We start from the raw sequence: 72089 nt of genomic DNA, 5'->3' as shown, positions 1-72089 counted from the left end.
CTTCATTCAGACGTCCGGATGCGTTTTGCGGATCCGATCCATCTATCAGTGGATCCGTAAAAATCATGCGGACGTCTGAATGGAGCTTTACAGGGGGGTAATCAATGACAGGGGGGTAATCAATGACAGGGGGGTGATCAGGGAGTCTATATGGGGTGATCACCACAGTCATTGATCACGCCCCTGTAAGGCTTCATTCAGACGTCCGGATGCGTTTTGCGGATCCGATCCATCTATCAGTGGATCCGTAAAAATCATGCGGACGTCTGAATGGAGCTTTACAGGGGGTTGATCAATGACAGGGGGGTAATCAATGACAGGGGGGTGATCAGGGAGTCTATATGGGGTGATCAGGGGTGATTAGGGGTGATCAGGGGCTAATAAGGGGTTAATAAGTGACGGGGGGGGGGTGTAGTGTAGTGTAGTGGTGCTTGGTGCTACTTTACTGAGCTACCTGTGTCCTCTGGTGGTCGATCCAAACAAAGGGGACCACCAGAGGACCAGGTAGCAGGTATATTAGACGCTGTTATCAAAACAGCGTCTAATATACCTGTTAGGGGTTAAAAAAAACACATCTCCAGCCTGCCAGCGAACGATCGCCGCTGGCAGGCTGGAGATCAACTCTCTTACCTTCCGTTCCTGTGAGCGCGCGCGCCTGTGTGCGCGCGTTCACAGGAAGTCTCGCGTCTCGCGAGATGACGCGTATATGCGTGACTGTGCGCAGCGCTGCCACCTCCGGAACGCGATCCTGCGTTAGGCGGTCCGGAGGTGGTTAAAACTATCCGTCTCCACCAGACGGAATGACAGCATTTCAAAGGCAAGTAATTTAGAAATTCTGACATTCAGGGTTAGGGATCGCGGGTGGGTAGGGGGATACTTCCTCTTCCTCTCCAGCGTTTGGGATATGGAGAGCTGATCGCTTCCGTGTGACATTGTGGAGATGCTTGGTGACCCAGGTGTTGGTGTTGCTGGCAGATCCTCTGTTTGTGGGGTGCCAGGTGGCACTGTCAATCCAGAGGTGGATGAAGAGGCCACGACTGCAGCAGAAGAGGAAGCAGGAGGAGCCAGAGACCCTTCTTGGTTTTTGAGGTGTCTACTCCACTGCAGCTCGTGCTTTGCACTTAAATGCCTGGTCATGCAGGTTGTGCTCAGGTTGAGAACGTTTATGCCTCACTTCAGGCTCTGATTACACAGCGTGCAAACCACTCGAGTCTTGTAGTCAGTGCATTGTCTGAAGAACTGCCACGCCAGGGAACTCCTTGGAGCTGGCTTTGGTGTGCTCAGTCCCTTGCTGCGGTGGGCAGTAGAAGGCGTACTGTCTAGAGGACGGCCGCTCCGCTTTTGCACCCTGCTCCCTCTTCTGCTGTGCTGGTGGCTCTGTGCGACCACCGCCTCTTCCTCCGAACTACATCGGTCACTCGCATGACCTTGATTCCATGTGGGGTCGAGGACCTCATCGTCCTCCACATCATCTTCCACCCAGTCTTCACCCCTGACTTCCTTGTCGGTCTGCACACTTTTGAAAGCCCCAGCAGTTGGCACCTATGTTCAGGGGCGGACTGACCGGTCGGGCACTTCGGACATGGTCCGAGGGCCCGGCCGGGATGGGGGCCCGCCGCAGAATAACATTATGTGTTAATGTTATGCCCAGCACCCCGATTCCGAATGTTATGCTGGCCTGGTAATGGCAGCGGGGCCCGGTGCAGTCACTGTATTCTATTACACCGGGCCCCGCTCACTGTAATACTAATATTCATATGTGAACAACTTGAAATCCTCTGCGATCCTCTCCCTCTGAGCTCTCTGTACTCACAAGCTCAGTAGCAGGCCGGGCGGCAGCGCAACTCACTGACGTCACGCCCCTGCTCCTCCCACTTTATGAATGAAGTAGGAGGAGCAGGCGCGTGACGTCAGTGAGTTGCGCTGCCGCCCGGCCTGCTACTGAGTTTGTGAGTACAGAGAGCTCAGAGGGAGAGGATCGCAGAGGATTTCAAGTTGTTCACATATGAATATTAGTATTACAGTGAGCGGGGCCCGGTGTAATAGAATACAGTGACTGCACCGGGCCCCGCTGCCATTACAACACCAGATGCCGGCCCCCAGACCCTGTATTGGGGATCATTCACTCACAGGGACACTGTTATGGGGGGATCTGTGGATGACACATATATAGCATAAGGTGCTATATATGTGTCACCCACAGATCCCCCCCACAACCGTGTCATCCACAGAGCCCCCACAACAGTGCTATCCACAGAGCCCCCATAACAGTGCCATCCACAGAGCCCCCATAACAGTGCCATCCACAGAGCCCCCATAACACCTTTTGGTTCAAAATATTTTTTAATTTGGCTATTCCCCACCCCTCTTGTAATTGTTCCGCTACTTGTGGGCTGCGCGGGAATGAGTTCAGTCACTTCTGTGGGCAATCCCGTCCTGCAGCGCGTGATCCCGCAAGACCCGCCGCTGTAGGTCACGGGTCTCGCGGGATCACGCGCCGCAGGATGGGATTGCGTACCGAAGTGACTGAACTCATGCCCATGTAGCCCGCAAGTAGCGGATCAGTGGAACAAGTACAAGGTGGGTTGGGGGGTTGATCTGTGGGGTTGCCCAGACGGCTAGGCCCTTCACAGTAGTTATTAACCCCTTTCAGCAGTCCCCCATTCACGGAAGGGGGGACTGCTGAAAGGGATTAATAACTACTGTGAAGGGCCTCCCCCCCTTTCACAGTAGTTATGCCCAGATATGTGCCCCCTTCACAGTAGTTATTCCCACACTGCTTCTAACAGAGGCTCACTAATGGACGCTGAGATTAGATCACCCCATACGAAAGCATTGAATCAATGCTTTCCTATGAAAAAAAATTTGACCCTGGAGGTCATCATGCAGGGCAGAGGCGTAGCTAGAAATGCATGGGCCCCATAGCAAAAAAAAAATATGGGCCCCCCCCCCCGTGCCATCCACAGATCCCCCTCCCCTAAATAGTGCCATCCACAGATCCCCCTCCCCTAAATAGTGCATCCACAGATCCCCCTCCCCTAAATAGTGCCATCCACAGATCCCTCTCCCCTAAATAGTGCCATCCACAGATCCCCCTCCCCTAAATAGTGCCATCCACAGATCCCTCTCCCCTAAATAGTGCCATCCACAGATCCCCCTCCCCTAAATAGTGCCATCCACAGATCCTCCTCCCCTAAACAGTGCCATCAACAGATCCCCCCCTCCCCTAAACAGTGCCATCCACAGATCCCCCTCCCCTAAACAGTGCCATCCACAGATCCCTCTCCCCTAAACAGTGCCATCCACAGATCCCTCTCCCCTAAACAGTGCCATCCACAGATCCCCCTCCCCTAAATAGTGCCATCCACAGATCCCCCTCCCCTAAATAGTGCCACCCACAGATCCCCCTCCCCTAAACAGTGCCATCCACAGTATCAGGTGCCTTCCCCCCCATGTGCCAGTCAGTATCAGGTAACAAACCCCCCCCCCCAGATGCCAGTATCAGGTCAGGTACCAACCCCCCTCCCCCCATGTGCCAGTATCAAGTGCCCCCTGCTCCCCCCATGGCAGTAACAGTCGGGTATTAAAAAATAAATAAAAAAAATAAACACTTCTACTTACCTCCATGTCAGCGATGCGATGCAGCCTCTTCCTGTATGTCCATATATGGAGTCAGTGCTTGTATTTCAGAAAAGGTTTCTGCTGGGATTCGAACCCACGACCTTCTGTATCAGAGGCAAAGCATCTAACCACAAGACCAAAAGAGAAGCCTTGCTGCTGACTGAAAAATTATGAGACTTCTACTGTTATAGCTGGCTAAGTGTACATCTTTACACATGACAGCTGCTCATATATAGAGATATAGCAGAGCTGAGTATGCTGGGATAGCTGTCATATAGAGATATAGCAGTGCTGGGTGTGTTGGGGCAGCTGTCATATGTATAGATGTACACTTAGCCAGCTATAACAGTAGAAGTGTCAAATTTTTTCAATCAGTTGCAATGCCTCCTTTATGGTTGTGAGGGTAAATGCTTTGCCTCTGATACACTCATACATTGGCACTATTTAGGGGAGAGGGATCTGTGGATGGCACTATTTAGGGGAGGGGGATCTGTGGATGGCACTATTTAGGGGAGAGGGATCTGTGGATGGCACTATTTAGGGGATGGGGATCTGTGGATGGCACTATTTAGGGGAGGGGGATCTGTGGATGGCACTATTTAGGGGAGGGGGATCTGTGGATGGCACGGGGGGGGGGGACGGGGCCCATAATTTTTTTTTGCTATGGGGAGACTTTAATATACAGTAAGATTAGATCACATTAGCGAGGGGGCCTGAACATTAAGATTGCTGCTGTGAAGGGGGCCCTGAACATTAAGACATCGATATTTAACTAACTTGAAAATAAACTGTCGGGCCCCGAAGCAGCTGCTTCCCCGGTAGTTACGCCACCTCCTGGCTGCCTGTGTGTAGTGTCTGTGTGTGTTAATAAAAAAAAATAAAAAAAAGAAAGAAAAAAATAATGCGGTCGGACGGGCCCCCAGTGGCGTAGGGCCCCATAGCCACTGCTATGGTTGCTATGGCGATCCCTACGCCACTGATGCAGGGTGTGAGGACATCCAGCGTCAGATACCAGACCAAAGGTCTGTTTTAATCCAGGAAGCCCTCAGGTGGCTGCCAGCCACTAGAGGCTGACTTATTGCTGGAACGTAAACAATGCAGTTTCTCTATAACATTGCAGCTCGATTTGCAAAAGGGACACTGTACCCAGACCACTTCAATGAGCTGAAGTGGTCTGGGTGCCTTTTGTGTCACTTTAACTTTGAAATCTTATTAAAGATTGTGTAGGGTGTGGCTGGAGGCGGGGCATGGAGGCGGGGCAAGGGTGGGGCTTGCAGCAGAACATGGGTGGGGCTTGTAAGGGGGCCCTTGATTTATTTTGCCCAGGGGCCCTGAGGGTTCTCAGTCCGCCCCTGCCTATGTTTCATCATCATCGGAGACGTGCTGCAATGGTCCTCCCATGTACTCATCTTGAAAAATAAGTGGTTGGGCATCGGTGCACTCAATCTCTTCCACTTCTGGGGCAGGGCTATGTGGATTGCCCTGGGAAACCCTGCTAACAGAGTCATCAAAAAGCAGAAGAGACTGCTGCATGACTTGGGGCTCAGACTGCTTGGCTGATTTGCAAGGGGGTGAGGTGAAAGACTGATGGACATCGGCTGCAGGTGCCAACTGTGGTCTTTCAGCAGGAGACTGGGTGGGAGACAATGTGAAGGAACTGGATCCACTATCAGCAACCCAATCTACTATCGCCTGTATTTATTCATGCCTCACCATTCGTAGAGCAGCATTAGGCCCGACCAAATACTGCTGCAGGTTTTGTCGCCTACTCGCACCTGAGGAAGGGGTTTCACTTGTGCTTGTAGCTGGCACAGATCGACCACGTCCTCCCCCTGCAACAGGAGCTCCACCAGCAGCACCACGACCTGGGCCACGTCCCTTATTTGATGTTCTCCTCATATTTTTTAAATTTAGGATTAGGATCTTGCCCTAAATGGGTGTTTAATTAATAGTAGAATAAAACGACAGTATGTATCTCGCACGGCCTGAACCAGACTAGGCCTCAAAAAAAGATTTATTTGCCCAAAATGGCTGTATTTCAAATGCCAAATTCAAAGCCCTGTATGTAGAGGTAGTATCTCACAGGGCCTGAACCTCTGTAGGCCTGCAGTAAATATATCTTTGCACAAAATGGCTGTATTTTAAATGGTTGTATTTGAAAATGGATGAATCAAACCCCTGTATGTATAGGGGGGATCACACACGCCCTGAATCAGTGTAGGCCTGAAGTAAAGATTTCTTTGCACAAAATGGCTGTATTTCAAATGCCTAATTCAAACCCCTGTATGTAGAGGTGGTATCTCACAGGGCCTGAACCTCTGTAGGCCTGAATTCAATATTGGTGGACCAAATGGCGGTATTTAAAATCTCTGAATGTAACCCAAATGTATTAAGGGTGTATCTCACAATGACATCAGCATCAAAAGCTGCCAACTAAATTTTTTGTGCCCATACGACTGTTTGTTTAACAACTGAATTTGAAAGCAGTATATAAGCCTGTAATTCCCCACGTGCTGATGCTGCAAGGCCTGAAAATAGTGTTTTTTGTCAAAGTGTGTTTTTCAAACCCCAGAAAATGATGGGTGTATTTGTAGCTTAAATTGGGCACTGACTAATACAGATGTTGTAGATTGCCCAAAAAGTCTTTTTTTGCTAACAGAATATGAATGCTGTATATATTAAACTTTAATTTAACACTTGCAGATCTGGAAAATACAGTTTTTTGTCAAAAAAGTGTGTTTTTCAAACCCCAGAAAATGATGGGCGTGTTTCTAGCTTAAATTGCACACTGACTAATCCAGATGTTGTAGTTTGCCCCCAAAAAATGGTGATTTGCAATGTCCCAAAAGCTCAGATGCAGTGCTGGTGCACTGAGCATGCATAAAATGGCCGCCGCCACCCACCTAACTAACAAAATTATAAAAGTTTTTTTTTTTTTTGGTCAATGGCCTCAGGGCAGGGTAAAACGATTGTGTCCTGCACCCACACAACTATTTCTCTGTAGATCGCTGAGTTAGATTCTCTCCTATTCTCTCCCTGAAATCACAAGTCCAGCAGCATCCTCTCCCTACACTTGTAACAGCAAAGTGATGTACAGCGCTACGTGACTCAAGCTTATATAGAGGCTGGGTCACATGCTGCTCTGGCCAATTACAGCCATGCCATTAGTAGGCATGGCTGTGATGGCCTCTTGGGGCAAGTAGTATGACGCTTGTTGATTGGCTGCTGTGCAGCCTTTCAAAAAGCGCCAAGAAAGCGCTGAACACCGAACCCGAACTTTTACGGAAATGTTCGGGTCCGGGGTCCAAAAATCCTAAAGTTCGGTACAAGACCGAACTTTACAGTTTGGGTTCGCTCAACCCTAGTCATCATCACTGCTGCAACCATTCGCTGGCCTTAACTTATATGTTGCAAATGTTTCCATCCGGATTGGATGCAGTTTTCATGTGCATGAAATGTAACTGAAAGATAACAATCTACATCTCCCAGCAACCATCAGTGAAAAACGCATTGCATTCGGATGCCTACCGTTTTTCACGCAAGCTCCATTCACTTCTATGGAGCCAGGGCTGAATGAAAAATGCATAATATAGAACAGGGATCAGCAACCTTCGGCACTCCAGCTGTTGTGAAACTACAATTCCCAGCATGCTCCATTCATTTCTATGTAGGTTCTTAGAAGAGCAGAGCAAGTATGCATGCTGGGAGTTGTAGTTTCACAACAGCTGGAGTGCCGGAGGTTGCCTACCCCTGATATAGAACATGCTGTGATTTTTCCTCAATGCAAAGATGATGTGTGAAAAATGAAGCTCACACTTAACAATTGAGGACAGAAAACTTGCTGGTGTGAAAGAGCCCTAATATTTTATGTCAGAGTTACTTGAGCCTTTGAGTCCGAAAAGTTGCTGCATAGCAAAAATTGAGATGGCTGGACTCCAAAAACCTTCAATTCCATGTATCCAAATAAGGAAGCAGCACTCAAAGAATCTTCTCAAAAAAGTGTTCAGTCCCTCTAATGAACCATTCTCATGCTTGAGAATAGTTCCATAAAGGGACTGAAACATAGCTGATCATTGGGTGAATAGATACCTTTTTTAGAAGATTTTTGGATGCTGCTTCCTTATTTGGGTAAATATATTTGTTTATTGCTTATTGGACACATATATTTGGTGCAAATTTAGTGTATCTTTAAACCTACTGTAACAATTTTGTCTAGAAATAAAACTCCAATGTTTTATGCCACCTCCCTATTGGAGTCAGTTTGTAGCTGTTTTGAGATTTATTTTTTAAGTAACAGTGAAAGATAGAAAGTCATTAACATAACTAACCACTAACCACTATTCAAAACTGCAGTGAGCGGTGTAAAAAAGGTCAAAAAATTTTAAGTGACCCAGAAAAATCGCAAAGCCCTATTTTGTGAATTTTTGAAGCCAGAATCCTGGAATGCAGGGTGTGATCATTTCCAGCTAAAATGCTTGTTGGTGTGAAAAAACTGCATGTAATCTTCAATGTGTGCAGGTAGACTAATGAAGCCTCACTGCTCCTGTCCTGCAATTTCCAAACAGAAGTGAGACATTTAAATGGGGACAGTACTGCTGCCAGTGGGGGAGGGGTTATCAGAGGACATTCACTGCATAGAAATACTTTTTCGTAGCATAACCCTTTAATGAGATTGGATTATATTCCATAAAACATACATCACTGTATAAGGTAGTTAAAATATGGAGGCCACGGACATAAAAATGCTGAATATTATAGTAACATAACTGAAATGGACATTTCACTGACAGTGGACGTCTTTACCACCATGCAAACCCCTCAATTGCTTGGGGCCCCCACCTGAATGATAGCAAACAGACATGATAATTGCAGGAGCCAGGCAGCACAGGCAGTGGTCAGGTCAGGCCCCAGAGTCTTCAGCCAGGCAGGTGATATCTAATACATTATCTGTACTCAGAGAGCTGTCACTGTGTTATCTGTGGTTTTACATAGGACTGCATGTAACATCTAATACACTATCTGTACTCAGACAGTTATCACTGAGTTATCTGTGGGGTTACATAGGACTGCAGGTAACATCGACTACATTATCTGTACTCAGACAAGTATCACTAAGCTGTTGTATGTATTTTTTATCTAGATGCTTAATCTAAGTGCTTCCTGATTAAATGTCCCCAAAATATTTTTGATTAGGGCCCCAAGACATAACTTTGTGTGGGGCCCCAAAAGTCCACCACTGTTCACTCATGGCAAAGGGGTATTATTAATTTATCTGGTTTAGAACATTTAAAAAAAAAAATAACCAAAATGTCTACTTCTTGTAAGTAATAAAGAATAGACCATTACATACTTACATCTAGTATGGCCTCATGCACACGACCGTGGTGTGTTTTGCGGTCCGCAAATCGCGGATCCGCAAAACACAGATGGCGTCCTTACGCGTTCGGGCAATTTGCTGAACGGCACGGACAGCCTTCAATATTAATGCCTATTCTTGTCTGCAAAGCGCGGACAAGAATAGGACATGTTATATTTTTTTTGCGGGGCCACGGAACGGAGCAACGGATGCGGACATCACACGGAGTGCTGTCCGCATCTTTTGCGGCCCCATTGAAGTGAGCGGGTTTGCACCCGAGCTGCGGCTTGGATGCGGACCCAAACAACGGCTGTGTGCATGAGGCCTTACACATCAGTCACCAATGGATGAGGCGTAGCTATAGGGGAAGTAGGTGAAGCTGCTACTTTAGGCCTGAACTCAGAAGGGCCCACCCAGTATAAGGACTAATAGATTTTATTATCAGCGCCCCCTCTCAACAGTATTATACAAAAACATTATATGCAGTGACATTACATATAGTATATACACTCACCTAAAGAATTATTAGGAACACCTGTTCTATTTCTCATTAATGCAATTATCTAGTCAACCAATCACATGGCAGTTGCTTCAATGCATTTAGGGGGGTGGTCCTGGTCAAGACAATCTCCTGAACTCCAAACTGAATGTCAGAATGGGAAAGAAAGGTGATTTAAGCAATTTTGAGCGTGGCATGGTTGTTGGTGCCAGACGGGCCGGTCTGAGTATTTCACAATCTGCTCAGTTACTGGGATTTTCACACACAACCATTTCTAGGGTTTACAAAGAATGGTGTGAAAAGGGAAAAACATCCAGTATACGGCAGTCCTGTGGGCAAAAATGCCTTGTGGATGCTAGAGGTCAGAGGAGAATGGGCCGACTGATTCAAGCTGATAGAAGAGCAACGTTGACTGAAATAACCACTCGTTACAACTGAGGTATGCAGCAAAGCATTTGTGAAGCCACAACACGCACAACCTTGAGGCGGATGGGCTACAACAGCAGAAGACCCCACCGGGTACCACTCATCTCCACTACAAATAGGAAAAAGAGGCTACAATTTGCACGAGCTCACCAAAATTGGACTGTTGAAGACTGGAAAAATGTTGCCTGGTCTGATGAGTCTCGATTTCTGTTGAGACATTCAAATGGTAGAGTCCGAATTTGGCGTAAACAGAATGAGAACATGTATCCATCCTCTGATGGCTACTTCCAGCAGAATAATGCACCATGTCACAAAGCTCAAATCATTTCAAATTGGTTTCTTGAACATGACAATGAGTTCACTGTACTAAAATGGCCCCCACAGTCACCAGATCTCAACCCAATAGAGCATCTTTGGGATGTGGTGAAACGGGAGCTTTGTGCCCTGGATGTGCATCCCTCAAATCTCCATCAACTGCAAGATGCTATCCTATCAATATGGTCCAACATTTCTAAAGAATGCTATCAGCACCTTGTTAAGTCAATGCCATGTAGAATTAAGGCAGTTCTGAAGGCAAAAGGGGGTCCAACACCGTATTAGTATGGTGTTCCTAATAATTCTTTAGGTGAGTGTATGTGTAAGAAACAGACAGAATGACTGCTGGGCCTTGTCTGAGAAATAAATCTTGACTAGCCACAGGTGTGGAGATTGCACAGGAGGAGGGGTTGCAAAGAAGTTGCTCAGAGGGGTCAGCGTTCAAAAATGTGCAGTGGGGCCCAGTCATTTCTAGTTATGCCACTGCCGATGGAAATTACTATCCAAACACTGACCAGAACACTGACACGTGAACTAAACCTTAGGGTGCTGCCTTACATTGGGGCTGTGCTGCACTTTTGGTGTGGCTAAAAATGTAACAAAATAGTATGTGGTTTTTATGATGCGTTTTTTTTCCAACAAAGGAAAAACAGATTTAAATTACCTTAAGATGTTGCTGTACTTTCACACAATTTCATTTAAATTAATAGAGAATGGTTTAAAATATTTCTAAATCAATTCATTTAAAAAATATGCCTGCATCCACCTAAAAAGAAAGCTGTAAAGTCATGGCCACTAGGGTCTCACTTCCACCTAAGTTGCAGCCCAAGATCCATCCCTGGTAACAGAGAATAAATAGCTGGCTCACAGGAAATGGGGATGTGTCAGAGCTAGCTGAGATCCTGAGCCTAATAAAATCCTGAGCCTCCTGCCTTTCTGTAAGTGTGATTTATAGAGCTGAAAACAAACATAGTGGGAAGTAAGTGAAATTAGGTCACTGCATACAGTGCTGAGAGAAGGGAAAGACCCCCTGCTTTTAAGAGAAATGCATCAAGTTGTGCAGCTGATGAAACAGGGAATAATATAGCTGAAAGAGACTTTAGGAAAGCACAAACACAACTGTTCCTTCACAGTTATGATTGTACAAATAAGCACAGCCATTATGTAAACTTTTCCAAACTCGGGTATGCTTTAATGTAACTCTATTTTGTAATTATTATAATTCAGTTTTACTGGGTGTTTTCCCTTTGTTGGAAGAAAACTCACCATAAAGGTAGGCATGTTGTTGAAAAAACAGTACGCATTTTTGGTGCAGTTTTCTTGCCACACCCAAAATGCAACACAGCTGCAACGTGTGGCAGCACCCTTACTCAAATAGGTCAGATTGACAGGAGCGCAGTATAATGGGAAATGACTCACTCATCATGGAAGTTTAATTACAGTATTCAGGAGGAATTTTAATTTTCAGATTTACTGAACATCCCAAACCATATTGCAAGTTGTTTTATTCCCTGGCAGGAGTCCATAATGATTTTATCGTTTACAACCCTACTTTCATTAAATCCTCCTCCCTACAATAATATGCAGCAATCCAGTAGGAACAGACTGTAGGAAGAACTCAAAGAGTTTAATTTTGCAAGCACTGACAGCTGGTGTAGAATCACATGAGCCCACATAATTTTCTCGATTTCTTTATAACAATTGTTCTAGTAAATCATGAATGATCACAAATCATCTACTAAAATATTTATATTCTGGCAACTTACCTTCTATCACCTCATTCATCCACTTGTCAGCAGTCTAAAGAATATTTATAGGCACTAACTATAGGAGAACAGGAGTTGTCTGGGAGTTGGCAGCTGGTTTTGACAATAGATAAATTCTTGTATTTTTATCTTTGTTTATTGACACATGAAAGAAAATAACAAATGTCTGGCTCAAGGACAAAAAATCTTATCTACACACACAGTCAGCAAACTAAACAAAACTATCATAGAATTGGTACTTTGGTACATGTAAAATATAAAAATGTAGTAAACACCAACTTAGATCCATAAGGATAGGGCTACACAGCAACACGACTGTCGCACAAAAATCCATCTTTGATGTTTTTTTTGCAACTGTCATGTCACAGTCGCAGCATGTCACAGTGCGACACCATAGACTAGCCCTTTAGTGACCACTAATATGCCTTTTTTTACTGACGTAAACAAAGGGGGTTTAAGCTAAACAGCTGGCTTTAATCAATCACTATACAGTATGTACCCAAAATGGTGCATTCAAAACTGTAACTTGTCCTGCAAAAAATAAGCCCTCAATAAAAATATACATTTTTTGCAGATGACACTAAACTGTGTAAAGTAATTGAATACGGAAGAGGACAGTATACTGCTACAGATGGATATGAAAAGATTGGAGGCTTGGACAGAGAAGTGGCAGATGAGGTTTAACACAGACAAATGTAAGGTTATGCACATGGGAAGGAATAATGCAAGTCACCCGTACATACTAAATGGTAAAACACTGGGTAACACTGACATGGAAAAGAACCTAGGACCTTTAGTGAACCAAAAACTAAGCTGTAGAAACTAGTGTCAGGCAGCTGCTGCCAAGGCCAATAAGATAATAGGGCATCAAAAGGGGCATAGATGCCCTTGATGAGAACATAGTCCTGCCACTTTACAAATCACTAGTCAGACCACACATGGAGTACTGTGTACAGTTCTGGGTTCCTGTGAACAAGGCAGACATAGCAAAGCTGGAGAGGGTTCAGAGGAGGGCAACTAAAGTAATAACTGGAATGGGTGGACTACAGTACCCTGAAAGATTATCAAAATTAGGGTTATTCACTTTAGAAAAAAGACGACTGAGGGGAGATCTAATAACTATGTATAAATATATCAGGGGTCAGTACAGAGATCTCTTCCATCATCTATTTATATCCAGGACTGTGACTATGACAAGGGGACATCCAGCGCCCAGCCACTCGCCACACGTGTGCTACAGATAATATGTGACCGCTGAAGAAGGTCTATTCAGACCGAAACGTACGTTCAAGGATTTATGTTATTGCTTTTGGATGTAAAGTATTGAGCAACTGGATCATGAAACCACTGTGTGAATAAAAATATTCTTTTGAAATGCAAAACCTAGCAATCTGTGTGCCTCAATTTTCGTTACATAGATGGTGGGTAATTCCCTTGACTAGCACCAGAAGAAAAAATAGAGTGCGGTTCTCCATTTCTTCAAAACACTATGACGAGGGGACATCCTCTGCGTCTAGAGGAGAAAGAAGGTTTGTACACAAACATAGAAGAGGATTCTTTATGGTAAGAGCAGTGAGACTATGGAACTCTCTGCCTGAGGAGGTGGTGATGGTGAGTACAATAAAGGAATTCAAGAGGGGCTTGGATGAATTTCTGGAGTGTAATAATATTACAGGCTATAGCTACTAGAGAGGGATTGTTGATCCAGGGAGATATTCTGATTGCCTGATTGGAGTCGGGAAGGAATTTTTTACCTTAAGTGAGGAAAATTGGCTTCTACCTTACAGTTTTTTTTTTTGCCTTACTCTGGATCAACTTGCAGGATAACAGACTGAACTGGATGGACAGATGTCTTTTTTCAGCCTTATAAACTATGTTACTATGTTAGTGTTGGACTGATTTGCTCAGTCACTTCCCTGCATCCTTGCTCTCCACTTAGTGCTGGCATAGTGATCTCACAGTTAAGCAGGTGAAGCGGCCAAGACAGCATTCATTCTTCTCTGCAATGCTTCCTGGGATATGCAAATCAATATTTGGTGAGACCACCCTTTGCCTTCATAATAGCATAAATTCTTCTAGGTACACTTGCACTCAGTTTTTGAGGGAACTCAGCAGGGAGATTGTTCCAAACATCTTGGAGAACTAACCACAGATCTTCTGTGGATGTAGGCTTGCTTAAATCCTTGCTTCAATCTCTTCATGTAATCCCAGACAAACTCAAAGATGTTGAGATCAGTGCTCTGTGGAGGACATATTATCATTTACAGGACTTCAGTTCTTCTTTATCATAAATATAATTCCTTATGATATTTGCTGTATTTTTTGGGTCGTTGTTCTGCTGCAGAATAAATTTGGAGTCATTCAGAAGCCTCCCTGATAGTATTTCATGATGATCTGCATGTATTTCTTAGCACTAACAACGCCATTAATCCGGACCAAATCCCCAATTCCATGTACTGAAATGTACACTAGCCCCAAACTTGCAAGGAGTCTCAACCATGTTTCACTATTGCCTCTGGTCTGGCTATTACTTGGCTCTGCTATTTCTCCATAACAATCTGGAATTTGGTGTTCCATAACAATCGAGACTTCTTATTACCACACCTACTGTTCATATTCTCTTCACAGTTCTGTTCATCAATGCTGCATGCGATAAAGCATTTACGTTTTGCAAGTTATTTATGCTAATCTGTACTCTTGTTGACTGCATCATCAAGCAGAAAACATAGAATCACCCTTGCACATGAAGTGGCAGATTTCCATTGTTAGATATTTCTTATAATTTTTTCTCTGGAGGCAGCACCTACCAGAGCGGCTATGTTTTAACAGAGCTCTGCACCAAGGACTAGCAAACCGGAGCATTCAGTGTGTGCAAGATTTAGGCTTCCACTTATTACCTTGGGGCCCAGGATATCCTCAGAGCTCCCCTTCTTGCTTTCCCCTGGGGTCTAGGGGCCTTGAGCCCAAATTCTGTCTGCCGCCGCCGCCTCCTCCTCCATCTTGGTGGCCACCTATAGGGCTCACTCGGTGGCCCAGCAACACATACCGCACATCCAACCTGCCTGTGCCGCAAATCTGGAGCTTCTCCACTGCCAGACCAGGAGACTGTAGTGGACAATCCTGGAGCTTTTTCCCCTGCACGCCTCAAGAACTGCCTCCACCGCCTTCACTACAGGGGCACAGCTCCATTACCACATGCACAGCCTCACAGATACCATCACAGGCTTTAGCCTTTGCATCTCTCAGTTGGGTGGGTGAGTTTGCTGGGCTCTGCCCAACCGTCATAAATAGTCTCCTTCTTGGGCGCTAGTGTCTAATTCTGTACACTTTCTGGACATTAGCCCTCCATGGCTGACAACCTCTTCATATTGAGACCCCCATTTTCCAATTGTGGCTTGTGCATAGTTAGCTTACCCCACCATCAGGGGGGGCTAGTTCATTGTACCTTTATATTTAATGCAGTGCCTTTAAAGGCCAATTTAGCTGCTCCCACATATTTAACTCTCAAGCAGCACATTGGATCCTATTCCAGCTACCTTGCTACCTACCAATTGGCCTCTACCTTCTGACTACCTCGAACATCTTTCTCCTCGCCCATCCACCACTGAGACCAACGGTCCATTTGATTTTTGTAGTCCACTACAGCCCATAATGTAACTGACCTCCAAATTAAGGAGGCACTCCAACTGCTTGTTACATTTAATGCTGATTATTGTACCCCCTGCTATGGACAGATGCCTCAATTCTCTACAGGGTGCTATGGTCAAACAAATCACTAGTACCTCAACCACTGTCACCAGCCACAGACTCCCAACACCCTGACTCGGACGTTCTCCCATCACCCTCATCTTCTTCGCCTCCCAGTCCTTCTACTGAATCCACTCACAAGATTCTTCTGTTCAAGGATAGGACATGAATAACAGATCGGCGGGGGTCCGACACCCAGCACCCCCTCCAATAAGCTGCTTAGAGAAGGACACACTCCGTGCGAACGCAGTGAGCCGGTGTAATAAGGAGCCGTTCCATTCACTTCAATGGGACAGCTCTTTCCTATTTAAGTGTATTCAAGATTTTCCTTTCCTCCCTTTGATGTTCCATTCCACAACTGCTGACATGACTGGAGGAAGGTCCTTGCATCACCTTCCCCTTCTTCGCCACCCCCATCCTACCCTGCTTATTGTTTACTTACATTTTTTTAATTCTTCCAAGCTTACCAGCTACTTCACATTTAATACCTGTATATGACATAGTTATAGCAACTGCAATTATGTGTTCATATAATTTCATGTATCTTTCTTTATTCCAAATCTCTCTTAATTCCAAGTAATTTTGCTCATTTTATGTGAACGTACGACTTATTCTCTGTTGTGTTTCTGGCTTGGAGACTCAATAAAAATATTTTAAAAAAATGATATTTCTTATTATTTCTAATGAGTATGTATTTTAAAACATATGAGAACATTAATCAGTGATTTGAGCATACCGCACATTCAGTTCCTTTAAAAGTCACCCTGTTAGCTACTGAGCTCAAAAAATATCTATGTCTTTGTAGCAGATCATGAAAAGAATATCTACAAGACTTAAAAGAAGAGACAGGAAAACCAGTTGACCTTTAGAAAGGTCAGATGGATCAGAGTGTATTAATTCAATGGCTGTCATTTCATTTTGCAGATATTGCTACTGTGAATCTGCTGTACATGTTAGTGTATCTGATTCAGAACAGAACCCTGTGTATACGTCACATCTGCAATACCTTAGGGCAAAGGAAGCGGTAAGCCTGTTTGGTTCAGCTAGTCAGTTTCACCCATGCAATGGGAGTACATCATCAAAATGGCACATGGGAGTAGAGAGATCCATTGATACTTAGTGTTGGGCGCGAATATTCGAATTGCAAATTTTAATCGTGAATATCGCCACTTCGAGAATTCGCGAAGATTTAGACTATAGTGCTATATATTTGTATTCACGAATATTCTAGATTTTTTTTTTTTCATCAGTAACCTCCCTTCGTTCTTGTCGGCCAATGAGAAGGCTGAAATGTCTTTGTCTGAGCTTAGCAACATCCCTAGCAACTAATAGTAAATTTGCCTACCCCTTACTATATAAGAACCTCCCCAGCAGCCATTTTCTGTAGTTTTATGGAGTTCTGAGAGAGACAGCAGTGTCATTGCTGTGCTCTGTGCTTTATTGTTTAATTACATTAGATAGATAGTTAGTTAGTTAGTTAGCTTATATATATATAATACAGATAGTTAGTGGGAGATAGTCAGTGTAGGTTATATCCTGATATAGTGTAGCTGATAGATTCTGCTGTCCATACATACATGCTACAGACATATTGCTGTGATGTCACAACAATACTTAGCGCACCAATCAGGAATATGTAGTCAGACCTGCTAAAATTTGAAGTTGCACGTATTACGCAAAAATATGCGCATCATTAATTGCTGATTTGCGCAATCGCAAATATATTGGAGCACTCTATCTGCACATAAAGCTATTGTGATGTTCTTCCGTGCTAACCATTTTCTCCAGTCTCAGGAAACTTCTAGCAGCATGAAAAATGTAGCAACAGTGACCCACGCCTGTATTGTGTGCGCAATACACACATATTACATTGCCGATTTTCGCAATCATATATAACGAATATTTGCCCAAATATTCGTGAAATATCGCAAATTCAAATATTTCCCCTGCCGCTCATCACTATTGATACTTCAATAATAAATTGTGTTATAGCTTATATTTGATTTATTAGTATTTGTATGTCACAGACACATGGTCAATAATTTATAAAAATGTGTTACTTTAGAGCACGATATATATATATATATATATATATACAGTACAGACCAAAAGTTTGGACACACCTTCTCATTCAAAGAGGTTTCTTTATTTTCATGACTATGAAAATTGTAGATTCACACTGAAGGCATCAAAACTATGAATTAACACATGTGGAATTATATACATAACAAACAAGTGCGAAACAACTGAAAATATGTCATATTCTAGGTTCTTCAAAGTAGCCACCTTTTGCTTTGATTACTGCTTTGCACACTCTTGGCATTCTCTTGATGAGCTTCAAGAGGTAGTCCCCTGAAATGGTTTACACTTCACAGGTGTGCCCTGTCAGGTTTAATAAGTGGGATTTCTTGCCTTATAAATGGGGTTGGGACCATCAGTTGCGTTGAGGAGAAGTCAGGTGGATACACAGCTGATAGTCCTACTGAATAGACTGTTAGAATTTGTATTATGGCAAGAAAAAAGCAGCTAAGTAAAGAAAAACGTGTGGCCATCATTACTTTAAGAAATGAAGGTCAGTCAGTCAGCCGAAAAATTGGGAAAACTTTGAAAGTACTGTAAGGGCTATTTGACCATGAAGGAGAGTGATGGGGTGCTGCGCCAGATGACCTGGCCTCCACAGTCACCGGACCTGAACCCAATTGAGATGGTTTGGGGTGAGCTGGACCGCAGAGTGAAGGCAAAAAGGCCAACAAGTGCTAAGCATCTCTGGGAACTCCTTTAAGACTGTTGGAAGACCATTTCAGGGGACTACCTCTTGACGCTCATCAAGAGAATGCCAAGAGTGTGCAAAGCAGTAATCAAAGCAAAAGGTGGCTACTTTGAAGAACCTAGAATATGACATATTTTCAGTTGTTTCACACTTGTTTGTTATGTATATAATTCCACATGTGTTAATTCATAGTTTTGATGCCTTTATAGTCATGAAAATAAAGAAAACTTCTGAATGAGAAGGTGTGTCCAAACTTTTGGTCTGTACTGTATATATATATATACTGTATATGTATTTACAGTTACATTGTTTGCTCTCTATTCAGTACAGGAAATATATTTCCATTTGCTTCCTATTAAATTTATAGGTGACATACATAATGGCTAATATTGCATCAGTGTTCCTGTATGGTAATATATCCATCCATGCTCATTGATAGATACACATTTGAGATACTGTACGCCTTCTTATATTGCAAACATTAATTCGCGAGTGAAATGTAATTCAAATGTCCTTCTTGGAAGGATGCCTGACATTGATTCACTGTATAATGAGATAAAAGTACTTTCTCTGATACTTTTTCTTTAGTTTTAACACTAAGAAGAGACTTGTCCTCATCTTACCCAATATTCATTACTGTATGTAATCATACAAAGAGATGAAATAAATTATCTACTCTTTACATGGCATCTATCTTTACTAACAGATTTTAATCAGTTTACTTACACGTACCATAAATTCTCTGAAATAGTCTTTGCGCAATATACTTAGCAAGATTTATACTTAGCAATTCTGTGCAAATTGAGTACTTTTAAAGTTTATAATGTCTGTTAGAGATGAGTGAATCAATTCTAAACTAATCACATTCGTTACGAATTTCATAAAAATCCATGCAACAAATGAATCCGGAAGTTTGACAATTTGTTTTTGGACAAATCAAGCAAAAACTGTGAAAATTGGTGGGGAAAGCAGGAGGGAGGAAGAAGATAGAGGATCATATGACACTGGGAGGAAGTGGGAGGAAGGCTTGCCCTGACCAGCCAATCAGGGGGCAGAATGCAGGGAGGTCCTACTGCTCAGAAGGAGGAAACACCTTTCTGCTCCCAGGTAGGCTTGTGAAAGGATATTCTGCAGCAGTGTCTGCAAAAAATAATTGCAAAGTAAAGCCAGTTACTAGGAACATTATAAGGGCACTATAGGGAGAACTTAGCATAGAGAGTGAGTGTGGAACTGGTCACTGTCTCATTTGTTTCATACAGCTTGCTAGCAAGTTCTGCATTACAGAATTATGCAAGAAACCCATATTTTTCTGCCAGTTTTTCATTGTAAAAAACACTTTCAACAGTTCATAGGTTGCCAGCATCCAAATAGCATACATTCTGCTGCAAACACTTAGAAATTGCCCCTTTTTTACCCTAACAAACTGTTTCTCTTTATGATTTGTATTTGGCCATTTCAATGTATCACCGAACAGTGGATGTGAACCCACTGTGCCACTGACTAGCAATACTCCAGAGGGGCGTGACTAAGCAACTACGCGGATCTCACTAGAGCCTCAGACGGTGAGGATAGGCTTGACCGTCGGTAGTTGCCAGCTGGTACTCTGGAGCGTAAAACCAGTCAGTGACAGCTGGTCCAGGCAGACCAGGAGGTACCTGCAAAGGTACCGACAGTACAGATAAAGTAAACCAGGCAGGATCGTGACCAGGAGCAACAAGACAGGAACCGGAGGATGATGCAGAGACATAGTCAGGACGAGCAAAGGGTCAAGGCAGGCGGCACAGGACACAAGGTCAGTCAATCCAACCTTGACACTGAGGCGTCTGGCTAGAGGGCTAAGCTACTAAAGTACCTGCAGGAGAGCCTAGATAGGTTAACGAGATCACATGACACAACTCAGCCCCGCCCAAAGAGTGATGAGTACTGCCACAACCGAAGACGAGTTCAAGCAGTGTTCAGGTTGAATGGAAGTTGTGGAGCAGAATCTTCAAAGGTAATACTAACCACATAGGCAGAACCCAAAGCTACAGCAGAGATAGGGAAGCACAGACCATAATTTCAGATGAGCACTGTGCCCGGAACCGCGGTAGTAAGCAGGGGGGCAGCGTCGCACAGAGGACGCTGTTACACAGTGCATTATAGGGCGGGTTCCCATTAGCGTTAGAAATTCTTTTATAGTGTTCCGGTATAATAGAGTTATAACCAACTATAATGGAATTTTAGGACAGAATGCAAAATGGAAACCTTTAAGAGGCATTCCGTTTTGTTCTATCCTAATAATATGTTGATGGGCACAAATAACAGTTCCGTTTTCTTCTTTTATGCATAACGGGAAAAAAAGTCAGTATTAAAGAAAACACATTTTACTACAATACCACAATTATACCCGTGTAATTGAATGTGCTGTGTATTACTGCAAGATACTGTGCAGCGTTATTGCAAGAGCAATACTGCAATAACGCCGTTAATATACCTGTGTTATTGAATGTGTTGTATATTACTACAACATACCGTTCAGTGTTATAGCAAAAGCGATACTGCAATAATGCCATTATTATATCTGTGTTATTAAATGCATTATATATTACTGCAAGATACTGTACCATTCTGTGTCACAGCAAAAGCAAAACTGCAGTAACACCATTATTATACTCGTGTTATTGAACGTGGTGTGTATTACTGCAAGATCCTGATTAGTGTTATAGCAAACACATTTTAACACAATTATGCTATGATTACCAGTGTTATTGAGCACATTTTACTGAACAAAAATTAATTATTACTATTATAAATTATACCAGTGTGAAGTGAGTTTGTAGAAGGGGAGGGACATTTATTTGCTCCTCTGTCTTTTATTTACAGAAGAAAAACTTGCAATTTTGTTAGTACTATCTAATAATCTGTGTACCAAACCCTGGACTTTAGGTCTCTTAATATAATGTCTGGTAAATGGAAAAGTGGAAAATGAAAGACCCAATTATTATCATCCTAGAGTCAGAATGTGGGTAGTAGTGCAAATAGCAGTAGCAGCACAAGCCATCTGGACAGTAGTAGTAGTAGGCTACAATTCTCCCTGGCTTCCAAAAAATGTAACATTATTATGGAAGATAAAGAGGATGAGATTGTGGACTGGATGGCTCACTCCTCCTCTCAGTCACATCAGGCTGACATGGACGTCACCTCTGAGTCTGACACCATGTCTTCGAGCAAGGGGTTATGCCATTCCTCCTGGTCCTCCTCCTTGCAACCCCAGAAAATCATATCAGTTGTATCATCTCTGTCTTCAGAGCCCCCTTCTAGTGGAATACTTTTAAGAGGCAACATGAGGGGGGTCCCGGGGGAGCCCAAGATAACATATCACAGTCTGATAAAAGTGGAAGGGATGGTGAGGACTATGATGATGATTGTGTGTTGGACAGGACCTGGGAGCCGAATCAGGTTGCTGAGGAGGAGGAGGTGACATCAAAGGAGGAGGAGGGTGGTGGCCACAGTGGCATTAATAAAGAGCAGAGGAAACAGCCTGAACCTCCCAAAAAACATGCCAAGGCCAGATCTGGCTGCAGGCTCAAAACATGCCAGACCTAAGCCAAGCTCGGCTGTCACTAGCCCTGTGAGCGTATCTCCCATCTGGCAGTTTTTCTCCAGAAGACAAAAACATTGCAGTGTGCAAGTGCTGCAGGATTAAAATAAGCCATGGCACATTGGTGCACATGAAGCAACATCACCAATTCCAGTGGGAAAATTGAAATGTCTGCCAGATAGCGCAACAAGAGTGTCCTCCCTCTCCTGGTGTCACGGCGGACAGGATATAAGATACACAGATAACAAAACAAACAAGTTTTCTAGGTGAGAAGCTGGGGATAAGGTCACCTCCTAACAGCTCTCCCTATACTGCTTTGCCCACATTCAGACCCTAAAGGTGGGAATAATGTGTCCTCGTGCCTGGGCTGAGAATACCCTAGAATCCCTGAGATGGTAAAAGGGGAAAAGAGGCAGCCTGCTCCCTCAGAACCTGGAGGGGACAGACGTCACTCAATCAGCCTAGACAGCAAACCAAAGAAATGAGAAACCAACTTATCTGATCTGAGCAGGAACAGCCAATTCCTCCTTGCTTGCTTCCACAGCCTGACAGAAGCTATAACCCGCACGGTACACTGGGAGTGAGAGTAATTTAAACCAACGACCCCACCCAGTGCACCTGAAGGGAGGCGGATCTAGCACGACTCCAAAACAAAACAAATGACTAGACACGTGCTGCTAATCTGGCAGACCTCCGCACATAGTCTGAGCAGGGCATGACACCTGGTCTTATTTGCAGCAGCCAGGTTGCATCCACTTGCTGTACAGTGTCCTTGTAATCATCATCATGTTACTGCTTTTCCCTGTCAAACTACTCCTACTATGCTCCATCGCAGCTATCAATAGCTAAGTGTGTGGCCAGGAAACAACTCTGCACTCCCAGCAATCCACTGGTGCGCATCTGTAACTGTGACTTGGCCAAGTTTCTGGGAATGCAGTCGCTGCCTTAACAATTAGTGGATTATACTGTCTAAAGAGAACTGATGACATGCAACCAGCCTCACTGGAAGATACCGAGCTGCCATTATTACTCAAAAAAAGCCATCCTTGCCTTGTGCTTTCTCATGGTGGAGAATATGGGCCCCTCTTAGCAATTCTCACTATGCATCAAGGTGCAGTCATCTTTTGACACCTGAAGCAGCTATTACCAGCAGGGAGAGTACTGTACATGTCTTTCATGGCCCACTGGGTCAATGTTTGTCATGGCAGCAGTGAGGCAGCACTGCAGCAAGAAGGCCAGGTCCTATTGACATTTCCACATTTGTATCAGTCTGGTTTCGACACCCTAATGCTTATCCACCTCCTCCATGTCCTCCTCCATGGCTATCCTCCTGTCCCCAACAGAAGCAGAGCATCACTTCCACTCCCCCTAACTCCTATCATATGTGTAAAGCGAAGTATTGTCATGACGTGTTATAGCTGATTGGCCTAGACAAGAATAGCCATACAGCTGATCAGTTTCTAAAGTGCATCAAGGATCAAACATTCCGCTAGCCATTTCTCCGCCAGCTCTAACTGGGCAAGGTGGTCAATGGCAGGAACATCATGGCTGTGTTGCTTTTGGGGAAAATAACACATGATTAATTTAGTGGTGCAATATTTTTTTTAAAGTAAGTTTTTTTGCAGAGGATACTGGCCATGCCCAGTCCGTCCTTGAATTTTAGCCATTCCTATTTGGCAAGGAACTTCTTCTTGGACTTGCAGCCAAAGAATGGTCTGCCATTGCACCGCTTGATCTGCAACATTTCACTTTGCATATGCTAGAGCATCTGTACGGCAGGGTAAATTGATTAAAGCAAATTATTTTGTCATGCACCAGACCACCTCAGCAGGGAGCACGTGTTGTTTTGAGATCAGGCAGCAGCAGCTCATTATGTGTCACATACTCAGGCCCTTCAAAGAGGCCACCATATTTTTCAGTAGTGAAAACTGCATCATCAATTATGTAATCTAATTATGTAATCTAATTAATAAATTCTAATTACTCTTTTTTTGCTTCTGTTGTGAATGTGATTGCTGCTGTTATGCCAAAATTTCCCCACTGGGGGACAATAAAGGGATTTTCTTCTTCTTCTTCTAATCTCCCTGATATTTCTCTTAGAGCAGAAGCTCATTCTGATGCAACAAGGTATGGCAGAAGAAGAGTACCTTCTGCATCTTGCTGGCCACTCTGTAGCTTTTGGGGACTACATGGAGAAAGTCCCATGAAGGAGGATAAACGCACGCTGGCGAGCATCGCAAGTTGTATACTTGCTTGCTTATATACTGATAGGCACATTGTTCACATGCTTTTATCCATTTACCATTGAATCAACATAGGGGAATGTTTTCCTGATACTGAAAGGAAGACCAAATTGCTTTATTTCCAGGATACACTGCATACTAAGCTTTCCGCAGCTTTCACTGAGAAAACATCTGCCACACTCATGTCTGACCAGGAGGTCTCTCTCCACCCCTCAGCGAGTCACCAACCTCCCACCATTTCCACTACCACAAGCAGCAGAACTTGTGGAGCAGTTTTTTCACGTCAGTCTGACACAAATCAGCAAGCGCAGATGTACCGCCTAGACCTAACAACCAGATTCAGTCCTAACTGGACTGTGGCTTTTCTACGATGCATACCATGACCTCTGGTCCCATGGACTTCTGGGCAGGCAGATTAGAACAGTGTCTGCTCAGAGAAGGTTTTCAGTGAGACAGGTGGCGTCACACTCAAACAAATAAAGTTGTCCTCTGCCAGAGTACGAACTTTTACTTTTGTCAAAATACAGTAAATCAGGCATAGATCCTTGAGGATTTTCACACATCTGCGGCTGAGGCTGTTGAATAGATCTGGAATTTCTGACGGTTGCCTATAAAGTCACTGCCACTGTCTGCCTGTCAACCATCATGTTCCATACCATATGGCTGTTGCTGCCAATGCCACAGCTGCTACTCCCTGTTGCAAACCCCCTACTGCCATTTCCATTAACCTCACTGCCTTTACCATTACCCTTACACAGCCATCACTACCACTACTACTACTCCAACACACACACATCTACTTACTGCCTTGTCTGTTCTATGCTGTATTGCTACTGCTGGTGCTACTATTGCTGCCACAATTACCCCTACACACCCTACCGTTTACATCTATTCCAAACTCCACTGTTGCAGCCCCCCAAAAAGAGGTACTTTTTCCAGAGTTGTTCAACTTCGGAACAAGCCACACTTTCTTCTGACAATTAACACTTGTATGTATAAATGCGGGCAGGCATTTTGCCTCTGTTAAGGCCTCATTTTTGGACGCTTGGTCCCAAAAAGCCACAGTTTTTTTCCAATAACATCAGTGTGTTTTTAAACACCATCTCCCCCAATAAGAGACCATTTTGGAAAGTTTCTATGCTTTAGATGAAAAAGCATAACACATGCAATGGTCCAGTGTTTTTAAACACCATTAACCATGCATTTACCCATAGCTCCATATGTCAGTATCACTCAGACAATATTTGCTATTGCTGTCATTGGGTTAAACAGATTAAAGGTTGAGGTGAGAAGAGAATAAGAAAACAATTCTAGGAGACCTCAAAGTGTCATATACCAATTTTGAGGCCAGTTAGAGCATATTCATTCATGTAGAATGAGCCTCTAATCAAATTTTTATGAAAAATTTGTTGAACTAAAACAAATTTCAAGAAGTTTACTCATCTCTAATACCTGTACATGTACAGTGCTTTGAAAAAGTATTCATACCCCTTGAACTTTTCCACATTTTTTCACATTACACCCACAAACAAAAAAATTTTTATTGGGATTTTATGTCATAGACCAACACAAAGTAGCAAGTACTGTATGTGTGTAGTAAAAAGAAAATGATACATGGTTTTCAAAATTTTTAATAAATAAAAATCTGGAAAGTGTGGCGTGCATTTGTATTCAGTCCCCTAAGTCAATATTTTTAGGAACACTTTTTGCTGAAGTTACTGCTTTAAGTCTTTTGGGACATCTCTCTACCAGCTTTGCACATCTAGAGGCGGAAATGTTTGCCCATTATTCTTTGCAAAATAGCTCAAACTCAGTCAGATTGGACGGAGAGCGTCTGTGAACAGCAATTTTCAAAAGCATCCCCACAGCATGATGCTGCAACCACAATGTTTGGCCAGGGGGTGGGTGGGGGGAATGATTAGGGTGATATGCAGTGTTAGGCCTCATGCACACGACAGTGTTTTTTCACTGTCAGTGATTTGGCTTCAGTGGTCCGTGTCCGATTTTGCTTCAGTTGTGTTTCCTTGTGTCTTCCTTTTTTTTTGTCTGACAGGGGAAAAAAAAGGAAGGTTAATGAAAAGTGTAATTTTATTGCACCAAGGTCTTGTAGAAAAAAACGGACATGGACGCGGACACGGATGACATACCAGTTATGCATCCGTTTTTTTTTTACTGACCCATTGACTTGAATGGGTCAGTCCTCCGTTTTCCACTGTCAAGAATAGGACAGGTTATATTTTTTTGACGGACTGGAATCACGGATCACGGACGCGGAAAAAAAATGGAGGACTATCAGGTTTTTTTTCATGGCTCCATAGAAATGAATGGGACCTCCACTAAACTGTGAAAAATGACGGAACGGACGCGGATGCTCACAACGGTCATGTGCATGAGGCCTTAGTCACACATAGAACTTTGCATTAGGCAAAAAAGTTCAACTTTGGTCTCATCTGACCGGAGCACCTTCTTCCACATGTTTTCTGTATCCCCTACATGGCTTGTGACAAACTGCAAACAGGATTTCTTATGGTTGCTTTCAAAAATGGCTTTCTTTTTGCCACTCTTCCATAAAGACCAGATTTGCGGAGCACACAACTAATAGTTGCTCTAATGGACAGATTCCCCCACTTGAGCTGTGGATCTCTGCAGCTCCTCCAGAGTGAACATGGGCCTCTTTGCTGCTTCTCTAATCTGTGGTCAACTTTCCTGGGCTGTCAGATTAGATGGACAGCCATATCTTGGTAAATCTGTAGTTATGCCATACTCCTTCCATTTTCACATGATGACGTGAACATTGCTCTGTGAGATGTTTTTGTATAACCTCACCCTGCTTTACACTTCTCCACAAATGTATTCCTGACCTGTCGGGTGTGTTCTTGGTTTTCACTGATGTTCTCTAACAAACCTTTGAGGCCTTCACACAACAGCTGTAGTTATACTAAGAATTAAGTACACACATGTGAACTTTATTTAATAATTAGGTGATTTCTGAAGGCAATCTGTCACACTGGATTACCAGAGTACAGGGGACTTAATACCAATGCACACCACACTTTTCAGATTTTTATTTATTAAACATTTTGAAAACCTTGCATAATTTTCTTTTTACTTCACACATATTTACTATTTTGTCGACCACATAAAATCCCAATAAGATAAATTAAGTTTTTAGGCATAACCTAAATTTTTTTGGAAAAGTTCAAGGGGTAGGAGTACATTTTCAAGGCTCTGTATATAACTAGAATTTAAAGGGAGTCTTTCACCAGGACATTTACTATTAAACCAGGCACAATGTCTTGTATGGCTGAATTTAATGAATGATACCTTTTAGTTAGTGATCTGTTGTGTCATTTTGGAGAATAAGTACTTTTAATCCATATGCAAATTAGCAGTTAAGTGCACTGAGGGCAGACCCAAGTCGCTCTTTGCACCCTTGCTCCTCCTGCTGCATTTTATCAAGATTTGCACCATATGTACCGTAAATTTTATTTTATTTCAAATATTTAAAGGGGTTCTTCAAGATTAGAAAAACATGGCTGTTTTTCCCCCAAAAAAAACAGCACCACCCTTGTCCATGGGTTGTGTCTGATATTGCAGCTAAGCTCAATTGCAGTCAATAAGTCAGAGCTGCAATACTGCACACAACCTTGCTTTTCTGCTATTTAATAAAATGCTATTTTTAGTTATGTACTGTTGAATATTTTTTTTAGGTTGTAAGTATTAGCTAAAGCATAAAAAATAATTTCTAAGGTAGTTTCCTTACTTTTGCGGGTTTCCTGGAATAGTATTTGCTATGATATTATAAAAATGTGTTGCTTAAATCAAATGTTACAGCTCAGTAGTATAAAAAACAAAGCATGTTTTGCAGTAGATGTGTGTTAACAATGTAGCCATAGGTAATGCATTGTTCTAAGTAATTCAGAGGCTGATATCTCCAGTACTGAGCATAATGTGGTCTAATGGCTATTAAACAGGGGAATTATGGCTTCAGCAACCTATTTCCATATGGTCCATTTGTCAATCTTGTAGAGAAGAGTCTTCCAACCATCCGGTAAGGCAATTAGTTGTGAATAATCCAAGGTGATTTCAATGGGCACCATTGGCAAATGCATATTTCTCTCTATTTGGTGTATTACCCTTTCTTTTTTCTCAAGTCTGAGCATGAATTAGTATTTGAAGAAGATGGAGAACCGCACTCTACTTATTATGTTCTGGTGCCAGTCAAGGGCTGCAAGCAGCCAATGTACACAAAGTAAAGTTGAGGCACACAATTTTCAGTATTTGCAATTTCAAAGGGGAATTCATTCATTCAAATCATGAAGTAATTTCATCTGTTTGCCCAATATGTATATCATAATATGAACAGTATTCTCAAACCGGACGTTTCGGTCGCGCAGGACCTTCATCTGCGGTTTTATCTATAACACAATAATCGACATGAGCTGGATTATAACTACTGTAACAATCAAGCTAGATACATACAGGGATATATTTTTTTATATACAGTGTGTAAGTCCTAAGGAATAGGTGCTATATAACAAAACAGGACGATTATACATGGAGTCTGAAGTCCACAGAGTCCATGGGTGGGAATACTTGTAATTCTTATTACATAATGGCCATATAATACATGTCTATGGTATACCTGATGCTAGTTCAAAGGTAATGCTTCATATATCCATATAGTATCCTCCAATTTCATATTAAATGCATGTTGGGATTATGTAAGCTGCCACCTGGTAAGTAATGAGCATCTGGAATTGGTTTCAGCCACATTTGTGCCCAAGTATACATTCAGAATGCTGGTCACATATATTAGTTGCAGCAAGAACGTTGTGTAAATCATCATTATGGAAAACAATAGCATTAAATGAACAATCTAATACACATAATGGTTTTCACCCCTAGCGCCCGCTTTGTAGTCTTCTAAAGTGGTCCAGTGCACAATATCAATGACCTGTAAGGAATAAAAGTCTTATTAAAACTAGTTAGTATCGACGATACCTGTTCAGACGGGTGTGTGGGCTTGTAGGGCGCTGGATGTGTGGTGTCTGGATCGCACTGCCACTATTTAAGAATGTATGGGCTTGATGGTGGTTCCGGTCACGTGATCGGAAGTCACGTGACGTCTGGGACGAACGTGTGCGTTCCAATAGTGACGTCACGTGTGCGCTGCGTTCCACTGTTATGTACTATACACATAGCGCTGGTTCTAGTCTAGGGGAAGGAGGTTAATGTTCATTGCGATTTTATATGGGCGCTGCAATCGTTGCATCAACCGACTCTATACTCTCTCCTTTAGCCATTTATATGGAAAAAATCCTTACACCACTAATCAAGACATCTAGATCCTTTATATTGGACACATCCGACTTCATTAAAAAACTGAAAGAAATAACACTAACACCAGACAGTACCCTACTCACTCTAGACGTAAATAGCCTATATACATCTATAGCGCATGACAAGGGCATAGAAGCAACAGCAAGACTTCTACAAAATAACTCCAGTTTAATGGCCGTTCAGCAGGAATTTTGCCTCACGTTACTTGAGATAATACTCAAGAAAAACTTCTTCCTTTTCGGTGACACCTACTATGGCCAGAGAAGGGGCAACGCTATGGGGTCCAATGTGGCCCCGCCTTATGCAAATGCCTTCATGATAGCATTTGAGAAGGATTTTGTTTACACAAACCCTTTGTTCTGCCAATACGCGGATGTATGGTACCGTTTTATTGATGATGTCTTTTGTATCTGGAGAGGACCGATATCCACTATACACAAATTTGTAGAGAATCTCAATCAGGTATACAGCGAGCTAGGCTTCACCTCACACACCAGCAAAGATGAGATCAGTTTTCTGGACACACTCATAAAAATTGACCAAATAGGAGCACTATCAATAGACTTCTATAGTAAACCCACTGATCTCAACAGTCTTTTGCATTATAGGAGTTGCCACCCCCGAGCCACAAAGGACTCCCTACCACGATCACAATACACAAGAGTTGATCGGATCGTCACTGACGATACAATCAAAATCAAGCGCCTCGACATGATGACTGAAAATTTTTCAAATAGGGGCTATCCCGAGACTACTCTAAAAAGGGCCCTAAATAGTCTCAATGAGACTCATAGGCCACATCCTACCAACCAAAAGAGGATAGCATGTATAATCACATATCACCCTCTAATGCCAAAGATACAACAGGCCTTTAAACAACATTGGCCCTTACTGGCTAAAGCCTATCCTGGGATAGAAGAGTTCAACCAACCCTTATTACCTGTTATAAAAGACCCCCCAACATCAGGGACAAATTGGTCAAGGCGGATATAGGGAGTCTCACTAAACCACTAGTACAGACTCACTTATGGAGCAGACGACACGGCACATATCCCTGCTTACATTGCGCACAGTGCTTAAGTGTGATAAAAGGTGAGTACGTAACGCATCCACATACCGGACAGATCTTTGCAATCCAAGGATTTTATACCTGTGAGTCGAGTTATGTGGTTTATTTAATAAAATGCCAGTGCAGGCCCGCATATGTTGGAGAAACCATTCAGCATGTGCGAGACCGAATAAGTAAACATAAATCAACCATTAGACTTGGACATAATTTTTTGCCAATACCCACTTCTCGGACAGGAAACACCAAATCTCACAACTTCGGTTCCAAATTCTGGAACAAGTGGATCGACCCAGGAGAGGCTGTAATCGGACACTCCTCCTGAAACAAAGGGAGGCCTTTTGGATCCACAAATTAGGGACACTTTCACCTAATGGTCTAAACTGTGAATGTGATTTTTTTTTTATCAATACCTGATTTTTGGATTAATACTTGACTGTATTGTGATAAACGTTAAGATGATGATCTAAATATTATTCCTTTCTTCCACAGACTCGCTGAGAATAATTTCTTGTCCGCAACGGGTGTGGGTGAGATGCTCCCCCCTTCCCCCCCCCCTTTTTCCTCCCCTTTCTCTACCCCACTACCTGTCCCTGGTTACAGTTTCCTTTCCATCTTACTTACTTGCCTTTCATTCCCCTTGTTATAATGCACTAATCCCTATTATATTATATATATTATATATATCATATACCTCTATCAGATACTTCCACTTTGCATTTATTTAAAACTTGATCATACTGCATTCGTTTAGCCACTATTTCCCCCCCTTTCTTAAATTAGATTCCAGATAGTCTCCATATACAGATTATAGTATGCAGCGCCCATATAAAATCGCAATGAACATTAACCTCCTTCCCCTAGACTAGAACCAGCGCTATGCCTATAGTACATAACAGTGGAACGCAGCGCACACGTGACGTCACTATTGGAACGCACACGTTCGTCCCAGACGTCACGTGACTTCCGATCACGTGACCGGAACCACCATCAAGCCCATACATTCTTAAATAGCGGCAGTGCGATCCAGACGCCACACATCCAGCGCCCTACAAGCCCACACACCCGTCTGAACAGGTATCGTCGATACTAACTAGTTTTAATAAGACTTTTATTCCTTACAGGTCATTGATATTGTGCACTGGACCACTTTAGAAGACTACAAAGCGGGCCGCTAGGGGTGAAAACCATTATGTGTATTAGATTGTTCATTTAATGCTATTGTTTTCCATAATGATGATTTGCACAACGTTCTTGCTGCAACTAATATATGTCACCAGCATTCTGAATGTATACTTGGGCACAAATGTGGCTGAAACCAATTCCAGATGCTCATTACTTACCAGGTGGCAGCTTACATAATCCCAACATGCATTTATTATGAAATTGGGGGATACTATATGGATATATGAAGCATTACCTTTGAACTAGCATCAGGTATACCATAGACATGTATTATATGGCCATTATGTAATAAGAATTACAAGTATTTCCAGCCATGGACTCTGTGGACTTCAGACTCCATGTATAATCGTCCTGTTTTGTTATATAGCACCTATTCCTTAGGACTTACACACTGTATATAAAAAAATATATCCCTGTATGTATCTAGCTTGATTGTTACAGTAGTTATAATCCAGCTCATGTCGATTATTGTGTTATAGATAAAACCGCAGATGAAGGTCCTGCGCGACCAAAACGTCAGGTTTGAGAATACTGTTCATATTATGATATACATATTGGGCAAACGGATGAAATTACTACATGATTTGAATGAATAAATTCCCCTTTGAAATTGCAAATACTGAAAATTGTGTGCCTCAACTTTACTTCGTGAGCATGAATTAGTGACTTTAAAATACATGGTGTCTAATTACAATAATTTGTCTTTGTCTTATAATTAACTTATGTCTATTTTTGAAGATCTATCAATTCCACTTCCAACTCCTTAATATAAAATTGATTCTGATGGTTTAATTATCCATATATTATTATGGGAGGCTGATTTATTGCTCTAAAGATTGCAATTAATCACTTATTTCATCTTTAAAATTCCCCACATACTTTTAATAGCTAGTAAGACAGCTTATGATGGGAAAACGTTTATACTTATATGTATCATACAGGTATAATGTAGACCAAAGCCCTTTAACTAAGTCATTTCTTCTTACCCATATCTTACCAATTAATCATCAAGGGTATAGCCTCACATGGCAGATACACTGTTTTTTTTAAGGAGAATTGCATACGGAAGGCCAGAGCATACACAATAGCAACAAAGTGGATGAGGTTTTTTTTTTAAAATCCTCAATTTAGGCCTCATGCACACGACCGTTGTGTCCGTTGTTCCATTTTCCGTGATTTTCTGCGGACCCATTGACTTTCAATGGGTCCGTTGAAAACTCGGAAAATGCACCGTTGTACGTCCGTGTCCGTGATCCGTGTTTCCTGTCCGTCCAAAAAATAGGACCTGTCTTATTTTTTTGACGGACAACGGTTCACGGACCTATTCAAGGCAATGGGTCCGTGAAAAAACACGGATGCACACAAGATTGTCATCCGCGTCTTTCATCCGTGTCCGTAGGCTACTTTCACACAGATGGATCCGCTGATCTGTCTGCATAAAAGCTTTTTAGATCTGAGTTTTCACTTCGTGAAAACTCAGATCCGACAGTATATTCTAACACAGAGGCATTCCCATAGTGATGGGGACACTTCAAGTTAGAATATACTACGAACTGTGTACATGACTTCCCCTTGCTGCCTGGCAGCACCCGATCTCTTACAGGGGGCTGTGATCCGCACAATTAACCCATCCGGTGCCGCACCTGAGGGGTTAATTGTGCGTATCATAGCCCCCTGTAAGATATCAGGTGCTTCCAGGCAGGAGGGGGCAGACGCCCTCCCTCCCTCCCCAGTTTTAAATTCATTGGTGGACAGTGTGGCCCCCCCTCCCTCCCCTGTATTTAACTCATTGGTGGCCAGCGCGGCCCCCCTCCCTCCCTCCCCTGTATTTAACTCATTGGTGGCCAGTGCGGCCCCCCTCCCCAGTATTATATTCATTGTTGGCCAGTGCGGCCTCCCCTCCCCCCCCCTAATTAAAATCACGTTCCCCCATCATTGGTGGCCAGTGCGGCCTCCCCTCTCCCCCTTCCTAATTAAAATCACCTTCCCCATCATTGGTGGCAGCGGAGAGTTCCAATCGGAGTCCCAGTTTAATCGCTGGGGCTCCGATCGGTTACCATGGCAGCCAAGACGCTACTGCAGTCCTGGCTGCCATGGTTACTTAGCAATAGAAGCATTATACTTACCTGCGATGTCTGTGACCGGCCGGGCGCTCCTCCTACTGGTAAGTGACAGGTCTGTGCTATAAGCAATGCGCCACACAGACCTGTCACTTACCAGTAGGAGGAGCGCCCGGCTGGTCACAGACATCGCAGGTAAGTATAATGCTTCTATTGCTAAGTAACCATGGCAGCCAGGACTGCAGTAGTGTCTTGGCTGCCATGGTAACTGATCGGAGCCCCAGCGATTAAACTGGGACTCCGATCTGAACTCTCTGCTGCTACCAATGATGGGGGAAGGTGATTTTAATTAGTGGGGGGAGAGGGGAGGCCGCACTGGCCACCAATGATGGGGAAAGGTGATTTTAATTAGGGGGGGGGGGGAGGGGAGGCCGCACTGGCCACCAATGAATATAATACTGGGGAGGGAGGGAGGGGGGCCGCACTGGCCACCAATGAGTTAAATACAGGGGAGGGATGGAGGGGGGGCCGCACTGGCCACCAATGAATTTAAAACTGGGGAGGGAGGGGGTCTGCCCCCTCCTGCCTGGCATCACCTGATCTCTTACAGGGGGCTATGATACGCACAATTAACCCCTCAGGTGCGGCACCAGGCGGACACCAAACTGACTTTTTCCTTCATGTCCGTGGATCCTCCAAAAATCAAGGAAGACCCACGGAAGAAAAAACGGTCACGGATCACGGAACAACGGAAATCCGTTTTGCGGACCGCAAAAAAAAAAACGGTCGTGTGCATGAGGTCTTATGCTGAGGTTTCCACTGGTGATATCACCCTTTGCAATGCAGAGGTTGACATTTGTGGCAAATCGACATAATTCTCCACAACAAAACACATCACTATTTGGACATACCCTAAAAGTAGGCAGCAGCTTTAGTGCACATCTGGCAAAAGCTGCTGCAGTTAATAGAAGCAAAAGGTTGGCATGGGGTCTCAATTTATATTCAAATATGTTTCTTAGTTTCAGTCATCAGCCACTGGAAATTTACTTCAGCCATAATTGTATTTCACTGTTCATCAGAGCTGGACTGGTCCAAAAATGAGCCCCAAAGTTCCAAGAGAAAAAATCCTTTTTAGTGCCAATCACTTGCCATTAGGATCTATGGGGCATATTTAACAAAGGCCCATAGCTGGCAGTGGATCCGCTTAAGTTATGAAGAGGCGCCAGTTCTAAATGTAAGACAACTTCGTAGTTGTCTTACATTTAGACCTTTTTCTACGCCTAAAACAGGCGTAAAAAATGATGAATCAGACGGGCTGGCAATTTTAGACCTGACGTGAGTTGGGAGAACTCGCAGATCGCGAGGCAACTAACATTGTGCCACCATCTGCGCCTGAAATATGCCTATTTTAGGCTTATTTTAGATTAGTAAATGACCCCCTGTGTCTTTGATTTAAAAACTATTCAACTATATTGATGATATAGGCCAAGTGCCCTGAAAATAATTTCCTCTGTTGGGCCCAAGGAACCCCATTCCAACATTGCTGGTCATACTATGTAAGTGAGGATTTTGAATATGTTTAAATGAAGACATTCATGCGATATGGTATATCTGGTTTATCTACATTGCTAAAGTACTCTCTCTGTTAACCTCCCTGCAGTAGTTGATCTGATTAATGAATCTGTGTTTAGTTCCTTTAGAAAATCTAAATATAAAGAGCTGGGACTGCTTGGATCATGGCAGTCAACTCCAACAGAACCCACAATGTCATCTGCTATACTTGCAGGTAACAATTTGATGGAGCCACTTGGCATCTATGAGCTCTGACAATTGCATGGATTGAATTATAGGAAGTCTTTATACAGTACAGACCAAAAGTTTGGACACACCTTCTCATTCAAAGAGTTTTCTTTATTTTCATGACTATGAAGGCATCAAAACGATGAATTAACACATGTGGAATTATATACATAACAAACAAGTGTGAAACAACTGAAAATATGTCATATTCTAGGTTCTTCAAAGTAGCCACCTTTTGCTTTGATTACTCTTGGCATTCTCTTGATGAGCTTCAAGAGGTAGTCCCCTGAAATGGTCTTCCTACAGTCTTGAAGGAGTTCCCAGAGATGCTTAGCACTTGTTGGCCCTTTTGCCTTCACTCTGCGGTCCAGCTCACCCCAAACCATCTTGATTGGGTTCAGGCCCGGTGACTGTGGAGGCCAGGTCATCTGGTGCAGCACCCCATCACTCTCCTTCATGGTCAAATAGCCCTTACTTTCAAAGTTTTTCCAATTTTTAGGCTGACTGACTGACCTTCATTTCTTAAAGTAATGATGGCCACTCGTTTTTATTTACTTAGCTGCTTTTTTCTTTCCATAATACAAATTCTAACAGTCTATTCAGTAGGACTATCAGCTGTGTATCCACCTGACTTCTCCTCAACGCCACTGATGGTCCCAACCGCATTTATAAGGCAAGAAATCCCACTTATTAAACCTGACAGGGCACACCTAACATAGTAACATAGTACATAAGGCCGAAAAAAGACATTTGTCCATCCAGTTCGGCCTGTTATCCTGCAAGTTGATCCAGAGGAAGGCAAAAAACCCTGTGAGGTAGAAGCCAATTTTCTCCACTTTAGTGGAAAAAAAAATTCCTTCCTGACTCCAATCATGCAATCAGAATAACTCCCTGGATCAACGACCCCTCTCTAGTAGCTATAGCCTGTAATATTATTAAGCTCCAGAAATACGTCCAGGCCCCTCTTGAATTCCTTTATTGTACTCACCATCACCACCTCCTCAGGCAGAGAGTTCCATAGTCTCACTGCTCTTACCGTAAAGAATCCTCTTCTATGTTTGTGTACAAACCTTCTTTCCTCCAGACGCAGAGGATGTCCCCTCATCACAGTCACAGTCCTGGGGATAAATAGCTGATGGGATAGATCTCTGTACTGACCCCTGATATATTTATACATATTAATTAGATCTCCCCTCAGTCGTCTTTTTTCTAAAGTGAATAACCCTAATTTTGATAATCTTTCAGGGTACTGTAGTTGCCCCATTCCAGTTATTACTTTAGTTGCCCTCCTCTGAACCCTCTCCAGCTCTGCTATGTCTGCTTTGTTTACAGGAGCCCAGAACTGTACACAGTACTCCATGTGTGGTCTGACTAGCGATTTGTAAAGTGGTAGGACTATGTTCATATCACGGGAATCTATGCCCCTTCTGATGCAACCCATTATCTTGTTGGCCTTGGCAGCAGCTGCCTGACACTGGTTTTTGCAGCTTAGTTTGCTGTTTATTAAAATTCCTAGATCCTTTTCCATGTCAGTGTTATCGAGTGTTTTACCATTTAGTATGTACGGGTGACTTGCATTTTTCCTTCCCATGTGCATAACTTTACATTTATCAGTGTTAAACCTCATCTGCCACTTATCTGCCCAAGCCTCCAATCTATCCAGATCCCTCTGGAGTAGTATACTGTCCTCATCAGTGTAAATTACTTTACACAGTTTAGTGTCATCTGCGAAAATTGATACTTTACTATGCAAGCCTTCTACAAGATCATTAATAAATATATTGAAGAGAATAGGGCCCAATACTGACCCCTGATGTACTCCATTAGTGACAGTGACCCAATCTGAGTGTGTACCGTTAATAACCACCCTCTGTTTTCTATCACTCAGCCAGTTACTTACCCACATACAGATGTTTTCTCCCAGTCCGAGCATTCTCATTTTATATACTAACCTTTTATGTGGTACAGTGTCAAATGCTTTGGAGAAGTCCAGATATACGACATCCATTGATTCGCCGCTGTCAAGTCTAGAACTTACCTCCTCATAGAAACTGATTAAATTAGTCTGACATGACCGATCCCTCACGAAGCCATGCTGATATGGCGTTATTTGCTTATTTCCGTTGAGATGCTCTAATATAGCATCTCTCAGAAAACCTTCAAACAGTTTACCCACAACAGATGTTAAACTTACCGGCCTATAGTTTCCAGGCTCTGTTTTTGGCCCCTTTTTGAATTTTGGCACCACATATGCCACGCGCCAATCCTGTGGGACATTCCCTGTCAATATAGAGTCTGCAAATATCAGAAATAAGGGTCTGGCTATGACATTACTTAATTCCTTTAGGATACGGGGGTGTATGTCATCCGGTCCTGGCGATTTGTCTATTTTAATCTTTTTAAGTCGCTGATGTACTTCTTCCTGGGTCAGACAGGACACATCTGACAATTTATTTTCCTCCGTGAATACATTGGAGAAAAAAATATTTAACAGCTTTGCTTTCTCCTCGTCGCTCTCTGCGACTCCCCCCTCATTACTCTTTAAAGGGCCAACACCTTCAGATTTATACTTTTTAACATTTATATAATTGAAGAACATTTTAGGGTTAGTTTTACTCTCTTTGGCAATTAATCTCTCGGTCACTAGTTTGGCCGCTTTTATTTGTTTTTTACATGTTCTATTTTTTTCCTTATAGTTTTTCAGTGCTTCCGTGCTACCCTCCTGTTTTAGTGTTTTATATGCTTTCTTTTTGTCATTTATTGCTTTCTTTACAGTTCTATTTATCCACATTGGTTTCTTTTTGTTCCTTAACCTTTTATTACCATACGGTATGTACCTCTCACAATGAGTTTTTAGGATGTTTTTAAAGATATCCCATTTTGTGTCTGTATTTGTGAGGACTTTGTCCCAGTTAGTTTGGCCTATGGCCTCTCTTAGTTGGCTAAATTTAGCTTTTTTGAAGTTTGGTATTTTTGTTCCTCCCTGTAGAAACGCTCTTTTGAATGATAATTGGAAGGTTATTATTTTATGGTCACTATTTCCCAGGTGTCCCCCAACCTGCATGTCTGTTGTTCTGTCAGGTCTATTGGTTAATACTAAGTCCAGTATGGCCGTCCCTCTAGTCGGGTCCTGAACCAGTTGGGAGAGGTAATTGTCTTTGGTTATTGCCACGAACCTGTTTCCCTTATGAGATATACAAGTTTCAGTTTCCCAGTCTATATCTGGGTAGTTGAAGTCCCCCATAATAACCACCTCATTATGATTTGCAGCCTCGTCTATCTCGTTTAGTAGTAGATTTTCTGTGGACTCTGGTATATTTGGTGGTTTATAGTGAACTCCTATTAGTAATTTATTGTTGTTTTTAGCTCCATGTATCTCTACCCACAGTGACTCCACATGTTCATGTCCCTCACTTATATCTTCTCGGACTGTGGGCTTTAGACAGGACTTTATATAAAGGCAGACCCCTCCCCCTCTCCGGTTTTGACGATCCTTTCTAAACAGACTGTAACCTTGTACATTAACTTCCCAGTCATAGCTATCATCCAGCCATGTCTCAGTTATTCCCACTATGTCATAGTCCTCCTCACACATCACTAATTCCAGTTCCCCAGTTTTATTAGTCAGGCTTCTGGCATTAGTATACATACATTTGAGAGGTTTATGTATATTTTTTACCCTACACCTTTCCTTCTGAACTGTTCTAGTCCCTCCTTCCATTCCTCCCCCATTCTTATTACCTTGCCCCCGGTCTCTATCTGCACTATCTTCCCCTCCTATAACGTAATTACCCTCCCCCCCAGTCCCTAGTTTAAACACTCCTCCAACCTTCTAGCCATCTTTCTCCCCAGCACAGCTGCCCCTTCCCCATTGAGGTGCAGCCCGTCCCTACGATAGAGCCTGTAGCCGATAGAAAAATCGGCCCAGTTCTCCAGGAACCCAAACCCCTCCTTCCTACACCAGTTCTTGAGCCACTTGTTAATCTCCCTAATCTCCCATTGCCTTTCTTGTGTGGCTCGTGGTACAGGCAGTATTTCGGAAAATACTACCTTTGAGGTCCTTGCCCTCAGCTTTTGACCTAAATCCCTGAAATAATTTTTAAGGACTCTCCACCTACCTCTAACTTTGTCATTGGTTCTGATATGGACCATGACCGCTGGATCATCTCCAGCCCCTCCCAGTAATCTGTCAACCCGATCCGCGATGTGTCGAACTCTAGCGCCAGGAAGACAGCACACTGTTCGGCGATCACGGTCTTTGTGACAGATTTCCCTATCTGTTCCCCTAATAATGGAGTCTCCCACTACCAGCACCTGTCTGGCCTGCCCTGCTCTCCTGGTTCCCTGCTTACTGGAGCTGACATTCCCCTGACTGGCAGAGGAAGTGTCTGGCTGCAGCAGTGCCGTCCCCGGACTGACATTCCCCTCATCTGCCAAACGTGCAAACTTGTTGGGGTATGTCAGATCAGGGCTAGCCTCCCTGGCACTCTTCCCTCTACTCCGCTTTCTAACTGTTACCCAGCTAGCTACCTCACTTTCCTCAGCCTCCTCTCTGTCACCCTCCCCCTCATCTACCCCAAAGAGTGCTTGCTCGGTGAGAAGCAAACTCTTTTGCAAATTATCAATGCCTCTCAGTGTTGCAACTTGCCCATTTAGAGACTCGATCTGCGAAGTGAAAACCATTTCAGGGGACTACCTCTTGAAGCTCATCAAGAGAATGCCAAGAGTGTGCAAAGCAGTAATCAAAGCAAAAGGTGGCTACTTTGAAGAACCTAGAATATGAGATATTTTCAGTTGTTTCACACTTGTTTGTTATGTATATAATTCCACATGTGTTAATTCATAGTTTTGATGCCTTCAGTGTGAATCTACAATTTTAATAGTCATGAAAATAAAGAAAACTCTTTGAATGAGAAGGTGTGTCCAAACTTTTGGTCTGTACTGTATGTCCAAAAATGTACAGTCGTGGCCAAAAGTTTTGAGAATGACACAAATATTAGTTTTCACAAAGTTTGCTGCTAAACTGCTTTTAGATCTTTGTTTCAGTTGTTTCTGTGATGTAGTGAAATATAATTACACGCACTTCATACGTTTCAAAGGCTTTTATCGACAATTACATGACATTTATGCAAAGAGTCAGTATTTGCAGTCTTGGCCCTTCTTTTTCAGGACCTCTGCAATTCGACTGGACATGCTCTCAATCAACTTCTGGGCCAATTCCTGACTGATAGCAACCCATTCTTTCATAATCACTTCTTGAAGTTTGTCAGAATTAGTGGGTTTTTGTTTGTCCACCCGCCTCTTGAGGATTGACCACAAGTTCTCAATGGGATTAAGATCTGGGGAGTTTCCAGGCCATGGACCCAAAATGTCAACGTTTTGGTCCCCGAGCCACTTAGTTATCACTTTTGCCTAATGGCACGGTGCTCCATCGTGCTGGAAAATGCATTGTTCTTCACCAAACTGTTGTTGGATTGTTGGAAGAAGTTGCTGTTGGAGGGTGTTTTGGTACAATTCTTTATTCATGGCTGTGTTTTTGGGCAAAATTGTGAGTGAGCCCACTCCCTTGGATGAGAAGCAACCCCACACATGAATGGTCTCAGGATGCTTTACTGTTGGCATGAGACAGGACTGATGGTAGCGCTCACCTATTCTTCTCCGGACAAGCCTTTTTCCAGATGCCCCAAACAATCGGAAAGAGGCTTCTTCGGAGAATATCACTTTGCCCCAGTCCTCAGCAGTCCATTCACCATACTTTCTGCAGAAGATCAATCTGTCCCTGATGTTTTTTTTGGAGAGAAGTGGCTTCTTTGTTGCCCTTCTTGACACCAGGCCATCTTCCAAAAGTCTTTGCCTCACTGTGCGTGCAGATGCGCTCACACCTGCCTGCTGCCATTCCTGAGCAAGCTCTGCACTGGTGGCACTCCGATGCCGCAGCTGAATCCTCTTTAGGAGACAATCCTGGCGGTTGCTGGACTTTCTTGGACGCCCTGAATCCTTCTTAACAAGAATTGAACCTCTTTCCTTGAAGTTCTTGATGATCCTATAAATTGTTGATTGAGGTGCAATCTTAGTAGCCACAATATCCTTGCCTGTGAAGCCATTTTTTTGCAACGCAATGATGACTGCACGCGTTTCTTTGCAGGTCACCATGGTTAACAATGGAAGAACAATTATTTCAAGCATCACCCTCCTTTTAACATGTCAAGTCTGCCATTTTAACCCAATCAGCCTGACATAATGATCTCCAGCCTTGTGCTCGTCAACATTCTCACCTGAGTTAACAAGACGATTACTGAAATGATCTCAGCAGGTCCTTTAATGACAGCAATGAAATGCAGTGGAAAGTTTTTTCTGGGATTAAGTTAATTTTCATGGCAAAGAAGGACTATGCAATTCATCTGATCACTCTTCATAACATTCTGGAGTATATGCAAATTGCTATTATAAAAACTTAAGCAGCAACTTTTGCTTAGTCATTTGCACAATAAACTGACCTGTAGCTGAAGGGAAGACTGTGTAACATACAGCCTGGATCGCAGCGGCTCCCTGTGACTCCGCCCACTTACCTCCAGGCCTTAAATAGAAGACAGGTGCTAAGCAGGGTGTTCCACTAATGGAGTGCGCACCCTGCTAGCTCCATTGCATGTGAGGACTCTGTCCACATATCCAGACCTGGATCCCTAACAACATTGTGAAGGACTGCCTACCTTCTTGCCACTGGCTTCCCCACTGCTGGCTTCCTAGCCAGGACCAACTAACCGCAAGTATATGCCTGTTACCTGCTGCATATTATATACTAAACTGAGGACATGCTATGCTAACTCTGAACCTGCTGCATATTATATACTAAACTGAGAACATGCTATACTAACTCTGAACCTGCTGCATATTATATACTAAACTGAGGACATGCTATACTAACTCTGAACCTGCTGCATATTATATACTAAACTGAGGACATGCTATACTAACTCTGAACCTGCTGCATATTATATACTAAACTGAGGACATGCTATACTAACTCTGAACCTACTGCATATTATATACTAAAACTGAGGACATGCTATACTAACTCTGAACCTACTGCTTATTATATACTAAAACTGAGGACATGCTATATACTAACCCTGAACCTATGGCATACTATAGACTAAACTGAGGGCATACTATATACTAACTCTGAACTGTGCACAAGTTTATACTAACTTGTGACTCCTGTAATACTGGGGGACCTTCCTTTCCAGCAGTAACTAATTAGATGGATAGCGGTAAATGATTTTGTTACCCCAAACTCTCCGCCCAAGACTGAGAGAGACGCCTGGGGTACATACTGAGTAACCGCGAATCCCACAGCCAAAAACAAGGGCGGTGGGATAATAGTGGATGTCCATTGCTTCCGCAGTTGAGATCCTAACTGATCAACTAGGTGCGTTACATATTAGTGGAACCCACATGGATCCAGCGGAGGTTGCAGGTCACCTCGTCACCCTCACTAAGAGGGTGGAGACCCTCAACGTGACTGTACAACATCTCCAGCTAGAAAACCAGGCACTACGGCAACTTGTCGCTCAGGGGCCAGGACACCCCCGTGATGGACCAGAACCCAAGGTCAGCCCACCTGAGATGTTCTCGGGTGACCGAAGGCAGTTCAGGGATTTCCTGAACGCGTGCAAACTAATGTTTGAGCTGCAGCCCCGGACTTACCCAACTGACAGAACAAAAGTACTTACCATGATCTCTTACCTCAGGGGGGAGCCCAGAGCATGGGCCAATACTTATTTAGAAAAGGAAGACCCAGTCCTGGATTCCTTCCCTCTGTTCCTTGAAAAAATGGCCCTTCTCTACGATGACCATAGTAAACAGCTGACCGCTGAGACCGCTATACGCAGCCTTAAACAAGGGAGACGACCTGTAGAGGACTTTATTGCGGAATACACTCGCTGGGCCCGGGAGACTGAATGGAATGACCTCACTCTTAGGAATCAGTTCCGCCTAGGTCTTTCCGAGGCCCTGAAGGACGAATTAGCCGAGGAGAATTACCACTTACACTTAATGCCTTGATGCAGAAGGCTACCACCATTGACAGACGGCTGAGGGAACGCAGAGCCGAGAGAGTCTCAGGCTTCACACCCAACCCAAGACCGTCCAGCCAGGGTCCTGCTGTAGAGATGATGGAGATTGGGGCGATCCGAGGACCTCTGACCGAGAGAGAGAAAGCCAGGAGACGTAACCTCAACCTCTGTTTATACTGTGCGTCTGCTGACCATACTGTTGACGGATGCCCCGCGATACGTAAGAAATGCGAAGGTAAGAGCGGCACGTTTTGTACCTTAGGCAGTACAAAAAATAGTACTCGTGGTTACATATACACGTCTCTCACCTTACAGTGGGACCAAAACCGGATTATCGTTGAAGCCATGGTGGACACGGGAGCTTCGGTGAATTTTATCGACATGCATCTGGTTGAGCGAAATAAAATTCCCCACATGAGAAAAAACGTTCCGATATCCGTGAGTTTCATTGACGGTACCACTTCTAGTCCTATCCACAGTCAGACTCAACCCCTCATGGTGACATGTGAAAATAACCACACAGAATTCTTATCCCTTGATATCATACACTCTCCATTGTTTCCCGTGATTCTTGGGTTGCCATGGTTGCAAATACACCAGCCAACCCTCCTATGGAAACAGGGGAGAGTTCAGTTTACGTCACCTTATTGTATGGAGACCTGCTTTCCTCTCAAATCTCTCATGCACGTGGGAGTGAACCAGGTTCCCAGCCAATACGCAGATTTTGCTGAGGTATTCAGCGCAAAAAAGGCGGAATCTCTTCCGCCCCATAGATCTTACGATTGCCCCATAGACTTGCTGCCGGGTAGTGAGATACCCACGGGTAGAATTTATCCATTGGCACAACCAGAACTTGTTCACCTCAAACAGTACCTAGAAGAGAATTTACGAAAAGGTTTTATTCAGCCTTCAACCTCCCCGGCAGCAGCAGGGATGTTCTTCGTGAGAAACAAAGACTCAAGCCTAAGGCCCATCATAGATTACAGAGCCTTGAACAAAGTAACAATCAAAAATCGGTACCCCTTGCCGCTAATATCCGAACTCATAGAAAGATTACAAACAGCAACAATCTACACCAAGCTGGATTTGAGAGGCGCATACAACTTAATTAGGATCAGAAAAGGTGATGAATGGAAGACAGCCTTCCGCACTCGGTATGGACTCTTCGAGTATACAGTGATGCCCTTCGGGTTGTGCAACGCCCCTGCCACATTCCAAAATGTTATTAACGACATCTTTAGGGATCTACTGGACGTATGTGTAACCATCTATCTTGATGATATACTAGTGTATTCCGATAACTTACACGATCACAGGAAACATGTCCGTTGGGTTCTTGCACGGTTAAGTGTTCATCGCTTATACGTCAAACAGGAAAAATGTGTGTTCGAGACTTCTCTTCCCTTCCTCGGATACATAATTTCACCCAAGGGTATCCAGATGGATCACTCAAAAATCACTTGCATCCAAAATTGGCCGATCCCGGATTCCAGGAAAGCTCTTCAACGGTTCCTGGGGTTCTCAAACTTCTATAGGAAATTTATTAAAGATTTCTCCGCTACCACTAAACCATTAACCCGCTTAACTAGTGTCAACACGAAGTTCGTTTGGTCCAAGGACGCCCAATTAGCGTTTGAGTTATTAAAGAACAGGTTCACTACGGCACCGATACTGACTCTCCCAAATCCGAACCATCACTACGTGCTGGAAGTAGACGCATCCCAGGCAGCCATAGGAGCCGTTCTGTCCCAGCGAAGCTCTTTTTCAACTCCGTTACATCCTATCGGGTTCTACTCCCGGACCCTAAATACCGCCGAATTCAATTACCCCATAGGCGAAAAGGAACTCCTCGCCATAAAATGCTCCCTGGAAAATTGGAGGCATTTACTTGAAGGATCAATACACCCCATCACAATTTATACGGATCACCGTAATCTACAATACCTGAAAACCAATAAAACACTATCAGGCCGCCAAGTACGGTGGAGTTTTTTTTCCGACAGGTTTAACTTCCAAATTACATACCGACCAGGCTCAAAAAATGGGAAGGCCGACGCCTTGTCACGACTGGCTGAAATTCGCACCTCAGACACGGCCCCCACATGGATCATTCCACCGAAGAAACTCGTCCTTGCAACCATAACGTTGGAAACCCAGCTCAAGGATGCTCTAATTAATGACCATGCTAATACCCCCCCTGGTCTTTCGCAGAACCAACAGGGTCTCCTTTACAAGGACAGCCAACTGTATATACCACCCTCCCTCACCAATCAGGTGATCAAACTTTGCCATGATTTACCCCTCGCGGGACATCCCGGCATTGCTAAGACCACAACCCTGATACGCAGGAACTTCTGGTGGCCAAAGATGACCAAACAAATTGAGGAATACGTTTCCACGTGCGTGACCTGTGCCTCATGTAAAACTGACAGGAACCGACCTTATGGTCTCCTAATGAGTCTTCCCATCGCCAACAGACCCTGGGAATGGGTCTCGATGGATTTCATAGTTCAACTTCCCCTTTCCAGAGGAAACAACACCATCATGGTGGTAGTGGATTTGCTGACTAAGATGGCACACTTCGTACCCCTCAAGAAGTTACCCTCCTCCAAGGAAACGGCCGTGGTATTCCTGTCTAATATTATTAAGTTACATGGAATTCCTAGCCAGGTCATATCAGACAGGGGTTCGCAATTCGTATCCAAATTCTGGAGAGCACTTTGTTCCAGACTTCAAATCGACCACAGAATGTCTACCGCCTATCACCCCCAAACTAATGGGCAGACTGAAAGGGTGAATCAGTGTCTGGAACAGTTTCTCAGATGTCACTGCTCTTTTCTCCAGGATGACTGGGAGGGCCTATTTCCTCTCGCTGAATTCGCCTATAATAATTCTACGAATTCCTCCACATTACATACTCCATTCTTTGCTAATTACGGATTTCACCCTAGGTCTCTTCCTCAAACCAGCCTTCCCACAAACGTTCCAGCCACAGACGATTATCTGACCACTTTGCAAACTACCCTTAAGACGCTAAAAGACAACCTTCAACGGGCAAAGGAAAGACAGAAGTTTTACTACGACCGTCGTAGGAGAGAAAATCCTCCCTACCAGGTCGGAGACTCGGCTTGGTTATCAACAAGAAACCTTCGGTTGGGGGTACCTTCCAAAAAATTGGGAAGACAATTCCTGGGTCCTTTTCCGATAGATAGGATTATTAACCCCAACACGGTGAGACTCACCCTTCCTCCTCGATTACAGGTACATCCCACATTCCACGTGTCACTACTGAAGCCGTTTAGACCTAGGCCGTTCCCATCAAATGATCCTCGACCCTTGCCGCCGATAGAGGTCCAAGGAGAAGAAGAATTTGAAGTTGAGCAGCTCATTGATTCCAGAAGAAGACGGGGGAAGATCCAGTATCTCGTTAGATGGAAGGGGTATGGTCCCCAGGATGACTCTTGGGAAGATGTGCAAAACGTTCATGCTCCCAGACTCCAAAGATTGTTCCATAGAAGATTTCCCAACCGACCCTCTCCTAGTGGGGTACCCCGGAGGGGTCCCTTAAGGGGGGGGGTACTGTAACAGTACAGCCTGGATCGCAGCGGCTCCCTGTGACTCCGCCCACTTACCTCCAGGCCTTAAATAGAAGACAGGTGCTAAGCAGGGTGTTCCACTAATGGAGTGCGCACCCTGCTAGCTCCATTGCATGTGAGGACTCTGTCCACATATCCAGACCTGGATCCCTAACAACATTGTGAAGGACTGCCTACCTTCTTGCCACTGGCTTCCCCACTGCTGGCTTCCTAGCCAGGACCAACTAACCGCAAGTATATGCCTGTTACCTGCTGCATATTATATACTAAACTGAGGACATGCTATACTAACTCTGAACCTGCTGCATATTATATACTAAACTGAGGACATGCTATACTAACTGAACCTGCTGCATATTATATACTAAATTGAGGACATGCTATATTAACTCTGAACCTACTGCATATTATATACTAAAACTGAGGACATGCTATACTAACTCTGAACCTGCTGCTTATTATATACTAAAACTGAGGACATGCTATATACTAACCCTGAACCTATGGCATACTATAGACTAAACTGAGGGCATACTATATACTAACTCTGAACTGTGCACAAGTTTATACTAACTTGTGACTCCTGTAATACTGGGGGACCTTCCTTTCCAGCAGTAACTAATTAGATGGATAGCGGTAAATGATTTTGTTACCCCAAACTCTCCGCCCAAGACTGAGAGAGACGCCTGGGGTACATACTGAGTAACCGCGAATCCCACAGCCAAAAACAAGGGCGGTGGGATAATAGTGGATGTCCATTGCTTCCGCAGTTGAGATCCTAACTGATCAACTAGGTGCGTTACAGACTGCTTGAATGTCCATTCCCCTTTTTTGCTTTTTTCAGGTACAAGAATTCAATGTTCTACAGACAGACCCTTTCTTCAGAGTCATTGGTGGTCATTTTATAGCACTTTATTAGCCTCACATAGTCATTATGAAGAATTAATTAACTTGTCTTCTTCATGCATGGTCTGATCTTCCACTCTAAACACTGGAGCTTTTCATAGTAAATGTTAATACTTTTCATTACATTTTGAGTACAGTATATTCCCCATACATTTATCATCAATTGCGATATAACAATAAGAAAATAAAGCTACTATGTATCATTCAGTAAGGCCTCATGCACAGGACTGTGGTGCGTTTTGCGGTCCGCAAATCGCTGATCCGCAAAACACGGATGGCGTCCGTGCGTGATCCGCAATTTGCGGAATGGCACGGACAGCCTTCAATATAAATGCCTATTCTTGCCTGCAAAGCCACGAAACGGAGCAATGGATGCAGACAGCACATGGTGTGCTGTCCGCATCTTTTGCGGCCCCATTGAAGTGAATGGGTCAGCATCCGAGCCGCCAAAACGGCGGCTCGGATGCGGACCCAAACAACGGCCATGTGCATGAGGCCTAATTCAGAATACATTTCTCAGTTTCATTTTATACAAAATTATTTTTCTTAATGCATAATTGTTACAGGCATTAGTTTTATCATGTATACATCTTAGATCCCCAAGAAGAAATTACTGGATTTATCATTATTTTGTCTGAAAATGTGAACTGCAAATTATAGACATTGCTCAGTAGAACTATAGAACACTAAATCTCTGATTTACTAATATAAAATTTAGGGGTAAAGTTGTATGGTTGGCTCTATGGTTAAGTGCAAAGGATGTATCGAAATGCAGTAATAGTAAATGTGACCTAGGGTTTCTTTAAATGCATCCCTAATTCTAAGGGCACAGACAGGGTGGACTGGTCATAGACCCTACACAGAAATTTCCCAGTGGGCTTCTCAAGTCCTAGATAATGATCTGATGCTCTCAGCATTACTTAATGCTAGGAGCATCAGGTACTGGCAAACAGTTGCAAGTGCCCTCCAGAACTCAACTGTATCACTGTTCTCAGGATGGTGATATAGTTGAAAACTGTGGTGAGGGTGGCAGTATCATGTGCAGAACTGTGGTATTTGCTTCTGTTGATGCAGTACTTTGTGCTAGTCTGTGGTATTTGTGTCTGCTGGGAGGTATTTTGTGCTGCACTACAGTATCACAGGCACCGCCTACTTCTGTTGTCCCTGCCTACTTGTGTTGGTCCTGCCTACTTGTGTTGTCAATTTAGACCCGCCTATAACATGGGGCCACTATTAGGCTTTTACAGGGCCACTTTAAGTTCCCAGTATGCCCATGGGGTATAGCCATTAGTGATGGACGAACATCGTCCAGGACGTTTCGCGAACGCGCGTTTGCGATCAAATGTTCGTGAACCGCCCGTTTGCAGCAGGCCCCATTCACTTTAATGGCAGGTGAACCTGAAAAACCTTCAGGTCATATTTTCAGCCACCAAATACTTGCTAGAAGTGCACAAATATTCCCACAATATGGACAGTGACATACCAGAGGGAGATCAATGGCAAAAATTCCCACAAAAAATATGTATTTTATTCAGGGGCCATTTTTATGCTTCTTGAGAGGAAACTCTCAAAAATGTGCCCTGCTGGAGCCTAGAGAAATTTTATTTTAGGCCACAGGAGTACAGGCCCCAAAAATTAGGCATTCACCTGACAGAAAAGAGCAAGTGATTATGTGGCTGGAGGTATATTAGATGGTCACTGGATAACAATTTTACTGTTGGCCAGTAGTGTTGAGCACGAATATTCGAAAAAGCTAATTTTTATCTCGAATATCGCCACTTCGAGAATTCGAGAATATTTAGAATATATGGAATATAGTGACATATATATTCCTATTTTAGAATATTCGTCATTTTTTTCCATCTGGAGTGAACACTTAACACTGTTCACTTCAGATGGAAAAAAATGACGAATATTCTAAAAAACTAATATATAGCACTATGTTAAATATAGTGTATATATTAGTTTTTTAGAATATTAATCATTTTTTTTCCATCTGAAGTCATGATTCCTCCCTGCTTAAGTTGCTTGTGGGCCAATGACTTATTGACCCACAAGCAAGAAGCAGGGAGGAATCATGTGTTCAGATGGAAAAAATGATGAATATTCTAAAAACAAATATATAGCACTATATTTAGGGTTCAGCGAACCCTACTGTAAAGTTTGGGTTCGTATCGAACTTTAGGATTTTTGGACACAGGAACCCGAATATTTCAGTAAAAGTTCGGGATCGAGTTCGGTGTTCGGCGATTTAATGGCGCTTTTTGAAAGGCTGCAGAGCAGCCAATCAACAAGCGTTTAAATCTTGTGCCCTTAGAAGCCATCACAGCCATGCAAACACATGCAGGCTGCCATCTTGACTCACAAGTCTGGCGATGCACAGGTAAGCCCTTACCTGTGCCGCAAGGCACAGTCCAATACAAGCTTTAAACACTGCAATTATATTCTGGGTTTAAAAAAAAAAGATTTTGTGCAAGTCTCTACATCTGGGGCCTTTGCTGCATTTGTCAGAGTCAAATACAAGCGTTATATACTGCTGTTATATACTGGTTTAAAAAAAGAAATTGTGCAAGACACAACATTTGGGGCCTTTCCTGCATTTGTGACAGTCCAATACAAGCGTTAGATACTTCTGTTATATTCTGGTTTTAAAAAAACACCCATTTTGTGCAAGACCCTACATCTGGGGCCTGTCCTGCATTTGTCACAGTCAAATACAAGCGTTAGATACAGCTGTTATATTCTGGTTTTAAAAAAACACCCATTTTGTGCAAGACACAACATTTGGGGCCTTTCCTGCATTTGTGACAGTCCAATAGAAGCATTAGATACTTCTGTTATATTCTGGTTTTTAAAAAACACCCATTTTGTGCAAGACCCTACATCTGGGGCCTTTGCTGCATTTGTCACAGTCAAATACAAGCGTTAGATACCGCTGTTATATTCTGGTTTTAAAAAAACACCCATTTTGTGCAAGACACTACATTTGGGGCCTTTTCTGCATTTGTCACAGTCAAATACAACCAGTCAATTCTGCTGTTACATTGTTGGTTGACAAATTAACAATTTTTGTGATTGTGAAGTAATTGTATAAAATTCGCCTGTCACACTGTTGTCTGACCTCAAGAAATTTTTCCTCTTTATGACACCGGCACTGCCTTACTCTCAGTGAACTTAATTGTTGACTATTGGCGGTTACATTGTCGTCTGACATAAACCATCTGTTAGTTTGGTGGGTGAACGCAAAGAATGAGGAGACCATCAAATAAGGGATGTGGCCCCGGTCGTGGTGCTGCTGGTGGAGCTCCTGTTGCAGGGAGAGGACGTGATTGATCTGTGCCAGCTACACGCACAAGTGAAACACCTTTCTTAGGTGCGAGTAGGCGACAGAACCTTCAGCGTTATTTGGTAGGGCCGAATGCGGCTCTACGAATAATGAGGCCAGAACAAGTACAGGCGATAGGAGATTGGGTGTCTGACAGTGCCTCCAGTTCCTTCACATTGTCTCCCTCCCTCTCCTGCTGAAAGATCAGAGTTGGCACCTGCAGCCCATGGCCATCAGTCTTTCATCTCAGCACCTTGCAAATCAGCCAAGCAGTCTGAGCCCCAAGTCATGGAGCAGTCTCTTCTGCTTTTTGATGACTCTGCTAGCAGGGTTTCCCAGGGACATCCACATAGCACCGATGCCCAACCACTTATGTTTCAGGATGAGTATATGGGAGGACCATCGCAGCACGTCTCGGATGATGATGAAACACAGGTGCCAACTGCTGTGGCTTTCGAAAGTGTGCAGACCGACAAGGAGGGCAGGGGTGAAGACTGGGTGGAAGATGATGTGGAGGACGATGAGGTCCTCGACCCCACATGGAATCAAGGTCATGCGAGCAGGGCCGGATTAACGTAGGGGCTGATGGAGCTGCAGCTCCAGGCCCCTTCCATAAAATAGGCCCATCCGCCAGCCAAAAGGCCGTCGGGAGCGGCCCACGCTAAAAGTTCTCTGTTGTACACAGCGCAGCGTGCAGGAGGGATAACCGCGGGCGCACTGAGGTCATATCCGGCGGGCCGCGGCATTACTGGAACAGCACCAGCTGCTCTGACGTCCTGCCGCCGGATATACGTCACAGGATATCCGGCGGCAGGACGTCAGAGCAGCTGGTGCAGTTCCTGTAATGCTGGCCCGCCGGATATGACCTCAGTGCGCCCGCGGTTATCCCTCCTGCACGCTGCGCTGTGTACAACCTGCTCAGCAGTTTCGACCAGCACACGGCCCACAGCGCTCAGCCACACCAGCCCGCGAGACAGCAGGAGCTTCTGGAGCAGGTATCAGATAAACTCATCCAGTTGGAAGGGAGGGCAATCATAGTGCTGTTATGATTTATGGACACAGCTCTCAGCATGCTTAGCCAGCCTTCTATCTGGCTGTTTCTGAGCCTGTGGACTGTGACTCTCAAGAAGCACATCCAGATAGAAGGCTGGCTAAGCATGCTGAGAGCTGTGTCCATAAATCATAACAGCACTATGAAAATTACTGACTGGCTAAGCATGCTGAGAGCTCAGTCTAAATAACATAACACATTAAAGAAATTACTGTTTCTAGCTGCTAGTCCACAGCAGCTAGAAACAGTAATTTCTTTAAAGGGATTCTGTCACCAGGTTTTACCCCTGTCAGCTAAAAATATGCTGATGTTCAGGGCGTCTTCACGATTCCTAATGTGGGCTTATAAATGTCATCTGTGGGCTTATTTAGCTAAAAAACAGCTATTACTAACCTGTCAGTCAAACAAATAAGGTGCCCAAGGGGATGTTAATGGATGCAAGGTGCCGGCCGCACCCGCCGCCGTTCGTGCCCAGCGTCGCCTTTCCGGACTTATGCGCCACCTCCTAATCCTCTGTGCTGCCTCTCGCTCTCCCTCCCTCCCCCCTCCTTCTGCTGTAAGATCTCGCGCTTGCGCACAGGGCTCTGCCTGATGCGCCCGTGCGGACTTCTCCATTTGGCTTCTTACAGCTGTAGTGTCCCACTAGGTAGGCGTGGGCACTACACAAGGGTCAATTGGGTCACGTGTTACTCCAGCTCACAAGGGACAGTAATATTATATTTAACTGTGCATTCTAATGTATTTTCTATGTGTTTTTACATGCAATGTTTCCCCTGTGTCATGCATAGCAGGCCTAATCGGGTGTAGTTAGGCGTCCTAGACACTAGAGGGAGATAGGGAGCCCCTAGTATAAATGTTTAGGCCCAGACAGGGAGGAGTTAGGTCATAGTCAGGAGTCTGTGGAGACAGAAGTGAGAAGGCACCAGACCGAGATATGCTGAGGGCCTCCTCTTGACATGCAGCTAGAAAGTCCTGATTTCTAGTTGCACTAGGAGGCTAGGAAGAGTACGGCCTGCCTGGAGACCAGTCATCCAGCCAACACAGAATGAGATACCCCAGTAGTAGGACAGCACCTCCTGGGAGAAACCTGCAGCCACCTTGCAAAGCCAGTAGTGAAGACAGCTATGAAAAGAAGGTATTGTAACCTTAAGCAAGTGCCAATACTGGAGGAAGGATTTTATACTAAGGATTTAAGCCAGCACTTAGGCATCCGGGCCTTGGGATCCAGCCAGCTAGAATAGCTGTAGGGATAGAGCATTAACTGTTTGCCCTCCAAGTATCTTGCAAGATTGAGACCTGCTGTGAAGTAAACCTGCTGTGCATTTTGTATTGTAAAGGACTGCATTATATACCATTGCAACTGATTGTAAAAAGTTGGACTGTTTCACCAAGTAAAGCAACGTTTGGTTTACCAACTGCGTACTCTATTAATCCTCCTACAAATCGGTGTGCCACCGTCACAGGCACTGGCGTCACGAATCTTAAAGGGACCTTACCTAAGGCACTCAAAACACCTACAACATCCAGGGCACCTCACATACCATCAGGTCTGGTCCCTATCTACAGAGTGTGCCCCAGAGGAACTAGTGTCTGCCTCTCCTTTCACTGTTGCATGCCTGCCCAGGGTTCTCCTCAGAAAAGTGAGTAACCCTCGATTGCCCATACCGTGACCTCACTGTCGCTATACCCTGCAGGTCTGGCGTGCTGCACAGCGAAGTGCGCATGCAGGAGGAGGGGGGAGGGAGAGAGAGCGAAAGGCGGCACAGAGGATTAGGAGGCGGCGCAGAAGTCTGGAAAGGCGGCGCTGGGCACGAACGGCGGTGGGTGCGGCCGGCACCTTGCATCCATTAACATCCCCTTGGGCATTTGTTTGACTGACAGGTTAGTAAAAGGTTAGTAAAAGCTGTTTTTTAGCTAAATAAGCCCACAGATGACATTTATAAGCCCACATTAGGAATCGTGAAGACGCCCTGAACATCAGCATATGTTTAGCTGACAGGGGTGAAACCTGGTGACAGAATCCTTTTAATGTGTTATGTTATTTAGACACAGCTCTCAGCATGCTTAGCCAGCCTTCTATCTGACTGGCTAAGCATGCTGAGTGCTGTGTCCATAAATCATAACACAGCTCTATGTGTCTACAGTCCACAGCAGCTACAAAACAGTAATCTTCATAGTCATGTTAAATGATCACTATAGTGTCAGGAAAACAAAGCGGTTTTCCTGACACTATAGTGCCCTGAGGGTGCCCCCACCCTCAGGGTCCCCCTCCCGTGGTCTCCCTCCATGTTGCCAAGATAGACGCCAAATGAAGGGGCAGTTGCAGGAACAAAATACTTTAATGGAATCGATAAAATATATATGTAATTAAGACACTGAGTGCAGTTCCATAAAAAGGCCCAGCAAAATCCTCAGCACCAGGCCCATGATGCTCTTAATCCGGCCCTGCATGCGAGTAACCTGTGTAGTTCGGAGGAAGAGGCGGTGGTCACACAGAGCCACCAGCACAGCAGAAAAGGGAGCAGGGTGCAAAAGCGGAGCGGCCGTCCTCTAGACAGTACGCCTCCTACTGCCCACCGCAGCAAGGGACTGAGAACACCACAGCCAGCTCCAAGGAGTTCCCTGGCGTGGCAGTTCTTCAGACAATGCGCTGACTACAAGACTCGAGTGGTTTGCACGCTGTGCAATCAGAGCCTGAAGCGAGGCATAAACGTTCTCAACCTGAGCACAACCTGCATGACCAGGCATCTAAGTGCAAAGCACGAGCTACAGTGGAGTAGACACCTCAAAAACAAAGAAAGGTCTCTGGCTCCTCCTGATTCTTCTGCTGCAGTCTCGGCCTCTTTACCCCAGTACGTCGTGCCCAGCCGCCACTACTTTTCCAGTCGTGCCATCCCTTCCCTGCACAACCAAGTGGGGGACAAAATCAGGTGTGCACTGCGCAACGCCATCTGTGGCAAGGTCGACCTAACTACGGATAAGAGGACCAGTAAGCACGGTCAGGGCCGTTATATCTCCATAACAGCACACTGGGTAAATACAGTGGTGGCTGGGCCTGAGGCGGATAGCAGTTTGGCACATGTCCTTCCACCACCGAGGATTGCAGGGCGCTTCAGTTTGCCTCCTGTTGCTTCCTCCTCCTACTCCACTTCCTCATCCTCTACCAGCTCCTCATCCGGTCAGCGTAACACCTTCACCACCAACTTCAGCACAGCCAAGGGTAAACGACAGCAGGCAGTTTTAAAACTTATCTGTTTGGGGGACAAACCCCACACTGCGCAGGAGCTGTGGATGGGCCTTGAACAACAGACCGATGAGTGGTTGGTGCCAGTGAGCCTCAAGCCCGGCCTGGTGGTGTGCGATAATTGGCGAAATCTCATAGCAGCTCTGGGACTAGCCAGTTTGACGCACATCCCTTGCCTGGCGCATGTGCTGAATTTGGTGGTGCAGAGATTCCTTAAAAATTACCCCGATATGTCAGAGCTGCTGCATAAAGTGCAGGCCGTCTGTGCGCGCTTTCAGCGTTCTCACCCTGCTGCTGCTCGCCTGTCACTGCCTCATATGCGATGTGCCCACAAGGTGGAACTCTACCTTGCACATGCTGGCCAGACTGTGGGAGCAGCAGCAGGCGATAGTGGAGTTTCAGCTGCAGCACGCACGGGTGAGTCGCTCTGCGGAACAGCACCACTTCACCACCAATGACTGGGCCTCCATGCGAGACCTGTGTTCCTTGTTGCACTGTTTCGAGTACTCCACCAACATGGCTAGTGCCGATAATGCCATCCCACTTCTATGCTTCCTTGAAAAAATGCTGCTGGCGATGATGGAAGAGGATGTGGCACAGGAGGAGGAAGAGGGATCATTTCATAGGGTTTCTGGCTAGTCATTCACAAGTTGCTCCGAGGGTGGGTTCCTGCACCCACAAACGCCAGGTACACAATTGTCCAGCCAGGGCACAGTTCTGGAGGATGACGAGGTGGAGGATGATGAGGAGGAGATGGAGGAGGAGGAACCATGTTCACAGCAGGGTGGCACCCACACCAGATAATGGCCATCATTGGTGCGTGGCTGGAGGGATACAAAGGATACAGACGATACGCCTCCCATAGAGGACAGCTTTTTGTTGCCTCTGGGCAGCCTGGCACACATGAGCGATTACATGCTGCAGTGTCTCTGCAACGACCGCTGAGTTGCCCACATTCTAACTTGTGCTGATTACTGGGTGGCCACGCTGCTGGATCCCCGTTACAAGGACAACTTACCGTCCTTAATTCCCTAACTGGAGCGTGATCGTAAGATGCGCGAGTACAAGCGCACACTCGTAGACGCGCTGCTGGTGGCATTCCCACCTGACAGCGGGGGGGGGGGAGTGGAAGCACAAGGCAAAGGCAGAGGAGGAGGAAGAGGTCGCCAACGCAGCTGGGGCACCGCCAGCACCTCAGAAGGCAGGATTAGCATGGCCGAAATGTGGAAAAGCTTTGTGAGCACGCCACAACAACCAGCACCACCAGCTGATATGGAACGTCTTAGCAGGAGGCAGCATTTCAGCAAAATGGTGGAGCAGCATTTCAGCAAAATTGGGTACATGGCCTGAGCTTGCCCTTTACGCCTTGGAGGTGTTGGCCTGCCCTGCAGCCAGTGTATTATCTGAATGTGTGTTTAGCACGGCAGGGGGCGTTATCACAGACAAGCGCAGCCGCCTGTCCCCAGCCAATGTGGACAAGCTCACGTTCATTAAAATGAACCAGGCATGGATCCCACAGGACTTGTCCATACCTTGTGCAGAATAGACATGTATACCGGCCTTAACCAGCCATTGTTATACTACAGCGCAATTGCTCATTCTTGTGTTTTGGATATTTCACACTCTTTTATTTTAAAAATAAAAATAAATTTAAGCCAAAAACATGTGTTGACTACCTTGTCCTCCTCCTCCACCGCTTCCACCTACACCGCTAATTCCACCACCTCCTCAAACTTCTACTCCATATGGACCTCCACCTCATAAATCAAGTTTTTTTTTTTATTTGTACGTATTTTGTTTTTTGTAATTTCAATAATTTGTCTGTTACATTTTCGGGTGAAATTCACCAAGTTGAAAGAGAAGATATCCAAATGGATCGTGGACGTCACAAGGACGTGCGATCAGGCAGAAGTTATCTGGAGTCAACAAAGCAGCAGCAGGGCCTCTCCTGGCTAACGTTTCCAAATCCAAAATACCCCAGTGACATTCCCTATAATTTTTTATTAATCATTCCAATAACAGGACATCTTAAGAGTCCTGTATTGTTATTTATCGTCACTACTTCCCCGAGTCGGGAGTGGGTAATTGCCGTGTGCCCCCTTCTTTAACTTGGAAGCTTATACTTCAATACTTTGTCCCACATTTCCGCTCCATTACATTTAATTTCATCCATTGACCACCCTTGCATGTATCCCTTTCTCAGGCTCCCTTTCCGGCCTGGAACCCTGATTCCCCGCCACCCGTGATCACCATGGTAGGCGCATAAAAGAACATCGAAAGTTGATAGAGAAAATATCCAATTGGATCGTGGACATCACGGGGACGTGCGACATGGTGGAGCAGTATGTGTGCACACGCCTACACGTACTGAATGATGGGTCTGCCCCCTTCAACTTCTGGGTCTCTAAATTGAGTTATTTCCCAATGTTTTGGGGTGTACACTAATTTTAAAAATATAAATACATTTAAAACCAAAAAGCAGTGTAGGCTACCTCTTCCTCCACCGCCGCTTCCACCTACACCGCCACATCCACTGCCTCCTCCACCCTCTACTTCATATGGACCTTGTTCTCCTAGATCAAAATATATATTTATTTTTTTACATATTTTATGTAATTTAAAGTCATTTCCCTATCCACATTTGTTTGCAGAGCACTTGCCATGCTCTTAACCACATTTTGCTGGGATTTGCAGAGCCCTTTCCATGACATTTTTTCAGCCATTTTAGTGCTTACACGTTCGGGTCCCCATTGACTTCAATGGGGTTCAGGTTCGGGGTCAAGTTCGGGTCCCGAACTCAAACTTTTTTGTGAAGTTCGGCCGAACCCGTCAAACCCGAACATCCAGGTGTCCGCTCAACTCTAACTTTATTCTATAGTGCTATATATTCATTTTTTATCTACGCCTGTATTGATCGCGTAATATTCACATATTACGCAATCATTACATTGCTGATTTTTGAGTAAAAAAAAAAGAATGTAGAATTTAACGAATATTTTAATTCTCAAAAATTCGACAAATATTCTACAAAATATTCACGAAATATCATGAATTCGAATATGACCCCTGCCGCTCATCACTATTGGCTAGTACAGGCCCCAAAAATTAGGCATTCACCTAACATAAAAGAACAGGTGATTATGTGGCTGCAAGTATATTAGACGGTCAGTGGTTAACAATTTTACTGTAGGCCAGTACAGGCCCCAAAAATTAGGCATTCACTTGACACAAAAGAACTAGTGATTATATGTCTGGAGGTACATTGGGTGGTCACTGGATAAAAATTTTACTGTGGGCCACTGGAGTAGAGGCCCCAAAAATTAGGCATTCACCTGACAGAAAAGGCCTTTTATGCCGCTGTATATACATAAGATAAGGACCATTCTTTGTTCTGTGTAGTGGCGGATATGTGTGGGCTGGCATGAGGAAATTCAATTACACGTGGTCGTCACAGTTGTTGAATTCCTCCAAGATCCATGCCTCATTCATTTTGAATTGGGAGAGTGCACTTATCGGTCACGATTTCCCCTGCTGCGCTGAACGTACTTTCGGACAGGACACTCGACGAGGAGCAAGCCAAGAGTTCATGGCAAATTGTGCCAGCTCTGGCCACAGGTCAAGCCTGCACTCCCAGTCCTCGCTTCTCAGAGCGTCCACATCGGCCGTTAACCCGATGTAGTCGGACACCTGTCTGCCTAGGCATTTCCTGAGGTTGGATCTGGAGGGTGGCTGTCGATGGGTTGGTTTGCAAGAATGATCTCATATCCGAATTGAACAACACATCTTCAAACCGCCCTCTTTTTGCACGCTCGGTAGGATTGGTACCTGCAACAGCAGAATGCAGCATCTCTCGCAGCAAGGCCTAGAAATGATGCATTCTGACAGCCCTCTGTGATGCTGTTAACATGTCAGCCATTTTGTGTTTGTACCAGGAGTCTAAGTACTTTTCCACCCAGTCCTTGCCCTTTATGCTTTTTATACGGGGGTCCCTCTTCAAACACTAGAGCATGAAGGCCCCCATTTTCCATAAATTGGAAGCGGTGGAGCACCCTTGCTCCTGCTCAACGCCCAGGAGAATGTCGTCCTCTGTCTGCTCCCCCCAGCCACGGACAACACCAGAGATCCCAGAAAAGTTTGAAGTCCCCCTCAAAGCCTACTTTTCTTACTCCTCCTCCTCCTCCTCCCCCCAGCCACCATCCTCCTCTGACTCCTCTTCAGACTCCTGTTGACTTGTCTCAGATGGAGTAGCCCCCCTGGGTATTCATTCAGCATTGCGACTTCCTCATCTTTCAGCTCCTGCTCATTGACGGCTTGATCGATGACACGATGCAATGCATGCTCCAGAAAGAAGGTGTAGGGTACGATGTCACTGATGGTGCCCTGGCTGCGACTGACCAGTTGACTGATGGTCATCTTATCAAATGGCTGCAGAGGTCTGCATGCGTCGCGCATGAGAAGCCACTGGCACGATGAAAAGAAACCAAGCTCCCCAGAACCTGTCCTGTTGCAGAGTTCGTACAAGTAGTCGTTAATGGCACGTTGCTGCTAGAGCAGCATATCAAGCATATACAAGGTGGAATTCCAGCGCGTCGGGCTGTCACAAATCAGACGTCTGACGGGCAGGTGGTGTCGCCGCTGAACGTCAGCAAGGCGAGCCATGGCCGTGTAAGATCTTTTAAAATGGCCAGAGATTTTCCTGTCCTTCCGCAAGACATCCTATCCCCCGGGGTATTTTGCAACGAATCGCTGCACGACTAAGTTCAGTGCATGTGCCATGCACGGAACGAGTGTCATTTTGCCCTGTTTCAGCCTGCAGATTGGCACTGTTGTCGCACACCACTTTACCAACTGTCAAATTGAGCGGGGTTAGCCACTGAGCGACCTGTGGCTGCAGAGCTGAAAGCAGTGCAGGACAGGTGTGGCTCTTGGCTTCCAGGCACAACAGCCACAGCACAGCATGGCAACGTCTCACCGGGCATGTCGAATAGGTTCTGTTGAGCTCGGGGGGTGCAGCGGAAGAAGCAGTAGCAGTGGAAAAGGAGGAGTCAGCCAGAGGATGGAGTAGGAGGAGGATGGAGTAGGAGGAGAAGAAGAAGAGGCAGGCCTGCATGCAATCTGTGGTGGTAACACCAAATCCACACGGGTGCCACGGGTTACATGCTTGACGGCCGTCAGAAGGTTCACCCAGTGGGCAGTAAAAGTTATGTACCTTCCCTGACCGTGTTTGCTAGACCACGAGTCTGTAGTCAGATGTATCTTGGCACCAACACTGTGTGCCAGAGATATATTCACTTGCCGCTGAACGTGGCCATATAGCTCTGGGATGCCCTTCTGGGGAAAATATTTCCTTCTGGGAACTTTCCATTGCGGTGTGCCAATGGCCACAAATTTTCTAAAGGCCTCCGAGTCCACCGGTTTTGGGATGCACACAGCTAAGAGTGAGGAGGGTGCAGATACCGAGAATGAGGAGGGTGCAGAAGCGGAAGGGTGAGTGAGCCACTCAACCAACTCTGGTGTGTCCTTTGAAGTAATCGCAAGCGCCTTCTCCAACTGCCCACTTAGGCTCCGGCCTTGTGCACCTGCTCGACCCCTACCACCACTGCGGAATGGCCTGCCTCTTTCTCTGCCTGTGATTTTCAAAATGACCCTGTGGCAAAGTCCCTAGAGAAGAGCAGTATTTGTGGAAGCAGGTATATCTCAGGCGTCAATCAGTATTTTGTGGAAACATATATATAAAAGCCTATAATCAGTATTTTGTGGAAGCAGGTGTATCACAGGCCTCAATCAATATTTGTTGGAAGCATAGTAACATAGTAACATAGTACATAAGGCCGAAAAAAAACATTTGTCCATCCAGTTCGGCCTGTCATCCTGCAAGTTGACAGTGAGGTAGAAGCCAATTTTCCCCACTTTAGGGGAATAAAAAATTCCTTCCCGAATCCAATCAGGCAATCAGAATAACTCCCTGGATCAACGACCCCTCTCTAGCAGCTATAGCCTGTAATATTATTACGCTCCAGAAATACATCAAGGCCCCTCTTGAATTCCTTTATTGTACTCACCATCACCACCTCCTCACGCAGAGAGTTCCATAGTCTCACTGCTGTTACCGTAAAGAATCCTCTTCAATGTTTGTGTACAAACCTTCTTTCCACCAGACGCAGAGGATGTCCCCTCGTCACAGTCACAGTCCTGGGGATAAATAGATGATGGGATAGATCTCTGTACTGACCCCTGATAGATTTATACATAGTAATTAGATCTCCCCTCAGTCGTCTTTTTTCTAAAGTGAATAACCCTAATTTTTATAATCTTTCAGGGTACTGTAGTTGCCCCATTCCAGTTATTATTTTAGTTGCCCTCCTCTGGACCCTCTCCAGCTCTGCTATGTCTGCCTTGTTTAAAGGAGTCCAGAACTGTACACAGTACTCCATGTGTGGTCTGACTAGCGATTTGTAAAGTGGTAGGACTATGTTCTTATCACGGGCATCTATGCCCTTTCGCAACAAAGTGTCTGCTCCTGCGTCCCGCACGTAACTTATTCCAATGAAGGAACAATAAAGAAGATTTTTACTTGCAACTTTGGTGAGTGCCGCACGTCTCTATACATTTTCTCTACATTGTCGCACTTGAAATCATCTCCTCTCTTGAGTGCAGAGCACCACGCATGAAGTTTGAATGAACGCTGCGCCAGTGATTGGCTGTAACAGTGGCTGGATCGTAACCTGAATTTGCAGCAGTGCCGCCGTATTCTCCTCTTTACTTACATTCTATGCCCCTTTTGATGCAACCCATTATCTTATTGGCCTTGGCAGCAGCTGCCTGACACTGGTTTTTGCAGCTTAGTTTGCTGTTTATTAAAATTCCTAGATCCTTTTCCATGTCAGTGTTCCCAAGTGTTTTACCATTTAGTATGTACGGGTGACTTGCATTATTCCTTCTTATGTGCATAACCTTACATTTGTCAGTGTTAAACCTCATCTGCCACTTATCTGCCCAAGCCTCCAATCTATCCAGATCCCTCTGTAGTAGTATATTGTCCTCTTCAGTGTTAATTACTTTACACAGTTTAGTGTCATCTGCGAAAAATGATACTTTACTTTGAAAGCCTTCTACAAGATCATTAATAAATATATTGAAGAGAATAAGGCCAAATACTGACCCCTGAGGTACCCCACTAGTGACAGTGAGTGACCCAATCTGAGTGTGTACCGTTAATAACCACCCTCTGTTTTCTATCACTGAGCCAGTTACTTACCCACATACAGACGTTTTCTCTCAGTTCGAGCATTCTCATTTTATATACTAACTTTTTATGTGGTACAGTGTCAAATGCTTTGGAGAAGTCCAGATATACGACATCCATTGATTCGCCGGTCAAGTCTAGAACTTACCTCCTCATAGTTAAACTTACCGGCCTATAGTTTCCAGGCTCTGTTTTTGGACCCTTTTTGAATATTGGCACCTCATTTGCCATGCGCCAATCCTGTGGGACATTCCCTATTCAGTATAGAGTGTGCAAATATCAGAAATAAGGGTCTCGCTATGACATTAGTTAATTCCCTTAGGATACGGGGGTGTATGCCATCCTGTCCTGGTGATTTGTCTATTTTAATCTTTTTAAGTCGCTGTTGTACTTCTTCCTGGGTCAGACAGGACACTTTTAATGGGGAATTTATTTTTACATTCTGCATTTCATCTGACAGTTTATTTTCCTCAGTGAATACATTGGAGAAAAAAATATTTAACAGCTTTGCTTTCTCCTCGACGCTCTCTGCGACTCCCACCTCATTACTTTTCAAAGGGCCGACACCTTCAGATTTATACTTTTTAACATTTATATAATTGAAGAACATTTTAGGGTTAGTTTTACTCTCTTTGGCAATTAATCTCTCGGTCTCTAGTTTGGCCGCTTTTATTAGTTTTTTACATGTTCTATTCTTTTCCTTATAGTTTTTCAGTGCTTCCGTGCTACCCTCCTGTTTAAGTGATTTATATGCTTTCTTTTTGTCATTTATTGCTTTCTTTACAGTTCTATTTATCCACATTGTTTATTTTTGTTCCTTAACCTTTTATTCCCATACGGTATGTACCTCTCACAATGAGATTTTAGAATGCTTTTAAAGATATCCCATTTTGTGGCTGTATTTTTATTTTTGAGGACTTTGTCCCAGTTAGTTAGGCCTATAGCCTCTCTTAGTTGGCTAAATTTAGCTTTTTTGAAGTTTGGTATTTTTGTTCCCCCCTGTAGAAACGCTCTTTTGAATGATAATTGGAAGGTTATTACTTTATGGTCACTATTTCCCAGGTGTCCCCCAACCTGCACGTCTGTTTTTCTGTCAGGCCTATTGGTTAATACTAAGTACAGTATGGCCGTCCCTCTAGTCGGGTCCTGAACCATTTGGGAGAGGTAAATGTCTTTGGCTATTGCCAAGAACCTGTTTTCTTTATGAGATATACAAGTTTCAGTTACCCAGTCTATATCTGGGTAGTTGAAGTCCCCCATAATAACCACCTCATTATGATTTGCCGCTTTGTCTATCTCATTTAGTAGTAGATTTTCTGTGGACTCTGTTATATTAGGTGGTTTATAGTAAACTCCTATTAGTAATTTATTATTCTTTTTAGCTCCATGTATCTCTACCCACAGTGACTTCACATGTTCATGTCCCTCACTTATATCTTCACGGAGTGTGGGCTTTAGACAAGACTTTACATAAAGGCAAACCCCTCCCCCTCTCTGGTACTGACGATACTTTCTAAACAGACTGTAACCTTGTACATTAACTTCCCAGTCATAGCTATTATCCAGCCATGTCTCAGTTATTCCCACTATGTCATAGTTCTCCTCACACATCACTAATTCCAGCTCCCCAGTTTTATTAATCAGGCTTCTGACATTAGTTCACATACAGTACAGACCAAAAGTTTGGACACACCTACTCATTCAAAGAGTTTTCTTTATTTTCATGACTATGAAGGCATTAAAACTATGAATTAACACATGTGGAATTATATACATAACAAACAAGTGTGAAACAACTGAAAATATGTCATATTCTAGGTTCTTCAAAGTAGCCACCTTTTGCTTTGATTACTGCTTTGCACACTCTTGGCATTCTCTTGATGAGCTTCAAGAGGTAGTCCCCTGAAATGGTCTTCCAACAGTCTTGAAGGAGTTCCCAGAGATGCTTAGCACTTGTTGGCCCTTTTGCCTTCACTCTGCGGTCCAGCTCACCCCAAACCATCTCGATTGGGTTCAGGTCCAGTGACTGTGGAGGCCAGGTCATCTGGCGCAGCACCCCATCACTCTCCTTCATGGTCAAATAGCCCTTACTTCCAAAGTTTTCCCAATTTTTCGGCTGACTGACTGACCTTCATTTCTTAAAGTAATGATGGCCACTCGCTTTTCTTTACTTAGCTGCTTTTTTCTTGCCATAATACAAATTCTAACAGTCTATTCAGTAGGACTATCAGCTGTGTATCCACCTGACTTCTCCTCAATGCCACTGATGGTCCCAACCGCATTTATAAGGCAAGAAATCCCACTTATTAAACCTGACAGGGCACACCTGTGAAGTGAAAACCATTTCAGGGGACTACCTCTTGAAGCTCATCAAGAGAATGCCAAGAGTGTGCAAAGCAGTAATCAAAGCAAAAGGTGGCTACTTTGAAGAACCTAGAATATGACATATTTTCAGTTGTTTCACACTTGTTTGCTATGTATATAATTCCACATGTGTTAATTCATAGTTTTGATGCCTTCAGTGTGAATCTACAATTTTCATAGTCATGAAAATAAAGAAAACTCTTTGAATGAGAAGGTGTGTCCAAACTTTTGGTCTGTACTGTACATTCGAGAGGTTTATGTATATTTGTTACCCTACACCTTTCCTTCTAAACTGTTCTAGTCCCTCCTTCCATTCCTCCCCCAGTCCCATTACCTTGCCTCTGGTCTCTATATGCACTATCTTGCCCTCCTATAATGTAATTTCCCTCCCCCCCAGTCCCTAGTTTAAACACTCCTCCAACCTTCTAACCATCTTTCTCCCCTACACAGCTGCCCCTTCCCCATTGAGTTGCAGCCCGTCCCTACGATAGAGCCTGTAGCCGATAGAGAAGTTGGCCCAGTTCTCCAGGAACCCAAACCCCAGGAAGCAGGTATATCAATCCCCTAAATCAGTATTTTGTGAAACCGGGTGTATCGCAGACTTCAATCAATATTTGGTTGAAGCAGGTATATCGCGCCCCTCAATCAGTATTTTGTGGAAGCAGGTGTATCGCAAGCCTCAATCAGTATTTGGTGGAAGCTGGTATACCAAACCCCTTAATCAGTATTTTGTGAAATCAGGTGTATTGCAGGCCTCAATCAGTATTTGGTGGAAGCTGATATACCAAACCCCTTAATCAGTATTTTGTAGAAGCAGATGTATCGCAGGTCTCAATTAATATTTGGTGGAAGCAGGTATACCAAACCCCTTATTCGGTATTTTGTGGAAGCAATTATATTGCACCCCTCAATCAATATTTTGTGGAAGCAGGTATATCAAACTCCTTAATCATTATTTTGTAGAAGCAGGCATATCGCACCCCTCAATCAGTATTTTGTGGAAGCAGGTATATAGAACCCTTAATCAATATTTGGTAGAAGCAGGTATATCGCACCCCTCAATCAGTATTTTGTGGAAACAGGTATATAGAACCCCTTAATCAATATTTGGTGGAAGCAGGCATCTCACACCCCTCAATCAGTATTTTGTGGAAGTAGGTATAAAGAACCCCTTAATCAATATTTGGTGGAAGCAAGTATATCGCACCCCTCAATCAGTATTTTGTGGAAGCAGGTATATCAAACCCCTTAATCAGTATTTTGTGGAAGCAGGTATATCGCACCCCTCAATCAGTATTTTGTGGAAACAGGTATATAGAACCCCTTAATCAATATTGTGTGGAAGCAGGTATATCACACCCCTCAATCAGTATTTTATGGAAGCAGGTATATAAAAAAACCTTATTCAGTATTTTGTTGAAGCAGGTATATCAAACCTTTTAATAAGTATTTTGTGGAAGCAGGTGTATTGCAGGCTGCAATCAATATTTGGTGGAAGCAGGTATTTCGCACCACTTAATTAGTATTTTGTGGAAGCAGGTATTTCAAACCACTTAATCAGTATTTTGTGGAAGCAGGTATATCACACCCGTTGCAAATAGTTGTTCCAATAGCGCTTGTCCTTCTATATACCTGCGGTATCGCAGCAGAACCGCACACAACTGCTGGACAATACAAATGCACTATATATTTTCTATGTTAGAAAGAATATTATAGGTATATCACACCCCTCAATCAGTTTTTTAGGGGCAACAGGTATATCACACCAGTTGCAATTAGTTATTCCAATAGCGTTTTTCCCTCTATATAGCTGCGGTATCGCAGCAGAACCACACACAACTGCTGCATAATACAAATGAACTATAATATATTTTCTATGTTAGAAAGTATATTATAAGTATATCACACCCCTCAGTATATCACACCTATCGATAACACACCTATATATAACAGTCCTTAAAAGGACTTTTGTGGACCTATTAGCTATCGTTTGGTGTCCCTAACAGTCTGTCACTGCTCCACAAAGCAACCTCTCCCTACACTGGCAAAACACAGAATGTAAAATGGTTGCCAGATCGGGTTCTGTTATAGGTTGGGGGTGTGTCCATGTGCTGAAACGTCTCAATTGGCTAACCTGTCCAACCTGATGAATGTGTCATGGGTAGAGTTGAGCGAACACCTGGATGTTCGGGTTCGAGAAGTTCGGCCGAACTTCCCGGAAATGTTCGGGTTCGGGATCCGAACCTGAACCGAACTTCGTCCCGAACCCGAACCCCATTGAAGTCAATGGGGACCCGAACTTTTGGGCACTAAAAAGGCTGTAAAACAGCCCAGGAAAGAGCTAGAGGGCTGCAAAAGGCAGCAATATGTAGGTAAATCCCCTGCAAACAAATGTGGATAGGGAAATGAATTAAAATAAAAATAAAAAAAATAAAAATGACCCAATATCAATTGGACAGAGGTCCCATAGCAGAGAATCTGGCTTCACGTCAGCAGAGAATCAGTCTCTTCATGCCATAGCAAATAATCTGGCTTCATGTCAGCACAGAATCAGTCTCTTCATGCCATAGCAGAGAATCTGGCTTCATGTCAGCACAGAATCTGTCTTCATGTCATAGCAGAGAATCAGGCTTCACGTCACCCACCACTGGAACAGGCCACTGTCACACATTTAGGCCCAGGCACCTAGGCAGAGGAGAGAGGTCGCGTAACAGAGAATCTGGCCTTATGTCAGCACAGAATCTGTCTTCATGTCAAAGCAGAGAATCAGGCTTCACGTCACCCACCACTGGAACAGGCCACTGTCACACATTTAGGCCCCGGCACCCAGGCAGAGGAGAGAGGTCCCGTAACAGAGAATCTGGCCTGATGTCAGCACAGAATCTGTCTTCATGTCATAGCAGAGAATCAGGCTTCACGTCACCCACCACTGGAACAGGCCACTGTCACACATTTGGACCCAGGCACCTAGGCAGAGGAGAGAGGTCGCGTAACAGAGAATCTGGCCTTATGTCAGCACAGAATCTGTCTTCATGTCATAGCAGAGAATCAGGCTTCACGTCACCCACCACTGGAACAGGCCACTGTCACACATTTAGGCCCCGGCACCCAGGCAGAGGAGAGAGGTCGCGTAACAGAGAATCTGGCCTTATGTCAGCGCAGAATCAGTCTTCATGTCATAGCAGAGAATCAGGCTTCACGTCACCCACCACTTGAACAGGCCACTGTCACATATTTAGGCCCAGGCACCAAGGCAGAGGAGAGAGGTCGCGTAACAGAGAATCTTGCCTTATGTCAGCACAGAATCTGTCTTCATGTCATAGCAGAGAATCAGGCTTCACGTCACCCACCACTGGAACAGGCCACTGTCACACATTTAGGCCCAGGCACCCAGGCAGAGGAGAGAGGTCGCGTAACAGAGAATCTGGCCTTATGTCAGCACAGAATCTGTCTTCATGTCATAGCAGAGAATCAGGCTTCACGTCACCCACCACTGGAACAGGCCACTGTCACACATTTAGGCCCCGTCACCCAGACAGAGGAGAGCGGTCCCGTAACAGAGAACTCTGGCCTTATGTCAGCGCAGAATCAGTCTTCATGTCATAGCAGAGAATCAGGCTTCACGTCACCCACCACTGGAACAGGCCACTGTCACACATTTAGGCCCAGGCACCCAGGCAGAGGAGAGAGGTCGCGTAACAGAGAATCTGGCTTTATGTCGGCACAGAATCTGTCTTCATGTCATAGCAGAGAATCAGGCTTCACGTCACCCACCACTGGAACAGGCCACTGTCACACATTTAGGCCCTGGCACCCAGGCAGAGGAGAGAGGTCCCGTAACAGAGAATCTGGCCTGATGTCAGCACAGAATCTGTCTTCATGTCATAGCAGAGAATCAGGCTTCACGTCACCCACCACTGGAACAGGCCACTGTCACACATTTAGGCCCCGGCACCCAGGCAGAGGAGAGAGGTCGCGTAACAGAGAATCTGGCCTTATGTCAGCGCAGAATCAGTCTTCATGTCATAGCAGAGAATCAGGCTTCACGTCACCCACCACTTGAACAGGCCACTGTCACATATTTAGGCCCAGGCACCAAGGCAGAGGAGAGAGGTCGCATAACAGAGAATCTTGCCTTATGTCAGCACAGAATCTGTCTTCATGTCATAGCAGAGAATCAGGCTTCACGTCACCCACCACTGGAACAGGCCACTGTCACACATTTAGGCCCAGGCACCCAGGCAGAGGAGAGAGGTCGCGTAACAGAGAATCTGGCCTTATGTCAGCACAGAATCTGTCTTCATGTCATAGCAGAGAATCAGGCTTCACGTCACCCACCACTGGAACAGGCCACTGTCACACATTTAGGCCCCGGCACCCAGACAGAGGAGAGCGGTCCCGTAACAGAAAACTCTGGCCTTATGTCAGCGCAGAATCAGTCTTCATGTCATAGCAGAGAATCAGGCTTCACGTCACCCACCACTGGAACAGGCCACTGTCACACATTTAGGCCCAGGCACCCAGGCAGAGGAGAGAGGTCGCGTAACAGAGAATCTTGCCTTATGTCAGCACAGAATCTGTCTTCATGTCATAGCAGAGAATCAGGCTTCACGTCACCCACCACTGGAACAGGCCACTGTCACACATTTAGGCCCAGGCACCCAGGCAGAGGAGAGAGGTCGCGTAACAGAGAATCTGGCCTTATGTCAGCACAGAATCTGTCTTCATGTCATAGCAGAGAATCAGGCTTCACGTCACCCACCACTGGAACAGGCCACTGTCACACATTTAGTCCCCGGCACCCAGACAGAGGAGAGCGGTCCCGTAACAGAGAATCTGGCCTTATGTCAGCGCAGAATCTGTCTTCATGTCATAGCAGAGAATCAGGCTTCACGTCACCCACCACTGGAACAGGCCACTGTCACACATTTAGGCCCAGGCACCCAGGCAGAGGAGAGAGGTCGCGTAACAGAGAATCTGGCCTTATGTCAGCACAGAATCTGTCTTCATGTCATAGCAGAGAATCAGGCTTCACGTCACCCACCACTGGAACAGGCCACTGTCACACATTTAGGCCCCGGCACCCAGACAGAGGAGAGCGGTCCCGTAACAGAGAATCTGGCCTTATGTCAGCGCAGAATCTGTCTTCATGTCAGAGCAGAGAATCAGGCTTCACGTCACCCACCACTGGAACAGGCCACTGTCACATATTTAGGCCCAGGCACCCAGGCAGAGGAGAGAGGTCGCGTAACAGAGAATCTGGCTTCATGTCAGCACAGAATAAGTCTTCATGTCATAGCAGAGAATCAGGCTTCACGTCACCCACCACTGGAACAGGCCACTGTCACACATTTAGGCCCCGGCACCCAGACAGAGGAGAGGTTCATTCAACTTTGGGTTGCCCCGCAATATAATGGTAAAATGAAATTAAAAATACTATTGAATGAGGAAGTGCCCTGGAGTAGAATAATATATTGTTAAGGGGAGGTAGTTAATATCTAATCTGCACAAGGGATGGACAGGTCCTGTGGGATCCATGCCTGGTTCATTTTTATGAACGTCAGCTTGTCCACATTGGCTGTAGACAGGCGGCTGCGTTTGTCTGTAATGACGCCCCCTGCCGTGCTGAATACACGTTCAGACAAAACGCTGGCCGCCGGGCAGGCCAGCACCTCCAAGGCATAAAAGGCTAGCTCTGGCCACGTGGACAATTTGGAGACCCAGAAGTTGAATGGGGCCGAACCATCAGTCAGTACGTGGAGGGGTGTGCACAGGTACTGTTCCACCATGTTAGTGAAATGTTGCCTCCTGCTAACACGTTCCGTATCAGGTGGTGGTGCAGTTAGCTGTGGCGTGGTGACAAAACTTTTCCACATCTCTGCCATGCTAACCCTGCCCTCAGAGGAGCTGGCCGTGACACAGCTGCGTTGGCGACCTCTTGCTCCTCCTCTGCCTTCGCCTTGGGCTTCCACTGGTTCCCCTGTGACATTTGGGAATGCTCTCAGTAGCGCGTCTACCAACGTGCGCTTGTACTCGCGCATCTTCCTATCACGCTCCAGTGTAGGAAGTAAGGTGGGCACATTGTCTTTGTACCGGGGATCCAGCAGGGTGGCAACCCAGTAGTCCGCACACGTTAAAATGTGGGCAACTCTGCTGTCGTTGCGCAGGCACTGCAGCATGTAGTCGCTCATGTGTGCCAGGCTGCCCAGAGGTAAGGACAAGCTGTCCTCTGTGGGAGGCGTATCGTCATCGTCCTGTGTTTCCCCCCAGCCACGCACCAGTGATGGGCCCGAGCTGCTTTGGGTGCCACCCCGCTGTAAACATGCTTCATCCTCATCCTCCTCCACCTCCTCCTCATCCTCGTCCTCCTCGTCCTCCAGTAGTGGGCCCTGTCTGGCCACATTTGTACCTGGCCTCTGGTGTTGCAAAAAACCTCCCTCTGAGTCACTTCGAAGAGACTGGCCTGAAAGTGCTAAAAATAACCCCTCTTCCTCCTCTTCCTCCT

This window comes from Bufo bufo, chromosome 2, assembly GCF_905171765.1.
Source record: "Bufo bufo chromosome 2, aBufBuf1.1, whole genome shotgun sequence".
NCBI classification, from domain to species: Eukaryota; Metazoa; Chordata; class Amphibia; order Anura; family Bufonidae; genus Bufo; species Bufo bufo.
Note: the sequence above shows the minus strand (reverse complement) of the source record.